Below are 72,089 nucleotides of genomic sequence, written 5' to 3' on the forward strand. Positions count from 1 at the left end.
GATCAAGGGACACGCAAATCAGTTTTCATCTCTGGACAATAGAAGGTAAGCCCTAGCAACCCCCGAAGAGTTCATTCAAGCACATCAGCGTCGGCGGTCTCCTTACCAACCAATCAGTGACCAGGATGTGAGAAGCGGCTGAGCATAGCGCACCCCGCCCGCACGCACCAGTCGACTGGGCAGTGTGCGAGCTTCACGCTTCAGTTAGCAGCAAGCAGCAAACTGACCAATGAGATCACTCTGGTCGTTGTTAGGGGCGGAACCTTTCTGTGGCGCTCAATCCAAATTTTAGAACCTGTTTCAGCTTCGTTGAAACGCCAAAAAACATGGCTCAGAAAAACGCTATTTTCTTATCTTTCCTTTGATCATTTTGCTTCAAAATTTCGAGAGAAGATAGAAGACATGTTAGACTTTAATAATATATCAAAATCAGAAAATCGTAAGTTTTGACCAATTTTAATGCTCTGACTTCAAACTCGATTTTCACGGCTTCGACCGTGCGCGACTTTAGGACCTTTTTGTTGTAGCGGGTCACATTTTCTTTAACAGAACATGTATTTTTTCAGCAAGCATTATAACAAAATAACATGTTGCAAACACCAAAATATGTCAATATAAACATATTTCCTTAATCAAATTAAAAAACACAATTTTTCCAATGTCATGGTTACCTAATAGCAATTATGGTTGCCATGGTAGCATCTATTTTTAAAGAAACTTATAGTTTTTTTCATGCAAAAGCAAGAAAACAGAACAAGATTGAGTGGAATATCTATTACAAATTTATCATTAGGTTTTTCCACTAATCTTTCCACTCTTTCCTCTATTTTGGGCGTGCTGAACCTGAATTCACCTGTTGCCATTTTTTTCAAAATGACGTCTTCGGCTGCGGCCATGGCAACCAATTATTTTCTTTAAAAGGTCATGTGTCCTTTTTTAACATCATGAAATATGCTGTGAGCGCCCAAATATGTCAATGAAACATATCTTTTTAATTAAATTATAAAATCACCATCTGTTTCTATTCACATGTTCAAAAGGAATCGCTCTATCCACTGTTATCCAACTCGCCAGATTGACGCCTATCACCTTCCCCGTACTCGCACTATTTTTGCAAAAAAAACAAACAAACAAAAAAAACAATTGTATTTACTGGACCCAGATATTGGAATGACCTCCCTCAAGATATTACTTCTTCCTTATCTTTATTCACCTTCCAACGCAAATTAAAACAGTTATTACTTAGTGGAAACACACTACCAAGTTTTTAGCAACTTTATTTTTTATACTCCCAGTCGTTTGTCCTTGTCCGCAGCACCAAGTTATTTAAGTTATTTAATGGTACCGATACATCTTTTAATATATAGCATTTTTTTTTCAAACACTGCGAGATCCGTATACAGTCTGGTTTGTGCGATATCTATGTGGTTCATTAGTTTATTCTTTATCGATTTTTGTACTGGTATAATTTTAGTTGGTCAAGACAAACATATCCGTCCTCCGTATCATCACATTACTATGAATTTGGGAACCTACAGTTCTATAAGCGTTAAAGCTTTTAAGTAGGCCCCATCATATTTCTGAAAAAAAAAATCTAATTTTCCTTTTGATGTGATTGTCACTTGCTTCCTTTTGCCAGATTTTTCATGTTTGCTACAAATAATATAATACTTTAGCAAAAGGAAGCAAGTTACATAATAATTAGTTTCTATGGGAATATCAACTTTCTTCGAATTGTCATAAATGCATCAACATATGGCTTGCACGAATACCGACATTATTTCTCATCACAAATTTACATGCAGGAGGGCCTACCAAAAAACATATTTTCTTCATTTGTGGCATTTGCCACTTGCTTCCTTTTGCCATGGTAGGGCAGATTGCCACCTGTCTTAACAATTTTTTTCTCTCTCACTTTCTCTCTCGCTCTCTTACTCTCACTCTTTGTCTCGTTCTCCCTGCACACAAACAAGACTTGTCCAGTTGAATGTCCGATAAAAAAATCAAATACATGAACCGGCGTAGAAATGCATTTTCAATGTGACAGTAACTGACCACTTCACAGAATTTTGGCAAAAAAAGTTATATGGCAGACTTGGTGCAACATCATTTCAGATTCTTCTTTTTGTAGCTGCTCTTTTTCAGGAAACAATCAAAGTTCCGTGAGGAGTCAAGACACTTGCTAATAGTCAAATTTTCATTGTTGTACTCTTAGTGGTAGATACTGTCTCCAGCGTTCAGGGATGGAAAGGGGAAGAAATCCGACTGCCATGCCTCTTCCAAGGGGAGCCTGCAGCTGTGACCTGGGTCAAGGAGAGCGTCTTATATCAGCCGGTTCCCAAGGCTCAATTTAGTAATGGGACTTTTGAGAGCTTGGAGGAGGGATTCGAATTCGACAGGGACTTCAGCCTTGCCATCACCGACTTGAAGTTGGCAGATGAGGGCCATTACGTTTGTCGCGTGCTTCTGAAGAATTTCGGGAATGTCGAAAATTCTGTCCATTTGACGGTTAACTGTAAGTGATATTTTGTATCATGATGTGGAAGTCGGGGTTGGGTTTTTTTTTCGGTCTGCATTAACTTGTGAAAGAATTTGATAAAATCAAAGCAACTGTCAGTGGAAGAGACAAATAAAGGAGTAAATAGCTATGATGGACAGGTTATTTGTCCTCAAATCATTTAACATATTGTCAGCCACTTTAATACGAAAAGGGGGTTGTTTTTTATATCTTTTTTTCTCATTTTAGTTAACCTACTCATTTATTTGTTCTTGGTCTTTTTAAACAAAAGGAACAGTGATAAAAGCAAGCTTTCTCTAGTTTTCATTAATTGTAATTGTATCAGTGTAACCGTGTTACTTTTATAATAAACCAAGTTGAAGTGAATTTATAGGCCAGAAATTATACTGCTCAATCATGTGTCAATGGTAAAGTGGGAAGCTAGTTCGCTGTTCATGGCAGGTGATGAATTTCAACAAATCAACCCGATGAAATCAACAATACCAGTGATTCAAATCCTTCTCACTCTCCCCATTCTGAACGATAACTTCTAAATGTTCAGTATAACATCAAGGTATATGACCAATAAAATAATTATCATAATCTATCCTCTTCTTTTTCTTTTTCTTTCTTCCTTTTTGTTTTGCATATTAAGAAGCAATATATTAACATTTTTGATTGCAATAGGTTGAATTCCGTGATATTACCCTGTTGCAAGCTGCACATCAGCGTGTAATTATTCGTCACTATGGCATTGCTTGGGCAGAAGTCTTCATGATTTGTACGTGTATACAATACTATAAAGAGAAGAGCTGCAGAATGTATATGCCTCTTGGGTGGGAGTGGGGAAAAGGAAAAGAAGGCAATATCTTACCATACTTTGGCGGGTTGCTGTGATATCAATTGATATTCATCATGTGATTACACTATTCCCACCTCTCGTTCACTATAACGCCTTTCTCCAATGTTCCTGGTGTGGCATGGTTTGGTCAATTCCTCAACTTGATCCTTTTGATTTGAAGTTATCTTTTTGACCTTCTGTACCAATATTTCGAAATCAAAAGCAAAAGAAAATGATAAAAAAATGACTGGCATTACCATAGCAACTGTAACATTAAACAATATCTTATCTGAAAGTAAAACATAATTTGTTCTCGAGGAGTTTTAATTTTACTATTTACACAAAACAAAACGGTGGTGTTCGTTCTTTCAAAGGTTGATGTTATTATTCCGAAATACCTTATACCTCTTGATGATGAAATTCATTAACAGCGTTAGTCCGAAAATGGGGGAAAATACATACACACACAAAAGAAGCAGAAAAGTGTGACTAACCCACATTCGAAATATCAGGAATCTTTGATTTAGTCAATCAAAAACTGCCTTAAATATTTACTTTCTAGAATACACATAATAAAATATATTATGAATAACATCTATATGTATATATGCATATATATATATTACTTATATATATATGTATGTGTGTGTATATATATATATATATATATATATATATATATATATATATATATATATATTTATTTATACTTTTAGTATACAGTGTGTGCCAGATCTTGTGCTTTTCTTGTTTCCTTAGCGCTGGCATCAAGACATATAATCGAGGAATGCGTCAATAGGAGTCAGTCCAGTCAATACCGATGCACGTACCAAGCCCCATCCAACGCTACTTCAATTACACTTACGTGTGTCGTGAGTGGATTCAAGCCTGACATTTCTATGATATGGACCGATGAATCTGGGGAGAGACTACAGTCCATGTCTTCGCTACGGACAACACTTTCTGACTACACATACGAGAGGTTCGAGAAAATCAATATTTTAGTCAATCACGGGACAGAGCAAACCTTCGTGTGCATAGCTGTCGGTGACTCAGTAAATGGAACGTCGACCGCAGAAATCACTCTTCTGCCTATATCAGGTTTGTGAAATTGTCAATTAATTATTTGTGGTTTTGAATAATAACGAGGAGTAGCATAGCTTCTGTCGTCACTACCAGAAATTCTGCACAACAAAAAAGTATAAACAATACTTCAACAAATGTTTTACATATGATTTGTCACTGGGAAGTCGAATCTGAGTTTGCTGTTTTGAGTAATATAATTGCTTGACCAAACAATCTTATAAGAGTATATTTTGCTATTACAAACACACGTTTAAAAAAAGCGTTAATGAACTTCGTTGAGTAAAGGCAATAACCGGGGGGCCGAAAGCTAAAAACAGAGGTCGAGTTGTACTCCCTCTACAAACTAAGTAGACCATGCTTATTTTCTAGTTTTAATTGTAACAAACAACATTCCAATGGTCTACCTCAAAAAAAAAAAATTGTTGCGAAAGCCTCCAATTCCAAGATGGCGTCCAAGATGGCCGCCTTATATACTGAATTTGTTATTTGAAAGATAGAATTTGATAGACACATCAGATTTCAACAAATTTGATGTCATTTGAAAGATATTTAAAATTTCTACAAGTTGATACCATGTTTGTGGTTTGCGCCAAGACTACTACACGCACCACTGGCACTGGCGCTTGTAGCAGTGCCAGTGGTGCGTTCAGTAGTCTTGGCAAACGCAGACTTTTTCTTTGACAAACAAGGGTTTGTGCCTGCAAACTAGCTTTCAGTGGTAGCTCAAGTGACGCTTATCGCTATTATTTCAAAGTAGATTGTTTTGAAGCAGATGAGATGAAGCAAAAAATATTTTTCAAATAGAGGTAGTAGCTTGAAACTTGGCACCAATCTTATTATAGATAGTTTAAGACAGAATTTAGATCAACCACTCAAAAAATAAAATCTAGATGACAGCCATCAAAGTTGACACAGTGTATTGCGCCAGATTAAATGTATCATTTCGATTTTGATACAATTTTGTCTGTTGTGCTATCTATTTATATATTTTTGTATATTTTGAACATTGTAATGCTGTTTTAAACCGTCTTAGGTTTTTATGGAGAAATTTTTAAAACCAGTGATATTCTACTCTCCGAAAAAGAAAAAGTTTTCACTTTGGAAGGAGTGAATAACAGAAAACAATGAATTTAGAGTGAATTTGGAGTGAAGTATTTTAGAGTGACCTTAGGGATCACTCGTCACTCTTCGAGTGATTCCTGTGGTCACTCTAAAATGAATGAAAATGAACATTTTCACTCTCGAGTGATCCTGATATCTAATACGGGAAAGCATCTACCAATGGCACAAGTTCAGATCAATTATTGTGACACTATAATCCATTTGAAATCAGCCTAAAAACGATGTAAAAAAAAAAATCTAATAACAGTAAATACAGTTTCAGCATGCTTGTTTTTAAATATGAATATACATCACGAATAATCAATTTGGACAGTTTTATTCGAACAATATTCTAAAAAGTAATTTCGCAAAACACATTCAAGAGCAAATTTGAGAAATTGCAGCCACGTCGGATACTTGGGGGGGGGGGAGAGTTTTTTTTTTTCTCGGATCAGAAGGGCTTCCAAGGACATCTACGACAGACATTATTACACACATACCATCATCATTCAAGTTTCTACAACAGCAGAGTAACATACAAATAAAAAAAGCATATCTTTGATACAGAAGCATATATTTTTATATCAAAGATCGGGCCTTACCCAAACACTGGAATGAGCTCCACCCCCCCCCCCCAAAAAAAAAGACCCTCAATATGGTTTACACTATAGTACAATATCGTTCTGATGTATAGAAACATATAATTGACAGGAATATAAAAAGATTAAAAAAACAGATCAAATTATAAGTTGAGATTTAACTTTGACGCAACACACTAAAGGTATTGTTTACCATTGGGAGAGATATCACATTCGATTTATATGTGCAGGTTAGTTGTATTACAAAACATTCTACCATGTAAAAAAAATATAATAAAGCCTAAAACATACAGAGATATTACCATTTCTTTTCAAGAAACCATAACCATGATAAGTGTTGACAGCTTTGTATAAAAAAAAAAAAAAATTCTTATCAGATCTATTTAGTATATCTAACAACATTTAGCATCAATTATACTGATTTAAGTTTGTACATTAGTTGTTCTATCCCTAACTCACAGTTTAGAACTAGTTTGAGGAATTAACTAAAGCTGGTTTTTTGTTTCACGTGCACTAATGGAAATAATATCTTTAACGACAACCTGGATCAATTACCGCCATCTTGAATTTTGTGTGAATACTATCTTTGTCACTAAATATGACACATTGGCAAAATTTGTGCCAAATTCCAAGCTCCTTCTTCTTTTTGGAAAATACTTTCTGTCCCATCTTATCTGCCTCAGTACAATCTAAATTTGCTATGAAATGCTACAGTAATAGCGACCAGCGTCACCTACCACTTGGCATGAAATGCGAGTAACTAGACCATTCCAGTACTGCAAAATGAATAGATAATGCATAAATATAATTTTGTCAAGTTTGAGATGTTAACTTGTCAACAGTGTATGATATTGCCTGTAATTACATGATGAATATGAATTGTGTCTCAATCTCAATCGCAGGTTTCAAAGTAATCCTTCAGTTCTTCTTTGATAAATACTAAATCACGCATTTTTACATTTCTTCCTTTTTTCAAAACAATAATTATATAAAAATATGGATTCCCCCCCCAAAAAAAAGAGAGAAACAAACAACCCCCTCACAAATATATCACAATATACAGCTAAAGTGGTATCAACAGTTAGTACGTTTTATTCTCCATTATATGACATCAAATTTGTTGCAATCTAATGTCTCTATCAAATTTTATATTTGAAATGTTAAATTCAATAAAAATGGCGACCCTATTGGACCGCATCTGTACTTTGGAGGTTTTCGCAACAAATCTACAGAGTGTACTTACGGAACATTGCTTAGTGTATTTAATATTGTGTATGGTCTTGCGTATAGAGAGTGGAACTCGAAAAGTAAGCACAATCTTGCCAGTGGATTTGACCCTCTGTGTAGTCTTTGGGAACAGATGCCTGTTAATACATGATATCATGTAAAATGAGATTTTAAGTTTGAGACATTATAACTTCTGAACCAAATACAATACTGACCTCTAATTTTCTCCAAATATTAATCATATGGGAAAGATGTTAATTTCTACATGGTTTTCATAGACATTTTTATTATTTTTTTTTTACTTTTTAGAGAAATATTCATGGTGCATTCTGAAAAATGTCTCCATAAAAACCTTGGACGGTTTGAAATAGCAATGCAATGTTCAGAATATATAAAACCATAATTATAACTAGACAGCAAAACAGAAAAAAATTGTATTAAAATCGAAATAATACATTTACTTTGGCGCAATACACTATGTCAGCTTTGATGGCCTGCAATCTTGAATTTTTTGAGTGATTGATCTAAATTTTGTTTAAACTTTCCTTAGCAAGGTTGTTTTAAGCTTCTACCTCTATTTGAAAAATATTTTTTGCTTCATATCATCTGCTTCAGAACAATCTACTTTGAAATAATAGCGATCAGCGTCACCTGAGCTACCACTTGGTATGAAAAGCTAGTTTGCAGGCACAAACCCTTGTTTGTCAAAGAAAAAGTCTACACGCACCACTGGCACTGATGCAAGCGCCAGTGCCAGTGGTGCCTGAAGTAGTCTTGGCGCGCGCCTTTTTTTTTTTTTTTGTTACGACCAACATGGTCTTGTCACAACTAAAGTGGCCATTTTTACAAAGTGAGTTTTCAAGTTTGAGACATTATAACTTCTGATCCGAAAATGTTACTGACCCCTAATTTTCACCAAATATTAAGTACATGTCAAACAAAATTCTGGAAACGTTTCAAAATAATCCTTCAGTCTTTCTGTGATTTATGCTGAATAAAGCATTTTCATGATTTTCCTTTTTTCAGAAAAATATCAAAAAAATGAGTGTTTTTTCCTTAAAATCTCAATCTAGTTATCACAATAACCCACAAATATGGTATCAACTTGTAGAAATTTGAATTTTCTTTCATATGAAATCAAATTTGTTGAAATCTGATGTTTCTATCAAATTCTATCTTTCAAATAACAAATTCAGTAAATATGGCGGCCATCTTGGACGCCATCTTGGATTTGGAGGCTTTCGCAACAATTTTTTTTGAGGTAGACCAGTGGAATGTTGTTTGTTAGAATAAGAACTTGAAAATAAGCATGGTCTACTTAGTTTGTAGAGAGAGTGGAACTCACTCGAAAAGTAAGCGGGTTTTGGGGGTTTGGCCCTCCGGTTACAAGGGCCAGTACCAATGTACTTTTGTGAAAAAAAGAAAAAAAAAAACGCTTTTACCCGTTTAGTCAACTATGTTTTCGACGCTGCAAAATGTGTTGATGCTGTTAATTATCGAGAAACTGTTTTTCGCTTCTTGCTCATGTAATTATTGAAAAACGCGATTTTGCTGTGTCTTTAACAAATTTAAGGAAAGCGTGAGAATGTCGGTCTCATCGTTGGACTAGTCATTGGTATACCAGCTGGCGTATCCATCCTGTTTCTCCTTTTTCGAAAGTTTCGGCAAGCATCCGATCAGGAGTACCTACAGCAAAGAGGTGTCCTTTTATGTTTTATGTTATTTCATTTGATTGCTTGTTTTCTTCATAAAATCACTAAATTGGGATGTACCAAGATAGGTGTAGCCCTTTGTGCCCTTCAAATAGTTGTAATGATATGATTAGAATTGTTTTTAATCAAACATTTCTGCACTGTCTGCATAATATTATAGTAACAGAATCAGCAAAAAGAAATAAAAAAAAAACGATTAGTCCATATTTGCCAAATGGAGATATTTACGATTAAAGGTCAAGAAAAATAAAGAGAATAATAAGAAAGTTTTTGCTTCTTTTGACCATAACTTCAAAAATGTACCTTTAGTGACCAATATATCATTTAAAAGGTATTATTTTGTACTTTATGACAGAGACCGTACTTCAAAATCTTCAAAAATGGACTTAAATCGGTTTTTGCGAACAAACTCTCCAAATACAGGATCTCTCGTTTTACAGTCATAAGATTTTTAAAGTCGCTTTTCATGTTGTCCAGTTTCGGAGGAATCATCACCTGCCCAACAGACAACCATAGATTTTGAAGATGGGAGCAGAAAGTGGTACTCCGTACAATGGTCGGACTTCAAATTTTGTTGCAGACGACTCAAAGACGTGTCCACGCAACACGTGAGTATTCGTGGTTATGTGTAGAGCGACAACACTCTTCATGTAGACAAAAAAAAGATCATTATTATAGGTAAATATTTGTATCACTATGAGCGTTGTGTTACACCCTTCGATGACACTGAATGCTGAATCTTGTGCTCAATGGCAGAATGAATACATTTGTGTTGTTTTTGTGAATGGTTCCTTGACAGGCAGTGCATGAAAGCATGCAGCTTGTAACGATCTTACCGAATAGGCTGGCAATGTATACCACACAGTCTCTGTCAATCTGTTGGCATATCGTCGGCAAGACACAGTGCATCAAACTGCTATGTCACTCGCATATTGTATATTGTGATTACAGATATTGCAAACCGTTTATCAAAGGGAATTTTAAATGATGTAATTCCATGTTTTATATGAAAGTTGAGTGAGGGAAGGAATTTCGTTTCTTCTTATTTTTTTCATTGAGACTGAAGAAGTTGAGTCACTCTTAAAAGTCTTTATATTCCTGCACTGGCTGACTTTTATCACAATAGCCTGAAAACGAAACAAACAAAACAAACAAACAAAAATATTGACGCAAGATATGAGTACTCTGGAAATATACTTACCTATTTGAATATCGGAATGCCTATACCTTGTTTTTACATTTGGCTTTTACATTCCCATTTATGTGCATCGCACTGAATCTTCACTGAAATAACTAGGAATGAGGGTGGAATAGATGAGGCAGTTGGAAGTGTTGTGAATTTTCTTGGTTTCCTTGATCATTTATACTGGCATCTTAATGTGATATTTTTTGTTGTCATTATTGTTGTTGTAATCAATACGATATCATTACATACATTATTGCAATATCGTTACAGCATTACTGTTATAATTATAAGAGTTACCGCGGCAATGTCCGGGTAACGTCCTGGTTTTTGTTTGTTTGTTTGTTTGTTTGTTTGTTTGTTTGTTTGTTTTTTTACCTTGACTTATAAAACGGTCCCCGAGTAGAATTTGACAAAAATTACCGACAAAAACACCCCCTACAAAAAACAAAAACAAAAACAAAACAAAACGTAAGACATTGCTCGATATCTAATTCCCTGGCAAGCATCCTATCAGAAGGCAAATGCGGTAACATTCCTTTGATACACTCAACACGCATGCGCATCATTGCAGAGAGAGAATGATTGACGCTCCGATCATGTGCATGGATTGTAATTTCTGGGCCCCATTTCATTAAAAAAAAAAGAAAAAAATGTTAGGATGACAACATTGGACACTGGAATGGCAACTTCCAGTAGCAACACCCAATCAGGAAGCTGAAATGGCAATTGTCATGGTAACGATTTTCATTGCCATTTCAGCAAGAGTTACTATCATATCAACTTTTTATGAAATGGGGCCCTGATTTCAAGTATATTATAGTTGAGATCATTGGTTGTAACCATGTTTTGTTTGCGCAGAATCTAGAAAAATAGGCCGCTCTGGCCGATGGGCGGGGTAGTCGCATCGGTGGACGCACTCCCATCGTGGAAACATACCTGTGTGAATGTGTCTTTTAAAATTGTACCCTCGCTGTCTCCTGCGCTTTTTTGTCCGAGGGGAGGAATTGTTCTCCGGACGTTGTCGTGACTTTGTCGCGGTAAGGTCTGTTCAAATGGGGCTCAGTTCAGTGTTTTACCCCATGTTCGAGTTTTTTGTTTTGTTTTGTTTTTTTTTTTTGGGGGGGGGGGTGTCTTTTATGTACCCACCGTGGTGTATACACTGTATAATACGACAGACGAAGAATAACCAAGCAATAATGACCTTACAGGTTGAGGGTTGTAGCAGATACCAACTTTCTTCGTCAACCGAAGACATAATCTTTTAAAACTGCTTTTATTACATTACATGGTTAGAAGAGCTCCGAACCCATATGAGCCGTGTGAGTTTGTGAAGGGCGTTTCACCGCCAGAGCTGGGGGAAATTTTGGTAAATTTCAACTTAAAATATTAATTTTCACAATAATTTTGAAAACAAATCGTTCATGGATAACTACGTATATGTGTATGTGTATGTTACGTGCTTTCCGAGCGGACCTCAAGTCGCCTCTTCCTCTTCCGTTGTTATCACGGACATGGAGAAAGCACATCAGCAGCAGCTCATTTCATTCACCTGACGGTTTGTTAGATTTAGCTTGATAATGATTCAAGTTACCATTAAAAAAACCCACTCAATTAATGGTACTTTTTCTTTAAAGCGAAGTCAGAATACCAAATTTGTATTGACACTTATTGACATTATCATGCGGTCTATCGTATCATTCTCAAACCCTCCCCATCCCTCACCTTTCACCGCTTCAAAAAAAAAAAAAAAAAAAAAAAAAAAAAGCAATCAGGAAAATGAGATAAACTGTAGACTTTAATTCTTTCTGTTCCAATGAGTCACAAGGGCACACATTTCACAGACAAACCAGTCGACAGGAAAATAAAAAGTGGCATGCAAACGGTTAATATCATGGTTTGCAATATCTGCCTATCATTAATATTGGGGGATTTCAAGTTCCGTGCTACATAGCACTGGGTCTGTAGTGTTATCTCCTAAACAGCCGCCTTAAATCGAGCTCCAACATCTGCGGTCAGATTAAACACAAGCTACAACACTATTGGACAGCATACCTGAAAACACTGTTCATCGAAACTGAACTCATCTTTTTCCCTTTCAGCCCCGAATACCTTTCTGCGTGTACGCCCTCTATCGGTTCACACTCGCCGCCTATTTCTTCGGGTTTTTGATCACGTATATCATATTGGCAAGGGAGGCAGTTGGCCCGAAGATCTTCATTTTCCCCGGTTTTTGGACACATATTACGACAACATGTTATGTTTGCTTTGCCTGTTTTAATGTTGCGATGGACCTCAAGAACAGCATGACGAAGGCAGCACATGAAGGTACGGGGGTAAATTTTCTACATGACGAAATAGAAGCTTGTTAAATCTTGAATTGATGTTGTTACCCTACGACAACAAGATATATATGACCCGCTGCAACAAAATGATCCGAAAGTCAGGGGAGGAAAATGTTCTATAGATGACATAACATCATTTCCTTACTAGTCTTCATATAGCATGATTCACAAAAAGTACTCGGTTGCGGAGATATCGATGATTTTATTAGTGCATGTCGAGTGGTGTAAGAAATCAGCGTTTCGAGAAAACTGCTTTCAAAGTTTTCCTTCCGGCGTTATCATTATCAAGGGGAAGCAAGGCAATAGAATACAATAGAATGCAGCATCCTAGCTAACTCCGCGATGTTCATTCAAGCTTAGCGCCAGCAGTTTACGCACGACCAATCAGTAACCAGCGTGCTACGCACTGATCAATGAGATCACTCGCTCGTTGCTATGGGCGGAGTCTAGCTGCAGCGCTAAATCGGACACATTTCTGTTCAGTTGAAAGTCGGAAAATCATGGCCCAGAAAAATGCCATTTTCTTGTCTTTCCCTTGTTCATTTAGCTTTGAAATTTCGGAAGATGATAGAAGATACATTAGACTACAAAATTACGTAAATAAAAACACCGAAATCTGAAAGTTTTGACGGAATTTTGATGATCTGACTTCAAACTCGATTTTCTCGGCTCACCCGTCAGTGACTTTAGGTACCTTTGGTTGTAGCGGGTCACATATATCATCGACGATTTCTGGCATTGTGAACTTGATTTAAGGAAATGTGTTACACTGTACTGCATTTATTTCCTGAGCTTTGTAATCACGCTCGAAGTGATACACATACACACACAACACTCAAATACATATATGTGACCATGCATCACAAAACGAACAAAAAGTCGCACCCCATGATTTCACGTTTGGGACTCAAAAAAGGTGAAACGGGTCAAATAAATTGCTTTTTTATTTTTCTTTAAGGAACGACCCTTCTCCTATATTATTACTGAATTTGGGATCATAAAATGAATGGAAAGTTACATTTTTAGCAGTTTCTCTATAACTCTTTTTGTAGAGTGGTGAGATCATGTGTGTCTTAGAGGCCCCTATTCATTTTTGATAACCCTTTTGCACACTCTTCACTTTCAAGTCTGATAACTTTTTGAAGGGATAAGGCTACTGCTTTGAAAGTGTTCATTAATCATGGTCTGTATGTGTTAATAGTGCCTGCTCAATTTCAAATTGATCTGATAATCCCTTCATTGCAATGCCCCCGGTGGTTTACATCCTGTTTTTATTTCCCATTCATCGCATGGCTAGCACGTTGTGGTAAAGATCAAGCGCTTGAATAGACAGGTAGACCCTATGATTCAGAGCCTCTTTTCTCGATTCACACTTTTCCAGAGTGTGTGCCTTTTTTTCAATATATAAATAGGTTAGGAGAGTACAGTTCAATTCAGCTAAACATCATTTTAAGGCTTAGAGTCTACTCTTTCAGAATCTGCCCTTAACTGATATTCCCTGTCTGGCGACCTTCTGTTTGCTTTGTGATGCAGGGTCACATATATGAGGTTAACACAGAAAAAAAATCATCATGACTTTCAACCGTGCTTGCAATGGTCTGTTATATTACTTCTCTCAATGGAAAAGGAAACACTGAGTAGGTCCCTGTGGTGAATTTGGTCACATACGGATTGTCGTCATTTTGGTAACATTTTGTGAACATTTTGATTTTGTTTTTGTTTTTCTCGATAATATCAGAAACACCAAGCAAGTCATATCCTTCATCCTGCTAAAGCAGCGAGAAACTGCTTCTTTCATAGATAGGTTACATATATGTAACCGTGCACCTCAAAACGAACATAAAGTCGCACACACTGATTTTGCGTGAGGACTGAAAATAAGTGAAATGGGTCAACTTGACTTTTTCATATTTTCTGAAAGAGCGGGTCTTCGTTTACATTATGCTAAAATTTGGTATCATAAAACGGGCAGGAAAGTGTGTTTTTTTAGCAGTTTATCTTGAACATTTTTGGTAGAATAGTGTGGTTAGGTGTGTCTTTAGAATCCCTTTTTCATTTCTGAAAAACATTGTCCACACTCTTCACTTTCAACTCTAATAACTTTTGAAAGGATAATGCTACTGCTTTGAAAGTTGGCATTAATTATGGACGGAATGTGTTAATGAGGCATTCTTAATTTCAGTTTAATTTGATAATCCCTTCATTGTTGTTATTCTGGTGGTTTGCTTCCTGTTTTTTGTCCCATTCATCGCACAGACAGTACGGTTTGGTTAGATTAAGATTAAGCGCTTGAATAGACACTGTACTTCAGAGCCTCTTTTCTCAGTTCACACTTTTCCTGAGTTTGTGCTTTCTTTCCAATGTTTAGATAGGTTAGGAGAGTACATTTGATTTGAATTATATATCATTTTAAAGCTTAAGGTCTGCTCTCTCAGAATAATTATGGTCTTAACTAAAAAGTCATATCTGGCCACTTTTTGTTTGTTTTGAGGTGCAGAGTCACATAAATATGAGACCAAACTCGTCATTTTGATGAATTTCAATTGATAGTATCTACCAGAATCAAGCAGAAACGTGGATATATCAGAAGAGAAACATAACAACATGTTGATAGATTAATTTGGTAGTAGGAGAGAACCTCGCAAACCATGAATTTTCTTTCTCAGAATCAATTCAAATTTTAGGGAAGATCATTCTACAGACTCTGTCATTATTCAATTTTGTGACAAAACAAAAATAGTTGAAGCTTTTATTAACAAGGGACATGATATAGGAGTTTTCATGAACCTGATTTAGACATTTGATACTATTAACTACAATATTCATACTAAAAGATTAAGATATCATGGCGTCCGAAGATTACCTGTGTTATGTTCACTGATTTTTAATCTAACAGTATATAATGAGCAACATGTTGATTTTGACTCATGTTCCTGCAAGACATTATAAATAAATTGTGTAGTACCACAAGGGTCTATCTCGAGCCCCTTTTATATCTTATCTATGTGAATGATTCAACCAATGCTTCACCAATTTTAACTATATCATTTGTTTGCAGATGATAATAACATATCTTATTTACATAAAGATCCTCAGACACATGTCTGTGCACTTGATTTTGAATTATGTACAGTTTCTTCTCGGTTCAAGTGCAATACATTATCCTTTAATATTGATAAAACGAATTTCATATGTTAATGTGACCCTGCACTACAAAACAAACAAAAAGTCGCCAAATGTGAGATTTTAGTGAAGACCATATGTGACCCTGCACCTCAAAACAAACAAAAAGTCGCCAGACATCAATTTTTAGTCAAGGCCATATTCTGAAAGAGCAGACTGTAAGCTTTAAAATGATGTATACCTCAAATCAAATCGACTTTTCTAACCTATCTAAATATTGGAAAGAAAGCACAAACTCAGGAAAAGTGTGAAATAAGAAAAGAGGCTCTGAAGTACAGTGTCTATTCAAGCGCTTAATCTTTACCAAACCGTGCTGGCTGTGCAATGAATGGGACAAAATCAGGAAGTAAACCACCAGAGTAACAACAATGAAGGAATTATCAGATTAAACTGAAATTAAGAATGCCTCATTAACACATTCTGTCCATAATTAATGCCAACTTCAAAAGCAGTTTTAGCACTATCCTTTCAAAAGTTATTAGGGTTGAAAGTGAAGAGTGTGGACAAGGCTTTTCAGAAATGAAAAAGGAATTCTAAAGACACACCTAATCACACTATTCTACCAAAAATGTTCGAGATAAACTGCTCAAAAAACACACTTTCCTGCCCGTTTTATGATACCAAATTTTAGCATAATGTAAAAGAAGACCCGCTCTTTCAGAAAATATGACAAAGTCAAGTTCGGCTAAGTTGACCCACCTTCACTTATTTTCAGTCCTCACGCAAAATCAGTATGTGCGACTTTATGTTCGTTTTGAGGTGCACGGTCACATATTGTGAAAGAGCAGACTTTTAGCTTTAAAATGATGTATAACTTAATTCAAATGGACTCTCCTAACCTATCTAGATATTTGAAAGAAGGCACACACTCAGGAAAAGTGTGAACTGAGAAAAGAGGCTCTGAAGTGCAGTGTTTATTCAAGCGCTTAATCTTTAGCAAGCCGTGCTGGCTGTGCCATGAATGGGACAAAAAACAGGATGTAAACCACCGGAGTAACAACAGTGAAGGGATTATCAGATTGAATTGAAATTGATCATGCCTTATTAACACATTCTGTCCATAATTAATGCCAACTTTAAAAGCAGTAGCGTCATCCTTTCAAAAGTTATAGGACTTGAAAGTGAAAAGTGTGTACACCGTTTTAAGAAATTAAAACGGGACTGCAGAGACACAATTAATCTCACTACTCTGCCAAATAATATTCCAGAAAAACGGCTAAATTGTATACTTTCCTGTACGTTTTATCATCCCAAATTTTAGCATAATGTAGAAGAAGACTTGGTCTTTCAGAAATCATCACACAAAATCAGTGTATGCGACTTTTTGTTCGTTTTGTGGGGCACGGTCACATATATCAAAAAGTTCATTCTTTTGATATTGAATATAATTGTGACCCGGTACAAAAAAAAAAAAAAAAAGGATCCTAAAGTTGCTGAACGCCGAGCCGAGAAAATCGAGTTTGAAGTCACTTCGTCAATATTGGTCAAAACAATCGGAGTTCTGTTTTGGGGATAATTTTGTAGTCTAATGTTTTGTCCAACATCTGCCAAAATTTCGAAGCTAAATGATCAAAAGACAGGCAAGAAATTAGCGTTTTTCTTGGCCATGATTTTCCGACTTCAAATGTAAGAGAAACATGTCCGAAGATTTAGCTTTAGCGCCGTAGGTAGACTCCGCCCCTAGCATCGAGGGAGTGATCTTATTGGTCAGTACGTGGCATCCTGATTACCGATTGGTCGTGCGTAGACCGCTGGCGCTAAGCGTGACTGAACATGGAGGAGTTCGCTAGGAGCGTGCCTGCTATTGTAAAGCGGTGAAAACTGTCTCGCCTCCCCATGACCATGATAGCGTCGGAAGGACAACTTTTTTCTCGAAACTCTGATTTCCTCAACCACTTGGCATGCGCTCATAAAATCATCGATACTCCGCAATCGAGTACTTTTGTGAGTTGTGATATATGAAATCAAAGTAGAAGAGTACAAGAAAAACATCATGCCATTTTTCAGAAAATTGTCCTCCCCCGACTTTCGGATCTTTTTGTTGTAGCGGATGACAATTTATATATTGATGTTTTACCCTTTGTAAAAAAAAAAAAAGAAAAAAAAAAAGAAAAAAAGGTCTACCAAATTCCTTGGTGTAATCGCTGATGCCAATCTTACCTGGAATAAAGACGTAATACAAGTACTATTATATCGAGAAATAAATATTTATCTATTAAACTGAAGGATCTTTTAACAGAAAAGTTTGTTTTCATTTTGTACAATGCACTGAATCTAACATACGTGACGTACTGCAATGTGGTATGGACATAGTCTAACAAAACAAAAAGTCAATCAGTTTACCTTCTCAATAAGAGAGCATCCCGTACTGGCACCAACTCACCTCATCTTGCAAACTGTGAACCACTATCTCTAAATTGAGGCCCTGAAAATAAATGATATTCATACATTACAATGCGCAATATTTATGTACAAATACACATCCGACACCCTACCATCCTCGTCACAACCTCTTCACCGTTACGTCCAGCGTCCACCCTAACCCAACTCGAGACGTCAGACTATAACCTCCACACTCCCAAGCTAATGACATATCACAAGCCAATTAGTCACTTTCTACCAGATGTTCGGAATTATGTCCCTGAGCAAATAAAGACAACCACTAAATTATGTTATTCTTAGCCATTTATGACAAATGCCTTTTATCGAAATATGATAATGAATGAGTGATAATGTTAACTCAAAAACAGCTTACAGGTATATTACGAGTTCGGTAATTTGCTGTATGCATTTTTTTTTTATTGTTTTATGATCACATTAAAATCAATAGTGTAAATATAAATATGTAATAGAAATGCACATGGCACAGGATACACTAAAAACAAACCCACTTAAGTATCATGCCCAAACGTTAAAATTAGCAAAACTGCATTTAATGGCACATACAACACAACGCAGCACAGCAGAGCACTCACCCCAGCATATCAGTTGAGTGGAGAATGTCTCTTGAAAACAAATGAACGATAGCTAGTTTGAATTTCCCCTGTATTCTTTGTGCTTCACAATTTACTACAATATTTTTGGGTTGATTATTGATTTGATTTTGTGGCAACATCCGTTCTACAGTTTTGAAAATCGTATTTAAGTCTCTTTACTTTTTTCCCCTAGACCTCAAACCATGTCAAGTTGCTGCTTATGATCACGGTATCCTGCGTTTACGTTATTGCAATGTCTATAATTGTACAATTCTAAACTCAATTCATTCAGATCCTCCTCTTCAGCATTTCCGTATATTTAAAATATACTGTATAAAATAATTTTGTTGAATATTGATGTAATTTATTAATTCAATTTTTTGTAAAATATTCAATGTTTTTGTTGGAAATGATGAAAAATAATGAATAAATGAATGAATTAAGATTTGAATTGATATCAATTTTAGATATCTTGTGTTTGCGTAATTTTGCCAGCACCCGGAACTACAGATTCAAAATGGTAGAAAAAGATGCAACAGATTGGATGACGACACAAAAATGGAAATGTATTTGTGACACGTAAAACATGTCAGGGGAGGACAATTTTCATGGGGAGGACAAATGTCATGACATAATTCTCTTACTCTTCTACTTTGATTTCATATACCCCAGTATAACACAACTCATAAATGTACTCGGTTGCGGAGATATCAATGATTTTATTAATGTATGTCAAGTGGTTCAGGAAATCAGAGTTTCGAGAAAAACGCCTTCAAAGTTTTCCTTCCGACGCTATCATGATCAAGGGGAGGCGCCACAGTTTTCACCGCTTGACAATAGAAGGCATGCTCGTAGTGACCTTCGCGATGTTCATTCAAGCTTAGCGCCTGCGGTCTACGCACGACCAATCAGTAATAAGGATGCCACGCACTGACCAATACGATCACTCCCTCGTTGCTATAGGGGAGGAGTCTAGCTGCGGCGCTGAATCTAAATATTCGGATACGTTTCTGTTATGATGAAAGTCGGAAAATCATGGCCCAGAAAAACGCCAATTTCTTGCCTATCCTTGATCATCTAAGCTTCAAAATCTCGGCAGATGATAGACAAAAGATAAGACTAAAAAATAATGCCAAAAATAGAAATCTGATTGTTTCGACCAATTTTTATGATGTGACTTCAAACTTGATTTTCTCGGCTCAGCCGTCAGCGACTTTAGGATTCTTTTGTTGTAGCGGGTCACATTTTTTTCCAACAAGCCGTTTCCCAAGCCATTTTTTAGAAAACCCCGAAATCCTAACCAAATTTCTAACAATGCATTCTAGTTGACGAGGGCGCCTCATCACTGTTATTCTCTCTTTCTCTGCACAAAATGATCTTTTGTTGTACTTTCAGACAAATTGCGATACCAGATTCAGTGGTTTCTTTTTAACTTTACGGCCGCTCCTTCCATCCTCACAACTCTTGCCGACTGGCAGCACCTTAACTTCGTTGTGTTTATCATATCGGACAAGGTACCGTTGTTGCTTTACATCAGTTTACAACCGCTTCCTGCAGTTGTCTGCCTCATCGAAATCTTCCTCACCCTGATCGTCGTCCGCTTCGTACACGCGGTCTACCCGTTCCTTTTCGTGATTACCTACGAGCTCTTCCTCGTCACATATTGGGCTACTGGGGGAACAGACCAGAACGGATACCGTATCACTGCTTATTATCTCAATTTCGAAGAATACCCCGGCATTGCGGCCGGAATCCTGGTCGGCTGTGTTTTGACAACGCTGGTGTTTCACGCAATCTTAAAGGGATTGTACGCCATTCGTGTCCGATGTATGGATAGGAGAACAGAAGCTGTGCCTCTTACAGATGAGGTGCCAGCTGTCGAGCTCGAATAGACATGACAAACCAGCCACCAGTAGTTTTCAAGGTAGGGCCCTCACTGTTTACACACTGTTCATGTCTCCTGAGGGAAATTTCTACCTCAAAAATATGTATATAAAATGATGGAAACTTGTCAACGACGAACAATAGTAATTATCAAAATTAAATACTTAAATTAAATACTATGCAAACGGGTTGTGCGACATTTCTCTTTTAGAGATATAATTCATTCCAACAAATTTTAATCGAAAGCAGACAACCGATTGGTTTCACCGTATTTCGTTTTAAGATATGTCTTTGAATAAAGATAATATTAGTATAGCAGCAGCACTGAAGACAAGCCTTAGGAAGCGTTACCATGTTGAAACTTCTTTTCTTTTTCTCATTTCTCTTGGAATTTTATCGAATCATGCCTGATCTGTTCATCCCACTTTTCTGCATTATTGAAGTCGCAAGGTTGATAGGGTTGAGATTCAATCAAAGGGGAAGTTGATTTTATGAGTTTGGATCGCCTTTTAAGTCATGATAATCCTGCTGTTTATCTACCATCTACATGTTAAAATTTTGAATGTGACTAATCTAGAATTCTACTCTTTTCATGTTAGAATCCCAATCGGCAATACTTATATATATATATATATATATATATATATTTTTTTTTTAAATGATATTATGAAGAAAGAGTGGTTGATAAAAAGAGTTTTTCGACCCCGAATGAGACAAAACAAGAAAAAAAAAATGGTACCCCTACAACAAAGAGTGACGTATATACATTACTGAAAATATCGTCAAAACCGTACAGATTAAAATCGCCAAATGACCTTCCTTAAAATCACCGATATACTACAACTGGATGGTTTGTAAAGATAGACCAAATGCTTTGAAGAGTCAGGATTGGGGTATAATTGTTTTTATCTCAGTTATATCGCCAACACATGTTCACTCACACGATTATAAATAAAGCAAAATGAATAAATACTAGTAAGCCATAAAAATCACATTAAAATCTGTGGACATGGTCACGTTTTCCGTCAACATTACCAACAATGAGTTAATAGTTATTTACTTCTCCATTGACTTCTCTATCTATATATCTATCTATCAGTCTGCCTTTCTACCTATAATCTATCTTCATCTTTTTCTCTGTATCTTATTTTTATTGTACATAATTTTTCATTGCATATAATAACATTATCATAAAGCTAATTATTATATCCTCGAAATTTCCTACAGGAGTAGCAATATTGTTCACAGTAAAACATTGTTTGGGACAGAAAATGTCTTTTAGGTTTATTTGGTTTTGTTGCTACCTTACCTAATACACTGCAATCTCATTTGTTGGGAAATTGTGTAAAATCAAAATTGAAAAAAAAATGTTTTGCAAAAGAAGGCTGTGAGAGATTGTACAAATTCCACCTTCACTACATACTTTTATGTACACGTCCTTTATTTCATCGATTACGAAAAGGTCTCAAATTAGATGATATCAATGCTTTTCAAACAGTATTAAAGAATACTATGTTTAAGCATACCAAAAATGTGTTACCTCAAGCTTTAAAAGATTATTTCCCATCCAAGAGAAACATTTATTCATATCCAACCAACATTCAACATTCAATCGTCAACATCCAACATTTATCATTGATGATCAGTTAGATGTATTTTTTAACTTCATTTCACACAACATTAGAAATAACATGCAGCTCATGTTCTTCGCCCAAAAGGGATATTCTTGCATAACGCCTTTAAAACTTTTCACTTTTTAATAGTCGATTTCCTTAGTCACTCTCACCTTTGCCAATTCTGTTCCACCTTTTATGTACATACGTAGTTGATTTTATTCTTTGATTCATGTGATTGTTTTGTTTGTTTTTTTTTTTTCATCACTGCCTGTTCATTCTATCTACCACTCTATGCTACAAGGGTGCCATTGTAAAACATATCAAACTGAATTAACCCACAATATGTATTTTCAAGAAAACGTTGATAAATTATTAAAACAAAGAATTATTAATGATTAATATGACAACCTAAGTGCTACGCGAAGTATATAGTGTGTCATTAAAGTTCACTTGTTTCCGATGCAGGGCTACCCTTTTTATCTTACGGCGACTGAAACAAGCGGTATGCAAGTACGAACGTTTTCAGCACGGCTATTTTCTTTTCTGGCCAGGGTATTATGGTTTAGTTGGTCTATGATCAAAAGATGAATTGGCTCACAGTACGAAAATGAAGGTGTATTTCTTCAAACAAACGTATGGTAATATTTGAGATGAATAAACTACACAAGGCTCTTATACTATGCTAGTTCAGAGATAAGCGCATTAAAGAGGGTCGTTTATCATTTTCGTTTTCATTTGTGTTGATTACTATTTTTCTCCTATTTTTATGTTATTTATCCTTCCTTTTACTTTCAGGGGAAATCTGATACCAGATTCAGTGGTTTCTCTTCAACCTCACCGCCACTACTTCTATCATCATAACCACTCTCGACTGGGGGCCGTTGTACATTGCCATATCGATAAAAGTACCAAACTTGTTTTACGGCAGCATCCATCTACTTCCCACCGTTGTCTGCGTCATCAGAAATATCCTCACCCTGATCGTTGGCCGCTTCGTGCACATACTACATCTTCTTAATGAGCATCTACCTGCTCTTCATTGTCATATACTTGGCCACTGGAGGAACGAATGCGTTCGCCATTTCCTTCATTGTCGTCTTCGAGAACCACCCCAGCAGAGAGGCTGTCATAGTAGTACTCGTGACCTTGCAGCAAGGAGTATACCCTCAGCAAAAAAAAAAAAAAAGAAATTCAATTCAATTCAATTGTTATTTTCCACTCATGGGGTGGAACACCCTCGTCAGCCAAAGGCTGGTTTTCAAAAGGGTCCACACATTGATTAAAAATACAAACATTATACGTACAGTATGACACTTTTTCTATTCCATATTTTTCATGGAAGATTTTAGTCAAAATCTTTGTGTCATATACCATATTAAAGGTTATTTAATTAGCTATCAATCCAGTAGGTTAGTACAAAGGGAAATTTCACGCATGAGTGAACACATTTTTTTTTTTGTCTTCGAAGGCACGAAAGTAAAAATTGCAGAACTTGACAGTTGGTCATTCATTTGAAAATGCATTCATTCAATTCAATTCAATAGTTTATTTATTTCCATCATCACAAAGAAAGAAAAGAAAAAGTTGACATAATCCACAGTGATACAATTTTTTTTCATTTCTCTTACACTCGTCCGATAAAGGATTTTTTTTTTCAATACAATATAAAGTATATTATACACGAATGGTGTCGTAAAAAGAAACAATGCACTTTGTCATGGCAACAAAAATAGTAAATAATCACAATGATGGAAACCAGTGTTCCACTAAAAAAGCCACGCTTGTAAAACGTGGAACACTGGAACAAAACAACAACAGCACCAATTTGTTATACCAAATAGACATATTCATTTCAATTCTTCTATATACTATTGTACATTTTACTAATTGATATAATGATGTTGATACTATGAACAATACTTACTAGGATTTTAGGATGCAATCGTATAAACTATATAACATATCACATTTGTGGCACAGACACTATGGGGCCAGGTGTGCCAGGAAAATTGAATGGAAAAAGATATGCAATCTGCCACAAAAAACATAACGACGACAACAACAATAACACAATACACAGAAATAACAAAATTTGAGGAAATGCACTCAGACAGATACTGGACAACGAAGAACGAGGAAAAAGTAGCAGGGAAGAATAGAGAAGGAAAAGGAGAGGGATGGAAAAGGTCTGTGGACACACTACAAAATCTCAAGGAAAAGTGAAACATGACGGGTTTTTCCATTAAACAGAATTAACTGGTATATTTAGAAAACAAATATTTTTTGAGTTTATACTTAAATGTAATTAACTTCACAGATTCTTTTAGATCATTATCTAAGCTATTCCAAAATCTGGGTCCGGTATAAACAAATGTATTTTGAGTGTGTACAGTTCTAACTAAGGGAAGATGAAATTCTTTAGATTGTCTAGTGGGATAATTATGTACGTGGCTGTTACGGTGAAATAAAGAATAACATATTTTGGGTAGATGATTGCAGTTGTAATTAAACATAAATTGACCAAGTTGTAACAAATACAACTCATTTATTTTCAGAATGTTGTGCTCAAGGAAAAGCTTGTCAGTATGTGCTCGGATATGAAGGTAGCACTGATAGCAAAAGATTAGTTTAAGACAATGAGAGATATGAATGAATACCAAAAGTAAGCTTTTTGTTCCCTTGTATCTCTTTATATCCTCAAACAAAAAGGAAGTGGGAAACTAAAGGAGGAAAATAAAACCTTTTTTGTCCACTCAAATTCAAATGACATAGGGAGTAAGCCGTAAAGGTGATTCAGTGAAAAGAATTTCTGTATTTCATTCTTTTAATTTAGGAATTTAAGAATTTAAGAAATCATGATACAAATTCAAGAACCAAATATTTTCAATTTTTTAAATTTGAAATAACATTTCGAATTTCTACCATTTTTGTTAATACTGCCTCTTCTCTAATGTCATTTGAATTTGGATATTACAAAATATTCTTCATTTTCTCCATTTTTTTTTTGCCTTTCTTTATCTTTGGAGGCTACAAAGACATTATAGAGATCAGTGGGTGATTCTGTACATTAATTTGTGGATCTGATCGTGTTAAATTTGTCTTTTGCTCTCATTGTTACATGAGAGAGCACATACGCATGAATAAGAACTTGTCCATTTTTGCAATTTTTACTTTTGTGCCTTGGAAGAGAAAAACACATGTGTTCACTCATGCGTAAAGTTTCCCTTTGTACTAACCTACCAGGGTGATAGCCAATCAAATTACCTTTAATATGATATATAAAATATAAATATTTAGCCAAATATTTTATGAAATATATGAGCTTGGAAAAGTGTTTACTTTTTTTGCTGAGTGTATATAAACTAGCGCTAAGAGGGCTTACTCCCGCGATTTCGCGTAACACGCTAATGGCGAAATACGGACGTCATTTAGGTAACAGACCGATAGAGGGCGTATATTACGTGATCATAGCAGTGTCGTTATAGTGAGTTCTGTCTCCCTTTCATTTTTCCCCGTTTTAGGGGACATACATGGGAAGAGATGTACTTAGGACCTCGTTTTGTCATACAAAAGGATCATTCCTGTCTAATCATGAAATGCAATTGAAGAAATGTCATTTATTTTCCAGTATGCAGTCCCACAATGTTTGAGCTAATGTAGCCCGAGAGAGAAAGAGAGAAAGCGTTTGTCAGCTCAAACACAAACTTTGAGGGACTACAGATTGATAAGTAAATGACATTACTTCACTTTGTTGAACGTACCGACACAAAATATGCTTCTGGTGATATTTTGAGGTCTGAAACAAAATTTTACCGCTATGTGCCTCCTTAAAATGTAGAAAATGTAAGGAAGGCACAATTTGCTCCATTATAGGCTCACGTGTCTAAGAAGCTCGCGTTATCTTTACTATTAAAGTAGCCGCCATTGGGCTCCATGTGAGGCTCCATGGCGTACTACACCCGTTTGCGTGCGAACTCGCGAGAGTACGCCCTCTTAGCGCTAGCTTCTATACGTTTTGCTTTGTGCTGTTGGCTCTGACCATTTTTAATGGATTGTAAGAAATTCGTGTCCGATGTATGGTGTTAGGAGCGTAGAAGCTGTTACTGCTGCCAACGAACCGGTATCTGTCGAGGTCGAAGCACTGACCGAATAGTGTTCATGGTTGGCACCCTCACCATTCACAATCTCGACCAGTTTATTCACTGCCAACATAGCACTGATTTGTATTATTATAATCGACTGAAGTCTAACATTTACGTAATGATGGTTAGCTGCGCTGGTGTTGTTGTCGTCTCTGGTTCAAGTATTTCTTACATTTTATATGATAAGAATACTTAACATGCATCCCTTTGGAGGCCAGGTCGTGTAACGTTAAATTTGCATGACGCTTCAATTTATGTACACGAGTTTACAACACGGCAATACCGATGCTTTGTATTCTTTTCATACATATTCTGTGAGATAAGCATTCTTATAAGTTACAAACTATCATCTATGCGACTTAGGGTTACTGTTGCTTTTTTTTTTGTAGGTCAAATGCACAGTAATGTACTATAAAGGAAAATATTCAATGTTGATTTTGTCAAAGTCTTCATTTCTTTATTTTTTTTATTGCACTCTCTACGTCATAATGTATTTTAGCGTGCAGGGAGTGCATAATATCAGAATGGTGTTTAGTGCCTGCTTGGGCCTATTTTCTAATAAAGCATACTATTGCAGCAGAAAAAAAAAAATCACTAGAGGTAAACCTGAGCTATATTCCATACGAGACGATCAGCCCAGTCAAGCCATGCATATGTTGACGGCCTCCTGCTTCCTTTTTGAATCAGATGTATACTGCCTTATCTGTATTACATGCAACTATAAATGCTTTACAAATATTTTTTTTTTTTTGTTATACGTGTACTATAGTAGTATAGACTGCACTTGCTATATTCCATACGAGACGATCAGCCCAGTCAAGCCATGCATATGTTGACGGTCTCCTGCTTCCTTTTTGAATCAGATGTATACTGCCTTATCTGTATTACATGCAACTATAAATGCTTTACAAATATTTTTTTTTTTGTTATACGTGTACTATAGTAGTATAAACTGCACCTCTGTATTGCTCATTTGTCATTTGGTTATGTTTTGTTTCAATTTGTTGCACCTTTGTAAATCGTGTTGAATTGATTTGGGATGCAAAATAATTAAGAACGAGCGACCGAACGAACGAATGATATTCTTTTCCCAAAATAACAGTAAAACAATAAAATGGTTAACGAGTCCTTTGACCCCAAATATGTTTGCATATTTTAATTTACAGTTTCTCAGAGTTCTCAAAATTAGAAATATTTGTAAACACTTTGTTTTGAGATACCAAATTTACCTTAGTAGAGGAGGAGAATACCATTACCATAATAAAAATGTTAAAAAAACTGTAAGAGCCTCAATGAATGCATTGTATACATGTTTATGTGACCCTGCACCACAAAACCAACAAAAAACCGCTTCATCCAAGTTTTGTGTAGTTAGGTTCATCTCACAATTTTTTTTTAAAATCTATTCAAGTGGGGCAAATAATATCTGTTTACGTTCAGCCACAGGCGTACATCTGCAAGGATTTTCTTTTGTTCAGAACTTGGGGATGACCTATTCATTCATCCCTCCCTGATGCTTTCAGCGAAAGATGACAGAATCTGATCAAAATCTGAATAGGGTACAAAATGAATTCTAAACAGAATTCAATCAACGAGCACCATGCAAGGCGACAATATTCAGAAATGTGCTCAAGTACAAACAGGGAAACGAGTAGAAGCAAAAAAATTCAACAAGGGCAGATCGGGGAGAAGAGTAACAGTTCGAACACAAGAACACATCGGCATGCACCACGTGATGCAAAGCCTCATTCAAGAACCCCGACAAAGTTGCAGGAGAAACAAGCTCTACATGTAATGTGACTACGTACTATATTCAACGTAAAAACGAAACTTGGATTGAGAGGTTTTCTGATGACTGCTGAAAGAAGGCTCATATCTCTGTCTTCAGTAGACCATAAAGCATAAAATTTAAGCCAGTAGTATAACATGAATGCTAGCTTACGATTATAAAATCATATACAATCCGATTTTGTAAATTTGAAGTTCTACTAATTTAGAGTGCAATTAGCATGTTTTTGTGGGACACGTTATACATAATTAAAGATATATAATAATGTGACCGTGAACCACAAAACGAACATAAAGTCGCACACACTGATTTTGCGTGAGGACTGAAAATAAATGAAATGGGTCAACCTAGCCGATCTTGATTTTTTCATATTTTCTGAAAGAGCAGGTCTTCTTTTACATTATGCTACAATTTGGTATCATAAAACGGGAGGGGGTCTTTAGCAGTTTATTTCGAACATTTTTGGTAGAATAGTGTGATTAGGTGTGTCTTTCGAGTCCCATTTTCATTTCTGAAAAAACCTGGTACACACTTTTCACTTGTTTTGAAAGGATAGTGCTACTTCTTTGAAAGTTGTCGTTGATTATGGACAGAACGTGTTAATAAGGCATGCGTAATTTCACTTTAATCTCATAATCCCTTCATTGTTGTTAGTCTGGTGGTTTACTTCCTGTTTTTTGTCCCATTCATTGCACAGCCAGCTGCTACGGTTTGATAAAGACTAAGCGCTTGAATAGACACTGTACTTCAGAGCCTCTTTTCTCGGTTCACACTTTTCCTGAGTGTGTGCTTTCTTTCCAATATTTAGATAGGTTAGGAGAGTCGAGTGACCGTGCACCTCAAAACGAATATAAAGTCGCACACACTGATTTTGAGTGAGGATTGAAAATAAGTGAAATGGGTCAGCCCAGCCGAACTTGACTTTTTCATATTTTCTGAAAGAGCGGGTCTTCTTTTACATTATGCTAAAATTTGGTATCATAAAACGGGCAGGAAAGTGTGATTTTTTAGTAGTTTATCTCGAACATTTTTTGGTAGAAAAGTGTGATTAGGTGTGTCTTTAGAATCCCTTTTTCATTTCTGAAAAACCTTGTCCACACTCTTCACTTTTGACGCTAATAAGTTTTGAAAGGATAGTGCTACTGCTTTGAAAGTTAGCATTGATTATGGACAGAATGTGTTAATAAAGCATGTTTAATTTCGGTCTAATCTGATAATCTCTTCATTGTTGTTATTCTGGTGGTTTACTTCCTGTTTTTTGTCCCATTCATCGCCCAGCCAGCACGGTTTGGTAAAGATTAAGCGCTTGAATAGTCACTGTACTTCAGAGCCTCTTTTCTCAGTTCACACTTTTCCTGAGTTTGTGCTTTCTTTCCAATATTTAGATAGGTTAGGAGAGTCCATTTGATTTGATTTGAGTTACATCATTTTAAAGCTTAAAGTCTGCTCTTTCAGAATATGGTCTTAACTAAAAATTCATGTCTGGCGACTTTTTGTTTGTTTTGAGGTGCAGGGTCACATTTGATTTGATTTATACATCATTTTAAAGCTTAAAGTTTGCTCTTTCACAATAATATTGTGAAAGTTTTAGTTAAGACCATATTATGGTCTTAACTAAAAATTCATGTCTGGCGACTTTTTGTTTGTTTTGTGGTGCAGGGTTTTATATATATATATATATATATATATATATATATATATATATATATATATATAGACAACTACCCAGCAGAGAGTGTGGAAGCGTCATTTCCAACAAAGTGAAATGGCTTCTGTGGTGTACATGATAAGAAAGGAAATGAGTACTGAAAGGAAAGAGAAAAGAAAAAGAAATCTTAATCCAAGAGGTTTAAGGTCTCGGAGAAATAAATATATGATTTCTTTACTCCAATATGTAAATGTAATATATAACTTTGAATAATATTTGTAGGGAAGCACTGCATTACCTTGCTCGGTATACCTGATTTTATGTTGACAGTTTGCATGGGAAGTCCATGACAGGTCATTACCGATCGAGGCCAAAGAATTTGGTGTAATCAACCTATGGCAATGCAACATTGTTAATAGTAATCCCATTAGATAGTTCCTATAAATCTATTAATTTCATAAAACGAGTAAGGGGATGATTAATTGTTTCAATCTATGATTGAATCGAAATAATTTCATTGTGACAGGTATCAACAAAAGTATAGGTATTGCTATTTAAAATGAATATAATAGTCCGCTGCAGTGAGAGATTATCTTTTTTTTTTCTTTAGCAGAAATGCAGAAAGTTAAAATAAATAAGAGAGCACCCTACACAGAGGGAGCCTTGTGGCACAACACAGAAAATAAACTTAAAACGGAAACTACTTTTAATGTTAAAAACTGCTTTCGATGGATAGGTTATTCCTTAAACCAATGTGCAGGTCTTTCACGAATCCCGGTTTGACTCAGTTTGCAAAGTGATACTTAGGCGTCTAAAACGGGAGAGGGTTGGAGGAGGGGGTGTCAAATTATATTTCGGTAAAAACCAATATGTCTCTACTTTGGAAGTTCAAATTCAATTAATGCACTCTCAGTTGCATCTGACACAGCACAATTGATCTAAAACTTCACAATCATAATCTTAGCTCATTTTCTGAGACTTAAACCAACTCACCCATCGTTATTCCCTCTAGTTGCTTTGGTAAAATAATTTGTCTGGTATGACGGAGTTTAGTAACTTATCGCCACGTCTCACAAGAAATGTAGCAAAGTGTGTGTGTGTGTGTGTGTGTGTGAACATTTCTCTTTCCAAGTTTGGACCTTTCACGGGCTTGCTTGAGGCGTTGGGAAAGTCTAGAATTAACTTAAGTAGATTTGACTAGGGGTTTTGTTTCTTGTTAAAGACAAGTCCCAAAGAAGACCATTCAAAAGGTCGTAAACTTGGCATTGACATTAAAGGCATTCAAAGTGAACGAATGCTGCGCCCACTTTCTCCACATTCCCGTCATGATTATGTGTGTGTATATGTGACACTGCACCACAAAACGCACAAAATTCGCCAGATATAGATTTTTAGTTATTGGCAGATTCTGAAAGAACAGACCCTAAGCTTTAAAATGACGTATAACTCAATTCAAATGGATTCTCCTAACCTATATAAATATTGGAAAGAAAGCGCACACTCTGGAAAAGTTTGAACTGAGAAAAGTGGTTGCATGTGAAGTACAGGATGTATTCAAGTGCCTAATCTTTACTAAGCCGTGCTACCCGTACCATGAAAAGGACAACAAACTTGATGTAAACCTATGTAGCAGCAACAATAAAGGGATTATGAAATTTAGCATGCTTGATAAACATTTTCTGTTCATAACAGCTGTCAACTTTCAAAGCAGTAGTATCATCCTGTCAAAAGTTAATAGAGTTGAAAATGAATGTGTGCAAAGGATTTTCAAGGGAATTAAAAGGGGCCTCTGAGAAAAACCTGATCACACTACTTTACCAAAAAGAGGTTGTAGAAAAACTGCTGAAAACCGACTTTCCCATTCAATTTATGATCCTAAACTTCGGGATAATGTAGAAAAAGAACAGCTCTTTCAGGAAATATGGATAACTCAAAATTGACTGGGTTGACTCGTTTCACCTTTCTAAAGTCCTAATATAAAATCAAGGGGTGCGACTTTTTGTTTCTTTTGTAATGCACGGTCACATATATGTTTATATTTCACATAATTATGTATACGCACCGACACATACAAATGTATAGACCTGCATACATGATATTGCACGCAACTTCAGGTGACGTGATTTAAATCGTGTTTGAAATTGTCAGAATTTGGTTGCATTTACTTACTTTCAAAACGTTCTCTTTTGAAATCGCACCTCCTCATAAGTTGTGGCATACTGGAGGTTTCCGCCTTGGCACATAAAGAGTCAAAAGGGATCGCGTAGTTTTGGTTGAGAGATAGATTTAGGTTTCTGTCATTTTCGTGACATAATGAGAAACATGTTATAGAATATGAAAGAGCATGTAATTGTAAGAGGGATTCAGAGTTTATGTGATGAAAATTTGTTTTGAAATGGTTGAAATATCTAAACGGAGCAATACTAGGTTTTCCCGGTCAACTTCAAGTTACTGTTCGGAGCATTCAATTTAAAATATCCCACGCTCGCAGCCCTGAATCAGAAAATCAAATTAAAAATCCGGTCATTCGAATTCTCTATTGGAGCATTCAAATTTAAGAGAGGAGCACGCATTTCAGCAAAGAACATTCAAATTCATCTCAAGCTGCCGAAGGAATGTCATTCAAAATTCGTCATCTAAATTCGTGAATAAGCAACCATATTCCAAATAGGTGCATTCAAATTAAAAGAAATCCTGAATCTGTGTAGTTCGGAACCGTTCACGATTGCCTTTTTCGTCTAGCTTTGAATGTATATTGGGATTTTCGGAAATGTGTCCTGTTCATTCTAAATTTTGAACTCCGGCTTCTCGAGAAGGACAGGCACATTAGGCACTGCATAAGCCTACAGACAAGCATAATAGAGAGGACTGATTGACACATTCGGATGAACAATTTCGACTAATAGTCCAGTCAAAATATGAAATGACCCACAACTAATTGCAACAGAAACGATTCCACTTGCATTTGACCCGGAAGAGCTATTAAAATAACATATTAAAAGTTCCCTAAAATTCGAGTGGTGGATCAGTGTCTGATTTGCATAAATTCAAAATGGCCGCCATACAACCTATTTATGCCTATATCTCGGGATATATAACCCACAGAAAGTAAATTCCGGTGTCTAAACCTATGTTTTTTAGGTCAAGGAATACAAATATGATATCTTTATCAACTTTCAAGCATCCCTTTATATAGTTTTTGCATATATTTGCATACAAAATGGCCGCCATATTGCCTGTGCAAGCCCTATCTTCGTATATCATTAATGTAGCACTCAGAATTAAGTCGCTATATATCTGGACATAAAACCTGTAGAAAATAGATTCTGGTGTCTAAACCTATGGTTTTTAGGTCGGGAAATACAATTATGATACAACAGTAACTTTCAAGCTTCCCTTTATACATTTTCTGCATATATTTGCATTTAATTAAATGCAAATTGGCCGCCATTATAACTCCACAGGCTTATATCTCTCTCTGTAAAAGGTACCTTGTGATGGTGTCTGTGGTCTTAATTTTACTGCTGAGAATCACTGATGTAGAATACGTTCCACTCAGGAATAATTACCTATATCTCACTAAAAATTTGCATAGCTATGTTTAAGCATAAATCTATTCAAATTTTTATCGTGAATATAATTTCTGATATACGAATACAAGCTACAGAACGTTAATTGTACTGTAATCAATGCATCCAATATTTCAAGGGCAAAATTGTTAGAATTCCATTCATGACCTTAACGATTATCCTTACACCCAGTTTTATATTCTTGCATTGATTAAAAGTATTGTACTACATTAAACTCACATTTTCTTGAGATAAAGCCTCAGAACAGAAAACAACTGTAAGTAGCATCAAATAGAACATATCTTTATTCAACTGTAATCTCAACTTAGCTTCCAAAGTGTGCTCAATAGGTACACAACAGTAAAATCTCAAATTATGTAGTAGGAATCGTTAAAAGATTTTTATGATTGCATAATATTTAATGTATTATATCGTGTAATTTTACCCTCATGTTTACTGCTTATACTTGTGTCTATGTTGCAATACTTTTTTTTTTTAGGCCAAAGGGGGGGGGGGGAGGGGAAAGTCATCAAGATCATGATTATCCATAAGCTACTCTACAAAAGTTTCATGAGTTTGGACATATTTTGTTTAGATGATGTTCTTGTCATATTATCTCATATAGCTTTCAAAGTGTGCTTACGGTACGCCAAGATTGGTCTTAAATCATTCAGCAGATTTTTTTCAACATCTTTTTCCTTACCTGCGATGATTTGCAGCCATGTTTAGTCGATACTTGTGTCTTTTGTTGCAAAACTTTTGGCAAAGGCATGTTTATCAATGAGCAACATATGACCGTGATAATTTGTATGGAAGTGGATTTTGTCATATATTTGCATGGTTTCACCCAATGACTTACAGAAAAAAAAAAGCCAGATACAAAAAAAAAAAGAAAGAAAGAAAAGAAAAAGGAAATGCCTTAACATTTCTATTCCTACTCTTGATTCATCAGTCGATCAATACAAACAGCATCCTTCTCATTGGCTTCAAGCTCATAAAACGCTTATAAATTCTGATAAATGTTACTTTTACCATTTGTCGTGTTGTATCTGTTACATCAGGCTGTTAGCAAACTGGTAGTGTATAGTTGCAGGGCAAACAGATTTGACTGCACACAACCCATATCAGTGGCAGATGCGGGCCATTATAGATTAGACATTTGTAATGTTGTATTTCTAAAATATCTGAGGAGTCAGATGATGCTGTTCTAATTGGTGACTAGGAATGAATAACATTTTTGAAAGACATCAACACAGTTTACAACAAATGTGAGACTTACCACTTTTCTTTTCGTCAGTATGAAATGAAGCCGGGATCATATTTGCTTTACATTAATCGACTGCAATTTCACACTATCCTAGTCCAGAGTTCTGCCCCCCACGGAAAAAAGCAGTAACTGACATTTTTATGGATGTCTACTTTTTTGCAAAAATGAATAGTTTACCCAATGCTTTCCAATGTTAATAGGTCAGTTTTGCAAAAAGAAAAATGAAAGTGACCAAAAATACAATTTTTCACTTTTGCAAAAAGCAGTAACTGCATCCAGTTGATTCAACTTTGCAAGTTTCCCCACGGAAAAAAGCAGTAACTAACAAAGCCCACGGAAGAAAGCAGTAACTAACAATTTAGTCTTTATCATTCAGACTCTGTATAGTCCTTCCTGCATATTTTTTCCTCTAATACCATTTATTTTTTCTAATAATTTTTTTGAAACAATGTAAACAGCAGTTTCTCCCATAATTTAGGAGAGTAGATATAAAAAGATTGTTTCACCAGTAACTTGACTCTGCCCGCAGGGAATCATATGACAAGTTGTAGAAAAAGCTTCTTTCTGGAGACTAGCAAACCTGGCAGACTCAGCGCGCTCAGAGTGCAGAATACGCGTGCAGCAGCTGCATGTATGCGCATAAATTCTGCAGCATACAGTAACTAGCTAAACATTGCATCACATCACACTCATCACTTGCATGCACAGTATTGCAGGTCTGGTACAGTCTGAGTGATCATGCCAGTGCTAACCTAGCCCGACCAGACGCTGTTAATACGCTACGCGAATACAGCGTCTGACCAACGAGCGGGCACCTACAAAGTGGGGAACCACAACACAACTACAAAACTTATGAAAATTTATACGTTCTTTATAAACAATGTACACGTTACCAAACGTTACTCACCTTAAGTGCATGCTTGTATTACAGAAGGTTCGTAAGTCCATTGAGAGCCCTCGTGATAAGTCCGTGGAACCAAAAAATGATACTTTCTGGCGGATTCCCTAACACCGTCAGGGTTCATCGTTGCAGAATTCAAAATGGCGCCTTGATCTCTGCGGAAATCTTTTGCGTGCGTGCGATGCGCTGCTTGAGTGTTGGTGTAGCAGCACGGTCGACAGCGCGACCTTTTGAAAGGGCATTCAGATCATGTGACCTCCCGGATATTGGAAATGGCCTGGCGTGAAAGACGATGTACCGTTCGTGAACCGTTCACACATGCTGCATATAACCATCATTTTAGGTAAGTTATCAAATCTAAATTTCAATATTCATAGCATAGATATGAAGTCTCATTATCATTTTGTTCGTCAGATGAGTTTGAAGTGACAAAAAAATGATCTAAAGTATCAAAATTCAATCCGATCGCATGCTATCGTTGGACCCTCTTCGTGTTTGGAGCTTCGTTGGTACAGCCCTGTCGCGCTACGTATGTACAGCGGCGACTGGGCTGTGTATAGTTAGTGCTAACCATGCTGTCACACAGTTTCTGCGGTCCAGGCATGCCTGTAAATCTATCATGAATTGCAGAGGAAAAGTCATGGTAGCCATGGCTTTGGCCAGAACCAGAAAATCTAGGTGAGCTGAAAATATATTGAAGGGAGATGAGCACTAGTATTAATGCACTAACATTAGTCTAAAGTTATGTGTAGGCCCTAAAGTTTAAAATAGGTCTACCAGATCTAACGTTACAGAGTAGATCTAGATTCTAATCTATTGTTAACTGTTTAGTGTTAGACAAAATGTCAGTAGGCCTAATCTAACGTAATAGACCTAGGTCTAGCACTAACATTGGGCATAGATCTGTAGTCTAGCTTAAGTGTAACGTCAGAGTTCGACTAGGATCTAAGACGAAGAGACTTGACTTTATTGTCTAGGCCTAGTCCAGGGTCATGTCATGATGTGTCAGGGGCCAGGCCGGGCACTCCAAAGTTCAATTAGGGTACATAGGTGTCTACCTTATTTTTACACAGAATGTCATTCAATCGACAAGACCTAGTCTAGGTCTAGCGATAGGTCCTAGATCTTATAGATCTAGACTAACCAGAAAGTAGAAGAACTTTATAACCTGGTGGTGGTAACAATTCTCCTCCTATGGTCATGTGGCATGTGCAGTTACTGTTTTTTTTCCATGGGGAAAACAGCAGACTCCTGGCCGTCTGCAGTTACTGCTTTTTTCCGTGGGGAAACTACCCAGAATCAAGGGTGAGCCACCGCAGTAACTGCATTTTCCTAAATAACATTTAAGAAATAACGGAAACATAATTTTTTCCTAGGTATTGTTAGACAACTAGGTATGGTGCATAATCATACCACAAAATTATTTTTGAATGTTTCTGTGTTTTTAAAGAATCTGCAAAAAACACAAAATCGCATTTATCTCAGCTCAGCAGCTATGCAGTTACTGCTTTCTTCCGTGGGGGGGGGGGGGGGGCAGAGTTTGTGGTATAGAACACTTTGAGTGTACGCGAGTTTTCATGTTTTACACTTTTATCATTGATCTATATTTTCAGAGATCACATAACATACCTTAAGTATCTGTATTATCACAAGACAGAAAATGAAAATGATGTACTTGAAACGGAAGAAAGTTTTCTTGAAATCCAATGACTTTGATTATTAGATTTTAAATTCATCTTAGCCAAAGGTTAAAGACAGCAAAAAAAGGTTCAAGCTAATATTGCAAATAGCCATCATTTATCTTCTGGCGTCTATCGACAGTCATGCATGCATTTTCAAAAACCATTTTCAGATTCTCTTTTAAGACCCCATGTAATGACAGATCTTCAACAAACTAGGCAAGTAGCATCCCAAGGATGACAGACTATCAAGTTGTTCAAATAGACGCCATGTCCAAAAGGTCCCAGAACCCCAAAATTAAGGAATTTATCATAAAAAAAGACCTCACACACACACACACACACACACACACACAAGTACAACCAGTTATAACAGAGCTAGGTAAAAAGTACTAAGATGAATATCTTCCAGACTGCATAGTTTCGCAGTTTTATCTTCCTTCTTTTCAAAATTTTACACATTATATATATATATGGTACCTGTACAGAAAATATGACGAAGTAGGGTAGTAATGCATTTCAGTCCAGCAGTGCTATTTAGTCACACCAAATTTTCGACGAATACATTCGTCTTTCTTCAGAATTGCCATTGTCGATCTTCAGGAAGACAAATATATTCGTCGAAAATTTGGTCTGAATAACTAGCACTGTTGGACTGAAATGCATCACCAGTCTACTTCGTCATTATATATATATACATATCTATATATATATATATATATATATATATATATATATATATATATATATATATATATTTAACGTGTGGGCACTAATGTCCCCATCTGTATCTAGAGTTGCTGCTTTTATAAAACCAGAAGAGCATCGAGTAAATACATCAGTGAGTGTATTAGCATACTTTCAAGATTATTATGGCAGATGCAGGGGTGACCTCCTTGGGGCTAGTGCCAAATATGTACCAATTTTCACTCTTTCATCTTCAAAAAAAACCCAAAAACTGTTCAATTTGTTATCAGACTTGGCTGGTAGAATATTGGTATATAAAATGGGAACCATCCCCCGGCCACAGAATGCCCAAAGGCACCTCAAATCTGATCTAGGTGCGGCCACCTTTGGGCTGGGACCAAATTATTGGAGGCCACTTTTGATTTTTGATCCTCCTTTTGAAAACACATGGTCAAATTTACAACAAACTTAGTACTGTAAGTGCATTTATCGCTAGTGGCATGCATATATGGACATCATGCCTCCCTGGGCCCTGGAGGTCCCTAAAGACTTCGAGATATGGCCCTACAGTTTCCCAACGTCTTCCAATTTCCTTTCTCCCAAGTAATAGTCTGTAAACATGCAAGGAAGGGGAACTTGAGATGCTCGGATGAGGGCTGGACCCCTGGGTCTTTTATTCAGAAAGTGAGTGAGTGACATGGTACCCTGATATGACAAAATCGTCATCTAATGTCCAAACTCATGAAACTTTTGTAGAGTAGCTTATGGATATAAGCTACTCTTAGTTTGAATAGATTTATGTATGAATATACGCAAATTTTTAGTGAAATATAGGTAATTATTCCTGAGTGGAAGGTATTCTACATCAGTGATTCTCAGCAGTAAAATTAAGACCACAGACACCAACACTGGGTACCTTTTACAAATGGAGATATAAGCCTGTAGAGGCATTGTGGCGGCTTTTTTGCATTTAATTAAATGCAAATATATGCAGAAAATGTATAAAGGGAAGCTTGAAAGTTACTGCTTATATGATAATTGTATTACTTGACATAAAAAACAAAGGTTTAGACACAAGAATCTATTTTCTGCGGGTTTTATGTCCAGATATATAGCGACTTATTCCTGAGTGTACTACATTACTAAGATACCTGCTTATATATGCTTAATATGACGGCCATTTTGTATGTAATTATATGCAAATATATGCAAAAACTATATAAAGGGATGCTTGAAAGTTGATAAAGATAACATATCTGTATTCCTTGACCTATAAAACATAGGTTTAGACACCGGAATTTACTTTCTGTGGGTTATATATCCCGAGATATAGGCATAAATAGGTTGTATGGCGGCCATTTTGAATTTATGCAAATTAGACACTGATCCACCACTCGAATTTTAGGGAACTTTTAATATGTTATTTTAATGGCTCCTCCGGTTCATATGCAAGTGGAATCGTTTCTGTTGCAATTAGTTGTGGGTTAACCCACTTTTTGTCGTATTTTGACTGGACTATAAATTGAAACTGATAAAATGAGCATTGTTTACGTCTTGTTTGTTGTTTATTGCTATCTTATTGGTTTACTTTTGCGGGACTATGTGAGATCATTGTGTGTCAGCTTGTCTTTAAATTGATGCGTTTTCATTGTGTGGTTAGTGTTGGGGCGTGATTACATTGCCGTTGTGTTGTTTGGTTGCACTGCTCATTACACCTTACAATTTAAAATTTATTGAGATGAAAAACAAAGAATACACCGTGAACACAGAACAATGCAGAGCCTTCATACAATCATAATTACATTATATACAAGCAAGTTCAAAATGTATAATGAACACGTGGACATATGCCAAAAAAAAAATATATAATCTTCATCATAAATCCCAGTATATTCAAAGCTAAATGAGAAAGACACATATACACGGCCCCAAACTAAACAAATTCAGGACTTCTTTTAATTTGAGTGCAATTATTTGGAATATGGTTAACAATTATGAATTTGAATGACCGACGAGATTCCGTCGCTAGCTTGAGATGAATTTGAATGCCCATAGCTGAAATGCGTGCTCCTCTCTTAAATTTGAAATCTCCGATAATGAATTTGAATGCTCCGATAGTGAATTCGAATGACCGGATTTAGAATTTGATTGTTGATTCAGTGCTGCGAGAGAGGAATGCGTGGAATTGAATGCACAGAATAGAAACTTAAATGACAAAAGTATATGAAATTGGCCGGGAAAACCTATAATAAAGGGCGGGACCCACCTTTTATTAGGATTGCTTTGTTTTATTCTCTTTTGGATATCACAGTCATTTCAAATCCGGTTTATATAAATGAACTTTGAATTCCTCTTAGAATTGTATGATTTGTCAACATTTCATACAGTGGTTTCTAAATTTCTCGCAAAAAAGATAAAAGCTGAATTCTCACCTCAATCGATACTATGCCATCCCTTTAAAAGCACACCTACTCGTAGCAGTCTGATGTTCTTTACAGTGTCAGTCAACATTGTCACTGACATTATCATTACAATCGGTTGAGCTGGCACCATTTCATTCTTCAAATGATGATGGTTCCTCCTTTAAGCTGCTGCGCATAAACCTGATATGTATTACTTACAAAAAAGAAAAAAAAAAGAAAATGCATTCAGTTTGGACTTTGTACGCAAAACAATAAAAAAAAAAAAAAAACTTCAGTGTGGAAATCAGGGTGATATTAAGCACTTGTCACAGGCGAAGGAAGAGACACATAATACCTCAATGAACTTGAATAATACGTCTTTTAAAACTGGCGTATTTTGCGCCTCACTATCTTCAAGACACGGAGACTTCGATAAACTTGCAGGCACACAGCTACACCGTGGCATTAAAGGAGTGGTAAATTACCCCCTCCCTCCCCACATTATTAATGCAGGAATCTGGCGTGTCTAGAGAGGGTGCATTGCATGGAGTGTGCTCTGCAATACTCCATGGTTTGAGAACAGTGCTGACTGTGATCACTTCTTGATAGACTAACTTACCTTGTTGATCAAAGTTTGTCTTCGTGTATGTCTCCCTATGATGGATGAAATATCCGACGTCGTTCTGTTATTAATATTGACTGCCTCTGTGTTCTGTGGGCCCACGGCGGAAGGTAACTCTGGCTTCATTTTCATTAACCTGTATTCATGCTACAGATGAAGTCTACCGTTATTACGTCCCAACCTATAAATATCACTGAAAGGCGTTGTTAAAAAGATGCACTGAAACTAATGTACATGTATGCAATGCGATTATCATCATTTTGTTTGATGTAAGAATGCCGGTAAGCTCAATCCTCTGCTAAAGCCCTGTCACACCTTTTCGGGCAAGCCTTGCGTGCGACTTGCGAAGAACAATTTTTATACCCGGAGGTCCCCGCAGATGACCCTCACATAACAGTAGCCAGCACGTATCTCACCCACTGTTACCCGGAGTTGCTCACGCAAGTCCTATTCACCCGCAGCCCAGAATAGGCCCTGTCACACCTTTTCAGGGCTAGCTAGGCGGGCTTGTTGCGTGTGGGAATTTTTCAGCACCCAGGACAATCTTTGCAGGCGGACAAGGATGTGGGCAAGTTTCGCATGCGACTTACCTGCTGGAACCGTGCTACTTACGATCTACTTCCGTGTGACCTGTGTGTCAGGCGCATGGGTGGCTAGTGAGGGCTGACAACTCGGTGAAGGAATCCCTCTGAAGGATTGGCAAAAGTCCCACAGAATGTCATTATCTTGGCCGCATAGAGAACTGCGAAGTACCTGATTCATAGCTGCGAAGTACCTGAAAAAAAAAAAAAGTGTTGGTATTGCTTAAAACTTGGCTGCGGGTAAATCGATACGCGCTAGGTACTGTCAGGTGCGGACCAACTGCTGGGAGGTCCGGGTAGCAAAATAAATAAATAAATAAATAAATAAATAAATCTCCACAAGTCAACCTGTACCGTCACTCAGTGTACAGGCATGCTAATCTGGAAACATTGAACTGCACATTACTTGAATATGAGACCATTCTGAAGCAAACAATTTTCACACAACAATAAAAGATTGGAACAATCATCTCCCACCATTCACATTGATTCCCACTGATCAGTTACTAGCCATCCCCTTTAAGAACAGGAATATAAGATGATAACAATTTTTTTTAAGATCAGCAACTGATCAGACAAAACTCTGATGTATTGTTGCACATGCTGCTGACATTGACTGAAGAGTATTGGGGGGGGGGGGGGCAGAGGATGGCGCCCCCTCCCCCATGGAAATGTTGGGGGCCAATTTATAATTTTGCCCCCACCTCCAGTAATTTCCCTACATATGAAAAAAAAAAGTCGTGATTTTTTGATTGAAAACTGTCAAAATAATTATTTCTCAAGAAAGCATCAGTTTGCTAAATTTCAATTCTAAAAATGCGAAATCTCCCTCGCTCGGTCATTTTCCATAGACTTAGTAGGGCCTACACTATTACATTGACAAATTTCGGAATATTTCATCAAATGGGTGCACTACATCTTTCAATGAGTTCCACAAGTGAAAAAAACAAAACAAAACAAAACAAACTAAAATCAGATGGTGTGAGTAGTACTCGTCTGGGATGAACAATATTCCAAATTCCATTAAACATGTCTTTGTCAGATATTTGTATTTGATTTATAGAAATGCAACAGCTCCCTCGTATGTAGGGTCGTCGATCCTGGAGGGCAAGGGAGCAGTTGCCCCCCCCCCCCCCCCACACACACACACACAAATGATGTTGGGGAGGAAGCTTCCTCGAATGGGAACACATGAAGAGTTAGTTTGCAAAAACCGATAAGTCCATTTTTGAAGATTTTGAAGTACGGTCTCCCACAGAATGTCATTATCTTGGCCGCATAGAGAACTGCGAAGTCCTGATTCATAGCTGCGAAGTACCTGAAAAAAAAAAAAAGTGTTGGTATTGCTTAAAACTTGGCTGCGGGTAAATCGATACGCGCTAGGTACTGTCAGGTGCGGACCAACTGCTGGGAGGTCCGGGTAGCAAAATAAATAAATAAATAAATACATAAATAAATCTCCGCAAGTCAACCTGTACCGTCACTCAGTGTACAGGCATGCTAATCTGGAAACATTGAACTGCACATTACTTGAATATGAGACCATTCTGAAGCAAACAATTTTCACACAACAATAAAAGATTGGAACAATCATCTCCCACCATTCACATTGATTCCCACTGATCAGTTACTAGCCATCCCCTTTAAGAACAGGAATATAAGATGATAACAATTTTTTTTAAGATCAGCAACTGATCAGACAAAACTCTGATTTATTGTTGCACATGCTGCTGACATTGACTGAAGAGTATTGGGGGGGGGGGGGGCAGAGGATGGCGCCCCCTCCCCCATGGAAATGTTGGGGGCCAATTTATAATTTTGCCCCCACCTCCAGTAATTTCCCTACATATGAAAAAAAAAAGTCGTGATTTTTTGATTGAAAACTGTCAAAATAATTATTTCTCAAGAAAGCATCAGTTTGCTAAATTTCAATTCTAAAAATGCGAAATCTCCCTCGCTCGGTCATTTTCCATAGACTTAGTAGGGCCTACACTATTACATTGACAAATTTCGGAATATTTCATCAAATGGGTGCACTACATCTTTCAATGAGTTCCACAAGTGAAAAAAACAAACAAACAAACAAACAAACTAAAATCAGATGGTGTGAGTAGTACTCGTCTGGGATGAACAATATTCCAAATTCCATTAAACATGTCTTTGTCAGATATTTGTATTTGATTTATAGAAATGCAACAGCTCCCTCGTATGTAGGGTCGTCGATCCTGGAGGGCAAGGGAGCAGTTGCCCCCCCCCCCCCACACACACACACACACACAAATGATGTTGGGGAGGAAGCTTCCTCGAATGGGAACACATGAAGAGTTTGTTTGCAAAAACCGATAAGTCCATTTTTGAAGATTTTGAAGTACGGTCTCTGTCATAAAGTACAAAATAATACCTTTTAAATGATATATTGGTCACTCAGGTACATTTTTGAAGTTATGGTCAAATGAAGCTGAATTTTTCTTATTATTCTCTTTATTTTTCTTGACCTTTAATGGCAAATATCTCCATTTGACAAATATGGACTTATCGGTTTTTGCAAACAAACTCTTCACATGATCCTCCGTTAGGTTCTTTTTCATACACTCATTAGTCCACGTTTTAGACTGAAAAATTCTCATATATTTCATAAAGACGTGTGCACTAGATTTCAGTTCCTTTAAGTGCAATCTGTTTCTGCATTCTGTTTTCAATACAATACATTACAAAATTTGACAATAGGTCACAAATTACGTCAGTTGTTCCAGCACATTGACATATACTGTGCAGCACGATTGAATGAAGAAAGTGTATCGATATAGGTAGAAATATGTGACCCGCTAAAACAAAAGGATCCTAAAGTCGCTGACGGTAGAGCCGAGAAAATCGAGTTTGAAGTCACATCATCAAAATTGGTCAAAACAATCGGATTTCTGTTGTCAACATAATTTTGTAGTCTAATGTTTTGTCTATCATCTGCCGAAATTTCGAAGCTAAATGATTCAAGTAAAAGCAAGAAATCAGCGTTTTTCTGGGCCATGATTTTCCAACGTTCAACGTAACAGAAACGTGTCCGAAGATTTGGATTTATTGAACAAATATTGAGTGAATATCGCGGAGGTCGCTAGGAGCATGCCTTCTATTGTCAAGCGATGAAAACTGTCTCGCCTCCCCTTGATCATGATAGCGTTGGAAGGAAAACTTTGAAGGCGTTTTTCTCGAAACGAAACTCTGATTTCCTCGACCACTTGACATGCGCTAATAAAATAATCGATATCTCCGCAACCGAGTACTTTTATGAGTTGTGCTACATATGAAATTAAATTAGAAGAGTAAGGGAATAATGCCATGCCATTTTCAGAAAATTGTCCTCCCCCGACTGTAGGCTCCTTTTGTTGTAGCAGGTCACATTATTATATGAAATAACGTCAAATTAAAGGTAACCCGTGCGACTAAGAACACATCGATTTTTTTTTAATTCATCTCATGAATTTGTTTTTCCCCAGCGACGGAATTACAACATGGAATCGAAGAATGCACGCATAAGAGCCAGTCCAATCAAAGCGGGTGTACGTACCAACCTCCCTCCAACACTACGTTCCTTATACTTACGTGTGTCCAGAGTGGATTTAAGCCTGATGTTTCTATGATATGGACCGATGACTCTGGAAAGAGACTAAAAAACCGTGGCTTCGCGACAGACATCATTGTCTGACGACACATACGAGAGGTTCGAGAAAATCAGTGTTTCAGCCAAACATGGGAGAGAGCAAACCTTCGTTTGCATAGCATGGGCGTAAATCCCGGGGGGGGGGATGGGGGGGATATATCCCCCCCCCCCCCCCTGAAATGGAGGAGGGGGGGATGGCCTGTACAATCATCCCCCCCCTGAATTTTGAGGAAAAAATGGAGGAAGCAGAAATGTGATTGTATCAATTTTGGCATATTGCATGACGTTTGTACGCCGGCCTTCAGACAGGTAACAGAGCTGAACAGTATTCTATCTTGTAGGAAAATGTATAATTTTCTCAAGCGCTCGCTCGCTTCGCTCGCTCACGAAGAAAGTAAAATCGACATGCATTGTAAGGTGTGGCTCAGACGTTGACAACGTCAAATAGTATAGGCCTACATGTAAACATGCTATGACGCGAGTAACTGGGGACCATCTGCAAAATATGTACGAAAAGAAACAAACAAAAACTATATAGCCATAATTGAACCCCCTCCATTTCCTGAATCATTCCTGAGAAACGACAGTGACTGATGACTCAGTCAGGATACATCTATGGGCATACCCAGGGAAGATCATTGGCGTCGAGTCTATGGGGGGGGGGGGGGCAAAGGGGCATTTGCCCCACCCCTACGGAAGTGTTTAAGCAGACAAATCATTTATCCCCCAAGCAATTCCCGAGATGAGGACAAATCTCGAACTTTCTAAATGGAAAATTGTCCAAATATCGCCAGAACTATGCACCGATCGTTGCATTGCAATCATAAACATGCAAAAGTTGCGCCATACAGGATCCCTTTCGATAAACTTTGTACACTTTTGACATTGACGTATATATCCCTAATTTATCAAAGGGTGTGTAGCAGATCTTTCACTTAATTAACAAAAGCACCCTCATTGATATGCAGAGGCGTCGATGGGGGGGGGGGGGAAATGGTTCCCCCATAACAGTGGGACAAACAAAAGCGAAAAATATAGCTACAAACGGCAGTTTTTTTTTAGTGTAAAATGTAAAAATTTGAAACTCGCTCGCTCCGCTCGCTCGCATTTAACCGCTATGCCGTTCTCCTAATGTTGCTGCCACTGACTGACAGCAGTTGCGCCCGGTGCGCCCCCTTAATTTCCAAAGCGGAAAAAAAAAACAGCCACAAACGACAGTTTTGGGGACTGTAAAATGTCAAAATTTTTAAGTTCACTCGCTTCGCTCGCTCGCATTTAATCATTATGCCATTCTCCTGATGTTGCTGCCAGTAATTGCCAGCAGTTTTCGCCCGGTGTGCCCCCCCCCCTTAATTTCCAAAGCGAAAAAAAAAAATACAGCGACAGACGGCAGTCTTTGGACTGTAAAATGTCAAAATTTTGAAGCTCGCTCGCTTCGCTCGCTCGCATTTGATCATTATTCCATTCTATTGATTTTGCTGCCAGTAATTGCCAGCAGTTTTCGCCCGGTGCGCCCCCCTTAATTTCCAAAGCAAAAAAAAAAAAAAATAATAAAAAAAAATAAAAAAATATATATATATATATATATATATATACAGCCATAAAGGACAGTTTTGGGGACTGTAAAATATCAAAATTTTCAAGCTCACTCGCTTCGCTCGCTCGCATTAAATCCGATTATTCCGTTCTCCTGATGTTGCTGCCAGTAATTGCCGGCAGTTACGCCCGATGTGCCCCCCTTAATTTCCAAAGCGAAAAAAAAAAAAAAATACAGCGACAAACGGCAGTCTTGTGACTATAAAATGTCAAAATTTTGAAGCTCGCTCGCCTCGCTCGCTCGCATTTGATCATTATTCTATTCTATTGATTTTGCTGCCAATAATTGCCAGCAGTTTTCGCCCGGTGCGCCCCCCTTAATTTCCAAAGCGAAAAATATAGCTACAAACGGCAGTTTTTGGACTGTAAAATGTCAAAATTTAGAAGCTCGTTCGCTTCGCTCGCTCGCATTCATTATTATGCAATTCTCCTGATGCTGCTGCCAGTAGTTTTCGCCCAGTGCGCCCCCTTAATTTCCAAAGCGAAAAAAAAAAAGCCACAAACGACAGTTTTTGGGACTGTAAAATGTCAAAAATTTTAAGCTCACTCGCTTCGCTCGCTCGCATTTAATCGTTATGCCATTCTCCTGATGTTGCTGCCAGTAATTGCCGGCAGTTGCGCCCGGTGTGCCCCTCTTAATTTCCAAAGCGAAAAAAAAAATACAGCGACAAACGGCAGTCATTGATCATTATTCTATTCTATTGATTTTGCTGCCAATAATTGCCAGCAGTTTTCGCCCGGTGCGCCCCCCTTAATTTCCAAAGCGAAAAATATAGCTACAAACGGCAGTTTTGGGACTGTAAAATGTCAAAATTTTGAAGCTCGTTCGCTTCGCTCGCTCGCATTCATTATTATGCAATTCTCCTGATGCTGCTGCCAGTAATTGCCTGTAGTTTTCGCCCTGTGCGCCCCCTTAATTTCCAAAGCGAAAAAAAAAAGCCACAAACGACAGTTTTTGGGACTGTAAAAATAATGTCAAAAATTTTAAGCTCACTCGCTTCGCTCGCTCGCATTTAATCGTTATGCCATTCTCCTGATGTTGCTGCCAGTAATTGCCGGCAGTTGCGCCCGGTGTGCCCCCCCCTTAATTTCCAAAGCGAAAAGAAATACAGCCACAAACGGCAGTCATTGATCATTATTCTATTCTATTGATTTTGCTGCCAATAATTGCCAGCAGTTTTCGCCCGGTGCGCCCCCCTTAATTTCCAAAGCGAAAAATATAGCTACAAACGGCAGTCTTTGGACTGTAAAATGTCAAAATTTTGAAGCTCGCTCGCTTCGCTCGCTCGCATTTGATCATTATTCCATTCTATTGATTTTGCTGCCAGTAATTGCCAGCAGTTTTCGCCCAGTGCGCCCCCCTTAATTTCCAAAGCAAAAAAAAAAAAGAAAAAAAAAAGATATATATATATATATATATATATATACAGCCATAAAGGACAGTTTGGGGACTGTAAAAAAAAAAAATCAAAATTTTCAAGCTCGCTCGCTTCGCTCGCTCGCATTAAATCCGATTATTCCATTCTCCTGATGTTGCTGCCAGTAATTGCCGGCAGTTGCGCCCGGTGTGCCCCCCTTAATTTCCAAAGCGAAAAAAAAAAAAATACAGCGACAAACAGCAGTTTTTGGACTGTAAAATGTCAAAATTTTGAAGCTCGCTCGCTTCGCTCGCTCGCATTCATTATTATGCAATTCTCCTGATGCTGCTGCCAGTAATTGCCAGTAGTTTTCGCCCTGTGCGCCCCCTTAATTTCCAAAGCGGAAAAAAAAGCCACAAACGACAGTTTTGGGGACTGTAAAATGTCAAAAATTTTAAGCTCACTCGCTTCGCTCGCTCGCATTTAATCGTTATGCCATTCTCCTGATGTTGCTGCCAGTAATTGCCGGCAGTTGCGCCCGGTGTGCCCCCCTTAATTTCCAAAGCGAAAAGAAATACAGCCACAAACGGCAGTCATTGATCATTATTCTATTCTATTGATTTTGCTGCCAATAATTGCCAGCAGTTTTCGCCCGGTGCGCCCCCCTTAATTTCCAAAGCGAAAAATATAGCTACAAACGGCAGTCTTTGGACTGTAAAATGTCAAAATTTTGAAGCTCGCTCGCTTCGCTCGCTCGCATTTGATCATTATTCCATTCTATTGATTTTGCTGCCAGTAATTGCCAGCAGTTTTCGCCCGGTGCGCCCCCCTTAATTTCCAAAGCAAAAAAAAAAAAAAAAAAAAAGATATATATATATATATATATATATATACAGCCATAAAGGACAGTTTGGGGACTGTAAAAAAAGATATCAAAATTTTCAAGCTCACTCGCTTCGCTCGCTCGCATTAAATCCGATTATTCCATTCTCCTGATGTTGCTGCCAGTAATTGCCGGCAGTTGCGCCCGGTGTGCCCCCCTTAATTTCCAAAGCGAAAAAAAAAAAAAAAATACAGCGACAAACGGCAGTTTTTGGACTGTAAAATGTCAAAATTTTGAAGCTCGCTCGCTTCGCTCGCTCGCATTCATTATTATGCAATTCTCCTGATGCTGCTGCCAGTAATTGCCAGTAGTTTTCGCCCTGTGCGCCCCCTTAATTTCCAAAGCGGAAAAAAAAGCCACAAACGACAGTTTTGGGGACTGTAAAATGTCAAAAATTTAAAGCTCACTCGCTTCGCTCGCTCGCATTTAATCATTATGCCATTCTCCTGATGTTGCCGCCAGTAATTGCCAGCAATTTTCGCCCGGTGCGCCCCCCTTAATTTCCAAAGCGAAAAATTACAGCCACAAAGGACAGTTTTGGGGACTGTAAAATATCAAAATTTTCAAGCTCACGCGCTCCGCTCGCTCGCATTTAATCGTTATGCCATTCTCCTGATGTTGCTGCCAGTAATTGCCGGCAGTTGCGTCCGGTGTCCCCCCCCCCCCCCTTAATTTCCAAAGCGAAAAAAAATACAGCCACAAACGGCAGTCTCTGGACTGTAAAATGTCAAAGTTTTCAAGCTCGCTCGCATTTAATCGCTATGCCATTCTCCTGATGTTGCTGCCAGTGATTGACAGCAGTTGCGCCCGGTGTGCCCCTCCCTTAATTTCCAAAGCGAAGAATATAGCTACAAATGGCAGTTTTTGGACTGTAAAATGTCAAAATTTTCCCCCATACCATACCCTCCCCCCCCCCCCGCTTGCTTCGCTCCCTAACATAACCGCTCCTCCTTAGATCAAATACTGTCTACGCCGGTGATAGGCCCCACTATTTAGTAGGCCTTCATAGTGATGTCGCACATGCGGAGCAAGAGCTGAAATACCACGATTTAGTCATTCAATAATATATTGCGAATATTTCATTTTCTTATTTTTTTAAAGAAAAGAAAACACATTTTTTACCAAAAGTGTGCACCAGATCGCTGAATTTCAGGGCTGAAAATGCAAAATCTTCCTCGTGTGGGAGAAGGCTATCACCCCCCCCCCCCCCCCATACACAACCTCCCCCCGTTCGGTCGTTCCACTCTGTCACAGGGGACTTTCCTCTAAATGTGGGGAACGAAAGTCCTCCCTGCGACTGAGATCTTTTCTATAGTCAAAGGTTGTCTTTCTCTAAATGCAGCAGATTGTTAGCAGACCATTCACTCATTCAACTCTTTCGACTTGTGCAACTACAGTGCCTCGAAAGAAGTAGCCAATCACACAGTGTTCTTACAATATAACAATCAGTAAGATTTATTATCTGGTCTCAAATTGTGGTCGTTTACAATAATAACATATTACAAACTTGAATACAGATATCCAATTCCACTTGATCTTGAGCTTGGTTGCTCTGCTCGTTGGTTTATTCTAGAAGCTCCCGTGCTTGGTTGCTCTAGGTTGTCGACGATGCCCTGCCTGAAGTAGCGGGTCGTCTACCCTTACTTCTGGTCCTCTCTGGAACCCTAAACGTGGTCCTCGCTGGAACCCTAAACGGTGGCTCTCTCCCTGGAACCCTAAACACCCTGTTAATTTAATAACATGATACCTCCCTTATAATTTGTGGTCTTTGGTTATTCCTGATTCTATTCATATAACTTCAACAAAACATATGATTGTATATTCCATCATATTAACATTGATTAGCCACACATAATTTCCATAATAATGTTTCACCATGGATCATTATCTTTCATTGTTGAATAGGGGTGATTAATCAGCCCATTAAAATCTAAGCGTTGTTCTAATTCTCTATTTTAACAATGCAATTAAAATTCGGTTTGACATACAAACATCACACATACAATGCAATATCGGGAATTACATAGGAACTTACAAGGCATAAACGACTTCAATTAAATGATCGTGTACTTACAACAGTTGTTGGTGTTTACACTCGAATCCTCCTAGATTCTCTTCTGGACGGTCAGGCTGTCCAAGCCGAAATGCAACAATCCCTGAATCACACTGATTCCAAATAACACTCTGCTACTCTCTAACTTCGCAATCTCGAAGTACCGTAGCCTGGTCCTGAGTGTTCCGCAAATAATGTGGCATCTGAATTTTATGCTCAAACACTGCATATTTATACATTTGTTGGACCATAGGTCTCCATGTAAAATTAATTAAATGAAGTGACTTCCTAGAAAGTTTTCACAGAAGTCCTGCCCCCTTTTCTTATTGGTTGGCGTTTTCTGTCTGTCAAAACTTTCCTGAGTATCTCATTTTGCATTGGTCAGCCTCTGCTTGACGTCACCACTTCCTGTCTACAGAAACCAAAATTCTTTGAAGTGGCCCTGTTTTGACCTAGCTAGAAACTTGTGTTTGACGTCGTGAATGACGTCCACATACCAGTTAGTATGAGGCATACTACCAGGGATACCCTTTCCTCGTATTTTGACGTCATGTACGGTTTACTCATCCCCAAAACATTTAATTCCAAATCACTCTCTTTTACCTTGATTGTGCATCGCAGCATCTCCTTATATGGTTATTTTGATGCAAGCTTTTGTCCTTAAAGCTGCACTTCTTTTGTAACCATTGCGATAACATCAATTTCTTACATGAGCTACTTAATAAACAGTAGTACAATGAGACAAAATATGTCATATCATGACACACTCCCTCTCACATATATTAAAAAAAAAATGTTTTCATACTTTTAAGGTCTGATTTTCCGCCGAAAGTCATCTGATAAGCAAAAAAAAAAAAAAAAAAAAAAGCAAAAAGAACTTCGTCTTCATATTTTTGCTGCCACTTTCCTCCCACATTATATTTCATGCAAAAGAGTGGGACATCCGATCCCTGTATAAAGTGTGTGTGTGTGTGTGTGGGGGGGGGGCACCAAGCTTCTCCCCCCCCCCCTCCCCAAGGCTGCGCCGGTCCGGTGGGCTTGTAATCGTGGTGATGGTGACCATCCCCCCCACTCCTCAGGACGGATTTACGCCGTTGGCTACCGGTGACTCTCTGAATGGAACGTCAACCAAAGAAATTACTCTTCTGTCTATACCAGGTTCTGTGGAAAGTTTTCAAGTTTGTCATTCTGAATAATAGCGTGTCTTATTAGACCTTCATACCGCCATACAAACTATGAAAAAAAGGTATCCATAACAAAAACAGAAAATTAATTTGTTTTTATTCTGATTTGTCACGTGGAAATCTAATCCGAGTTGGCATTTTTATTTTGATTGAATGGAATAGACTGACAATACAAACAAATGCGAGGTTACTCTGCTTTTAAAAGCTCTTGAATAAAAAAAAAAACACCGTTCACTATATATCGCTCAGTATAATTTATTGTCTATCATAATGTGTAGTTTTGTACAGTCAATTCAAACGTCTGTGGCACTAAGCAGAACATCGTCCATGCTGTAAAGTTAACGAGGTACAAATCGACATGTTTAATGACTTCTAACTCTATCAATTATGGACTAACGCTTATTTATTGTGTCAATATGAAATTTCAGGAAAACGCATAAATGTTGGTCTCATCATTGGACTCTCCATTGGTATACCTGTCGCCGTATCCATCCTATTTCTCCTCGTTAGAAAGTTTCAGCAAAAAGGTAGGTATCGTTTTATGTTTCTGCGTTTACTTGTATATTCATTTTTGGTTTGTTTTCTTCATGACATGGAATGAATTTAAGATATTTCCGTCTTTTGAATTTTCGTATTTAAACGATTGAAATTGTTTAAATGAACCATTTCTGCCATGTCTGCCAAGTGATTATTGGGAGAGACTCAGCGAAAGATTAAAAAAAAATACAAACAACTTCGGCTGTATGGTAATAATATTTCGAAAATCAATATTCATGTCATTCAGTTTCGGAGGAATTAACATCGACCGAGCAGACAACCCTGAATAGCGAAGTTGAGAGCAAAAAGTGGTACTCCATTAAATGGGCGGACTTCAAACTTTGTTGTAGACGACTAAGGGACGTATCCAGCCCACACGTGAGTATGAAGTGGGGATGACGTGTGCTTCTCTACAGGAATCTTATGTGATGATTTGTGCAAAATGATATAATATGGACTGGTCTTGAGAGGATACAACATTTAATTCCCCATTCTGTTCTATTTCTACATGTTAACGTAGGGGCCTACATTGTATAGCTGCATTTATACGATCCTCCGAGGCTCGAGTTTTTTACTTGTTTTTTCAACTGTTCACAAGCTCAGAATTAACGGGTTAGCTATCGTGCTCAGTATCTCGAGGTTTTATTTTGTGTTTATGTGTTGTTGTTGTTGTTGTTGTTGTTTTATTTTGTTTTGTTTTTTTAGTACACATATAGAAATAACCCGTTAATTGGTAATGGAGATATCTGCCAGCGAATCTGTGCCTGTATAAAATCTTCCAAACTGGGGGCACGCTAACCCGTTATATTGTGCGTGTGAATGCGGCTTTAAGAAGTTAAAGACCTCGTCATTGTGCGCACGCTGGTATGACTTTGCACTGTAATTATTGGATATACAATCTCGCGCCAGTATTTGAGGCGTTCCCACCTTCACCGCGAGGAAATCAGCATGCTAATTCGGAAATAAGCGGGAGATTTCTTGGGTTTAGCTTCGTGCTCTTGATCGCGCTAATTTGTTATTGTTTCGGGGTCTCAGGTGAAAAAAACGAAAAAAATATAAATACCCCTCTTGTTTAACACGCAAATCTCATAGGCGTTTGTATAATATGGAGATGTGAGAAATTTACCCCTGCTGGTCACGTAAAAAGGAGGGGGATACAATTTCGTAGAACCACAGCTCACATGTCTCATAAAATTATGAGTAAACATGCAAAAAATTTCCCCACTATGGATATGCAGGCATGTCAAAATATCAAAATGCTCATCGTTATATGGGAATTATTTTTGCAAGCATTAAATCCATGTCATTTTAAGCATTTCAGAATCTTATGCTCGTACATATGTATTGTAAGGCAAAATGTCGTTTTGTAGGGACATTGTTTATACAGCTTTGTTTAAACATTTTATTTAAAAACATTGTTACTATAAAAAACAAACTGTGAAAAAAAAAAAAATTTGTCTCTCTCTCTCTATCTCTTTCAGCCACGAATACCATTCTGGTTTTAGGCCTTATACCGGACCGTAATCGCCGCCTATTTCTTTGTATTTTTCATAACGTACGTTGTACTCGGCGTGAAGGCACTGGGCGCGAAGTTCTTCATTTACCTTCCGGTCTGGGCGTATACTGCCTCCGTGTGCTATGTGTGCCTTGCCTTCTTCAATGCTGTGGTGGACTTCGTAAAGAGCAGAAGAAATGCAGAACTTGAAGGTATTAGTATGAGGGAGATGAGGAAGCTAACATAAAAGACAATGATGAGGTTTCCTGTTTTAATAATAAGCCCACTAATGCAGGGGTCGGCGTTAGCCATGGTCCGGCCAACGGGTGGCCTGGGTCACTAAAATGTGATGTTTGGCCACCAATTAAACTCCCTTCTGATAGTTATGGTTTAGTGGCCCAACAGGGCAAATCAGAATGAAAATAAATTCTTATACTTGCTTTTATTTCCTTTCGGGCCAGTTTAGTTTCAAATCAATTCTTTTTGCAAATTTTAGTGACCCAAAGGCAAAAAGTTTGTGTCGAGGCTTTGTGATATTAGTATATATATTTTTTTTTTTCTATGTCGAGCAAAAGTTATTCAGGACGAGTTATTTAAAGAGCTTACTGAGATTTTTATGCGGTTACCCCTAGAGAAAGACCGTGTTGACATTGTTGTCACTTGGTATTATAATAATGATGTGATGAATGACCAGTAGAATGAATTTTCAGATGCTTAAACACACACTCACACACACACACACACACACACACACACACACACACACATGCAGACTAATTAAGTATACAAAATTATGATGCTGATAAACAAATATGACTGCGTTCTTAAGCCATTTCAGTCATGGTCTATTTTATCGATATGACTTTGGAAGACACAATTACTCATACGGCAATTTTCGTTTCCTTTCGAATCATTTCCCTTTATTTTTTTTATCTTTTTGGTCATATACAGTAGCTTCATCTTTCAAATTATCAACCATACTGTTAGCAACACGCGTTTGACATTTAAAAAGAAATGAAAGCATTCTCAAGCAACGCTGTAACATTTATATAGTGATCGCAGGGTTTCGTTTCTCATTGTCTTCTTACAGTTTATCAATTGGCTACTCTTTCTTCTGTCCTATACTTTCTCATTTCTCTTTCTCTCTCTCACATACACAGTTTCGTTTATCTGAATTTACATGAGGGAAAATTAGGGTCGAAACAACAGCACCCGTCCATGCTTACATCAAAGTCGTGAGTGCATATAGCATAGCTTCCTTGATCATTTTCGTTTCGTTTTAATCTTTCTTCGTGCCAATTTGTGTTGATTACCATAGTATACATGTATATTCTCTTTATACTTTTAGACAAAGTTCGGTCCCAGATTCAGTGGTGTCTAACGGGGGGTGGTTGGCTATTCCTGTACTTCAGCATTTCGGTAAAGCTACCCATTTTCGTGTACCTTTGCGTCGATGTCCTCCCCACCGCCGTCTGCATCATCGAAGTCTTTCTCACCCTGATCGTTGTCGGCTTCGTGCACGTGGTTTACCCAGACTTCTATCTGGTCATCAACTTGCTCTTCACTGTCATCTACTAGGCGGCTGGAGGAACGGACCCCTTTGGAAACCCCTATATTTCTCACTTTATCGACTATGGAAACGCCCCAGGCATCGCGGCCGCTAGTGTTTTTGGCGCGGCCTTGGCAGTGCTGCTGGCTCAGGCCGTTTTCAAGGGATTGTACGCCCTCCGTGTCCGATGTATGCATAGGAGAAAAACAGAAGCCGTTCCTGTTACCGATGAGCTATCAACTGTCGAGGCCGCTAAACTCGACCGTGCTATAGGTACCCAACTCACTGACAACATAGCACATCCAGATGCCGTTTTTTTTTTTTTTCTAATTAAGTGAAATATAGAACATACATTAAGATTAAGTACGAGTGCATTGACCCCGAAATTCGTTGCGTAATTGAAATCATTGTTTAAAAAAAATCTCAGAATTGAAAAAGAAGAAGTTGTAACAGCATAAATACTAAATACACACTTAACATTATGTTCGTAAAGGAACTTTATACATAATTATTATTACAGAACTATGATTATGTCAATGTACAGCATGATGTCAGAGGCAGTGACAGTACCAGAAACATGACCAAAATGAATATGGAACCTATACTGTAACCTCTTAGGGAACTCGAAAACTTGCAGTATCCAAATTAAAGAGACAATTACCAGGCAAATTGGAAATGAAATAAAAATGGAAACATCGTTTCGTATAATGTATGTGTAGGGGAAAAGGGGGTTTATATCGAAAGGAGAAAAAAAAGTTATCAACTTTTCGAAGCTGACAATGCAGAAATGTATCTACATGACCCATGAGAAATAATTATCTAATAAACAAATTTAGCCCAATGTACCCAGTCAACCTTTATGTATATATATATATATATATATATATATGAAGGGTTTGTTTGCAAAAACCGACAAGTCCATTTTTGAAGATTTTGAAGTACGATCTCTGTCATAAAGTACAAAATACTACCTTTTAAATGATATATTGGTCACTACATATAAATATATATTTTTGAAGTTATGGTCAAAAGAAGCAAAAATTTTCTTATTATTGTCTTTATTTTTCTTTACCTTTAATCGCAAATACCTCCATTTGGCAAATATGGACTTATCGGTTTTTGCAAACAAACTCTTCATATATATATACATATACATATAAACATGAATGACTTGGCAACTCGAATTGACAGAATGTATAACGTCTGTAGACTTATACCGTTTCACGGATTTATTCATTTATTTCCGTTTTATTTCAACAGGGTAGCCCTTTCAGTTAACAAACTGCTCTACCAAGGGGGCCTGCACAATAAAAAGATACAAAAACATATATTCAAATGCACAACGTTATGATCAAAACAAACGTAAACATATCAACCAGATAGCAAAGAGAGAAAAAAAAAATATGTGTAACAAAAAGTATACTTTGATAAGAATACAGCATGAATTAGAAAGAAAGAAAGAAAGAGAATATACATAACGCGAGTTAAAAAACAACTATAACAACAACAACAACAACAACAACAGAACAAATGATATGTCAGTTCCCGGTGTCACAGAAAAAGTCATATTATGTATTGCACTCTGTTTTTCGTGTGAAAAATCACAATAGGGTTAAAACTTGAGAGATAAAATTCTACTCTGTTTTTTAAATACAGGAAAAGATGACAAAACTTGCATAAAACGAGGTAATTCGTTCCAAAGATTTGACCCTTGATAATGCAGAGATCTCTTATAATATTCCGTGCGGGGTGTATTGATTTTTAGTGGGCAAGAGAGTGCATGTCGAGTTCGCAAATTGACATTACGAAAAACAATTATATCTTTTAAATACACTGGCAGCATATCGTTGATCAATTTATACATAAAAAATACGTTTGGTATTGCTTCCTTTGTATAATCGTTTGCCAGTTTAATTGTCTTAAAAGAGTAGTACTGGATATTGAAAAATCAGCATATAAAACCAAACGAGCATATCTATTTTGCAATTTTTGTATTTTCTTGATATTGCACTTTGTACTTCTGCCCCAGATTACAAGACCATAATCAATACGCGGCAAGATTAATGCACTATATAACATAATTAAAATATTTCGTGGAATGTTCTTTCTTAACTGTCGGATACACCCAATAATTTTAGAAACCTTCACATATACCTTTTCAATTTGCTTATTCCATGTGAAACACTCATCCAATACAACACCCAAATATTTAAATTCATGAACTTGATCAATTATTTCCTTATTATATTTGATAACTAAAACAGCACTATTGACTCTCCGTTTTGTACCAATCAACATACACTTACATTTCTCAACATTCAATTCTAGATCATTAAATTCCACCCATTTGCATATCTTCTTAAACTCCTTTTGCAACAGTTTAGAAACAACATTAATATTTCTGTCTTTACCAAAAACTGAAGCATCATCCGCATATAAACACAATTTTGTACTTTGTACAAATGATAATTTGCACATGTCATTAATGAATATAGAAAAAAGCAGAGGTCCCAATATTGACCCTTGTTGGCGATCAAGGAAATAATTTCTAAACCAGTTCAGTTCATTGTCATGAAAACCATATCTTAATAACTTACTGAGTAGAATGATATGTGAAACTTAATCAAAAGCTCGTTTGAAATCTAAAAACAAACATCCTGTTACATAACCTTCGTCAATATTCCTTAGAATGTATTCATTCAAATCCAGTAATACTGTTGGTGTTGAATGCATTGGGCGAAATCCAGATTGACAATCACTTAATAACTTATTTGAAGTGAAATAATCATCCACTTGCTCGTATACAGCTTTCTCAAAAATTTTCATGATGTGACATATAACAAATAGGTCGATAATTGCTATTACACATTGTCCTTATTTCCACTCTTAAATACAGGTGTAACTTTAGCCTTTTTCCGATCAGAAGGTATAATTGATAAATGAAGTGACAAATTAAACAAATAAGTAAGCGGTTTGGAAATAAAGGGCGAAGCAATCTTTAAAAGATACGGGTGTAGGTTGTCAAGACCACATGATTTACCCGTATCAGGACAACTCCCCCGGAGGACGTCTCCCCCGGAGGACTACTCCCCCGTAGGACGTCTCCCCCGGGGGGCAACTCCCCCGGAGGACAACTCTCCCGGAGGACAAATCCCCCGAGGACAACTCGCCCGGGGGGCAACTCCCCCGGAAGACAACTCCCCCGGAGGACAACTCCCCCGGGGGACAACTCCTCCGGAGGACAACTCCCCCGGAGGACAACTCCCACCTGACAACTGCCCCGGGGACGTATGCTGGGGGACAATCCCATAACTAAAAAAGGTGTTTCTTTTTTGTGTCCCAGAAATGAAAATTAAATTCATCTGTGTAAAAACAGTATTCTTTTTTTATATAAAATTTAAATTAAAGTTAGCGTTACCTAAGACACGTCCATCTATATAACAAAGTTTTTGAAATCTCAGCACAAATTTTTCACCATTGTACACGCTACATATAATGTCGAAAAAAGTAGAAACGCAGGGCCATTTTATCACTGAAAGTTGGTCAAGAGATAAACACATTGACGGAAACACGCTTTTGAGGGGAGAGTTCATTCCTTAGCATGTACCTGTTATTCTTCATTATTTTACAATATTTTAAGAAGTCCATTCTTTGATGATTTTCTTTTTTCTTTTTGCAATTCATGGTTATGATAAGGAATATGTTAAATGAAAAAAAGATATCATTCAGAGGGTGACGGCTCAAGTTTTTGAGTTTCTTCAGTTTGTCTCCCTCTACAAAGGAATAATGTTGTTAGAAATACCCTTTTAATGGGGTTATGATTTTTATCTTAGATTCTTATGATAGTTATTATCCTGTATGTCACTGTCAGTAATACTTTATTGTGCAATTTTCGTTTGTTTTGTTGACTGTGAATTTATCTGAACATCATTACAATTCTTAATGTCCTAGAAATAATTGACAGAAAAAAAAATATGAATATTCTGTTCCTGAAAAGACTTGAACTTGTAAAAAGGTAATATCTTCCAACAGCCCAGGGAAAGCACAACCGCACGACCAACACAAATCTCTCAACCACAAAGATGGGATGATTCGAGTTTCAATTAATTGAAAATTGAGTTTTCTTTCACACAATTTTATTTGATAACGTTTGAACATGGAAAAAAAAAATGTCTAGCGTAAGAGTAATTGAAGTATGCAAACAACACGTTTACACGTAATGGTACACCGGAGATTGTGGTATCAGATAACGGTACACAGTTTACAATTGACCAGTTCAAAGAGTTTGCATGTCAGTACCAATTCAAGCATGTCACGTCTTCATCACTTTCTACATAGCAATGGGAAAGCTGAAAAGACAGTACAAATCTCAATGTCTAATGAGGGGCCCAGATTTGGCATTTCTTGACTATCGGAACACACCAATCGACTAGACCACCTACTGCGACTTTGCTTTGACAGCAAGTGTTGGTTCTAATCCTTATAGCATGTATTGTAACGGGTACTGCGTAATTATTCAAATTCATGAAATTCTTCCGTTAAGATGTTTTCATTGCAACTGATGACAAATTGCCCTGCATCAACGTAAATAAGCACTGAATTGATCAGTGTTTTAGTAGCACCCATGATAAAAAGATCATGGGCATACATACTCGAGCAGGATTCGAACCAATGACCTCCTGATCTCCGGACAGGCATCGTCTTCAGTAGACCACAGAATAAGGGTTAGAACCAACACTTGCTGCTTTATAGCATTCTGTAATAAAAATTCTGTATTAGGCCTACTGATGCAGGAAACTCCGAAGATAAATTTTATGTTCTCATTCACTGGTGGAAACAATGTACATGTACACATGCAGTGAAAGCCTGGCCAGACTATTCAATGTGGCAATACCATGTGATCAGTGGCCTTGATTCTAGTATTATACAATCACAGTTTATTAGGCTTCCCTCCTTTGTTTCAGTTCAGCATAATGTTTAACACTGCATTTGATTGTTTTCACCACAATCTAGCTCAACTGAGTGTTGAAATTTGCTTATGTTGGGGGAAACTAGTGTTTATAGTTGGTAACACATTTTTTAATGTGATGACAGTGTTTATTCAAGTCAACATCCTGTGTACAGTATCAGGGTGTGATGACTTTAGAAAATTGTGATTCCCAACAAATTACCTCCACTGCTTCCTTCAGAATGAAAAATATTTCTTGTTTCGGTAACTCGCGTTACATGGCTCAAGGGCTGAACTTTCATGTGGCGATTAAAATTTTTTGAAGGTGCCATAAAAATTTCCTTATTGGACACTGAGGTAGAACCAATTTGATTCTTTAGAATAAATTAATTGAAGTGCTAGCAGAATTTTTCTATTAAAAAATATATTAAGTTAAGCATGCATTTTAGCAATATGGATGACTGAAAAATTGTGTTCAACATTTGTAGCTGTTTCTTGAGAAATATTTGACCGATTGATATAATTCTTTTAGTTTCTTTAACTTCAATATATGGGTAATACATAATGAGTAATTCTTTTGCAATATGATAAACTTGAAATTCTGGTGCCATGTCCACATTCCCATGGAATTGCCCATATGGAGAATAGAGTTGGTTACATTTTGAGTGCAATAAAAGTGTTTCATCTAACTTATCCAAAGTAACAGATCTGTTGATTATTATAAGAGAAACAATGATTAACGTTTCTTCAAAGACAAAAATAACACATTTCTAAAAGTGAACAAAAGTACAGTTTACAAAAACAATCACAAGTATTCCTCCAAGTGTGAAGAACGAGATTGAACTTACGTCGTTACAAGAGTGCGTTGTAATGTGTCATACAAAGCCGTGATATCTCAACATTGAAGTGAAGTGTTACTCACTTTACAAGTAGTAATGTTTGTGTTTATAAGATGTGTTGCTATGATTACACATGTAGTAAAGTTGAATGTAAGATATAAGATATGGCAAGTCAAACACGCCCATACAAGTAAAGTATTTCCATTATTACTCAAATAGGACAAGTATATTGTGTAAAGAACGTATCAAATAATTGCCATGATAATCCTAAAAAGACAATGCCTTATTAATTAAGTTTCAGTGGTAGTTGATAAATGAAAAAAATCTGTGTGAATAAGAGAAACTTTACTTTTCTAAAGAAAGGGAGATGCCAAATGTTTGAAATTAGTACAGTTTGAACGCACAGACTAGTGCCTAGCTATGCACCAACCAATCCCCATAGAGATGATGCTGTTGATATGCTCTATAGTTACCCCTCTCGAGAAACCCCGGAGGTAGATGTACTACCTCAGCAAACTTCCTTACTTGCACCCAAGACCTAGAAGAATAAAAACATATCAACCTATCACCTGCGTGTTAACAAAGTGTGCACATATACTTTTTGACCAGGGTCCGTTTCTCCCCTTGGGCATCCGATGCAATCGATATCGCTGAAGCATTTGCATTGTTCAAACTCGTCATGATTGTAATACAACAAATTACTGCCAAGATCGTGTGCTTATTCTGACTGATTAAAGAAACAACTAAGGAACTCTCTAAATAACAGCCTAAATATTACAGTCGTCATCCTTTGATATCTCTTAGAGATGGGCTAAAGAGGGTGACATTTTCAGAACATGCTCATCACACCTTAGGTTGATGACTTTGTGCCTACTGACACCATTTTTGAAAAAAAGAACGAAAAATGTGAAATCTAGGGTGCTCCGGCCGAAATCGTAAAAAAATCCAAGCTGGTCGCCGTTTCGGCTTTAAAAAGACATTTCCGGTTATAACTCTGCTATTTTTTGGTCAATTGTGATGGTTTTGGTGTCTAACCCCATGTTTTGGGGTCAAGGAAATGGATTATAATGATAATTTTAGTGTAAAACCTAATCTTCCACATGAAACTAACCTTTTGCCCATATTTAGGCATACATTTTCCTTGCCCTTTACGCCTACTCCAACTGCCATTTTTTGCACTTTTTTTCTGTATTTTTTCAAGTAGTATTGACTACCATACTCTTAATAACAAGTTTTAGCTATCAATCTGGTGTTTTCTACCAACAATAGTACAGCAAGGGTTGTGTCATGCAGATACCGGTATGTGGCTTGTGCATTCAGGATGCATGGTAACTGTGTAACCAGTGCTAATACTGTTTCTGCATTATAGTGCCCAATGCCTGTTGGAAGATATTACCTTTTTACACGTTCAAGTATTTTCAGGAACAGAATATTCATATTTGTTTTTTCTGTCAATTATTTCTCCGACATTAAGAATTGTAATGATGTTCAGATAAATTCACAGTCAACAAAACAAACGAAAATTGAACAATGAAATCACTGACAGTGACATACAGGATAGTACCTATCATAAGAATCTAAGATAAAAATCATAACCCCATTAACAGGGTATTTCTAACAACATATTCCTTTGTAGAGGGAGACAAACTGAAGAAACTCAAAAACTTGAGCCTTCACCCCTCTGAATGATATCTTTCTTTCATTTAACATATTCCTTATCATAATCATGAATTGCAAAAAGAAAAAGAAAATCATCAAAGAATGGACTTCTTAAAATATTGTAAAATAATGAAGAATAACAGGTACATGCTGAGGAAAAAGCTTGTTTCCGTCAATGTTCTTATCTCTTGACCAATTTTCAGTGATAAGATGGACCTGCGTTTCTACTTTCTTCGACAATACATGTAGCGTGTACAATGGTAAAAACTTTGTGCTGAGATTTCAAAAACTTTGTTATAAAGATGGACGTGTCGTAGGTAACGCCAACTTTAATTTAAATTTTATATAAAAAGAATACTGTTTAAAGACAGATGAATTTAATTCTAATTTCTAGGACACACACAAAAAAAACCCATCTCTGTTCAGTATGGGATTGTCCCCCAGGAGATGTCCCCGGGGCAGTTGTCAGGTGGGAGTGGTCCTCCGGGGGAGTGGTCCTCCGGGGGAGTGGTCACCCGGGGGAGTGGTCCCCCGGGGGAGTGGTCCCCCGGGGGATGGTCCCCCGGGGGAGTGGTCCCCCGGGGGAGTGGTCCCCCGGGGGAGTGGTCCCCCGGGGGAGTGGTCCCCCGGGAGTGGTCCCCCGGGGGACTGGTCCCCCGGGGGACTGGTCCTCCGGGGCAGTTGTCCCCCGGGGGAGTCGTTCTCCGGGGGTGTCGTCCTCCGGGAGAGACGTCCTCCGGGGGAGTAGTCCTCCGGGGGAGACGTCCTCCGGGGGAGTTGTCAGGTGGGAGTAGTCCCGGGGGAGTAGTTTTCCGGGTGACAAGTCCTAGACCCGATTTACCACTATCAAGTTTGAGCAATTCACTCTGTACAAATTCACATGTAACATCCGAAAAAATAAAGGACTTATTAGTAAAAGGGGTCTGGTGAGACGAGTCTATCCGAGTACTTTTAACCCCTCGAGTAAAAAAACAGTTGAATTCGTTAGCGATTTCGGAAGCATCAGAAATAACAACTCCACCGTTACGTAATTCGACGCAGTGACTCTATTTGTGACCCTACACCTCAAAACAAACAAAATGTCGCCAGGAATGAATTTTTAGTTAAGGACATATTCTGAAAGAGCAGACTTTAAGCTTTATAATGATGTATAACTCAAATCAAATGGACTCTCCTAACCTATCTGAATATTGGAAAGAAAGCACAAACTCAGGAAAAGTGTGAACTGAGAACAGAGGCTCTGAAGTACAGTGTCTATTCAAGCGCTTAATCTTTACCAAACCGTGCTGGCTGTGCGATGAATGGGACAAAAAACAGGAAGTAGACCACCAGAGTAACAACAATGAAGAGATTATCAGATTAAACTGAAATTAAGCATGCCTCATTAACACATTCTGTCCATAATTAATGCCAACTTTCAAAGCAGTAGCACTATCCTTTCAAAAGTTATTAGAGTTGAAAGTGAAGAGTGTGGACAACGTTTTTCAGAAATGAAAAAAAAAAGGATTCTAAAGACACACCTCATCACACTATTCTACCAAAAATGTTCAAGATAAACTGTTAAAAAAACACACTTTCCTGCCCGTTTTATGATACCAAATTTTAGCATAATGTAAAAGAAGACCCGCTCTTTCAGAAAATATAAAAAAGTCAAGTTCGGCTAGGTTGACCCATTTCACTTATTTTCAGTCCTCACGCAAAATCAGTGTGTGCGACTTTATGTTCGTTTTGAGGTGCACGGTCACATTTGTTACCGGTCAACCTTTTCAAATTCTTCCATGTGTTACGGGTATCAAGTTTCAAGTTTCAAGTTTATTTAACCAATTCATTAAACATTTGACATTTTACAAAAGGATACCACATTAAGAATAATGAATGGTTTGGAACCCCAAAAGAAGCAGAGCTTGTAAAAAGGAGGTCCCGGATAAACATATAAAACAAAGCAAAACATACTAAAGTTTTAAACATACTAACAAGAAGTATAATAGTAACATATTTACATAGGACAGATGCAACACAAGCACACACACACACACACACACACACACACATTCAATCACACAAACACGTGTCACAAAAACGCTCATGCACATACATAGGGCCTATAGTTCACATGAAATTGCAGAAAGATACTTTCTATTTTACTATACTTTTAAATTCAGTTTCCCTGATCAATTCTTGTTTTACAAATTTCCCTTAAGATAGATGCGACATGTACGTTTAAACTTGGATAGTGTTGAGGCTGACCTAATTCTCAATGGCGAATTATTCCATTCTCTAATACAAACATATACAAATGAATTTTGGGCAGTTTGAGTTCTTGCAAAGGGTTGAAGAATGAGATTACTTTTACGCGTATTATAAGCATGAACGGTAGAATTTAACACAAGCGCATCCTTCATGAAAGATTTCGGATCACCTTGTGTCTTAAACATAAAAATCAAGCAACTCAAGATAACTAATTTTTCAAATGGCAAAATATGAAGTTGAATAAACAATGGCAAACTTGGACTTCTATAGTTTGAATTTGTAATATACCTTACAGCTTTTTTCTGAAGAACAATCAACTTATCTATATGAGTCTTATAAGTATTTACCCAAGCTACATTACAGTACATTAAATGAGGCATAACTATGGCGTTATACAGAGTAATTAAGGTTTCTTTTGGTAAATAGAGACGTAACTTGGATAAGATACCAACACTACGAGAAACTTTAGTACAGACGTAACTGACGTGGTCTTTCCACGATAAATATTCATCGACTATAACGCCTAGGAATCGTACATTTTGGCTTCGAACTATCTGGTTACCGCCTATAAGCAGTGGAACAATGTCATTTTGGATTCTTTTCCCTCTTAATCTAAATACAACATATTGAGATTTGCTAGTATTCAATAATAGTTTATTACAACAAAACAATATTCAAATATATTACCAATTTCATCATTTACAGAGTTTATTAAGGGTAACAAATAGTTGTGGTGGGCAAGTGAGCAAGTGTCATCTGCAAAAAGCGAATTGTGTTAAACAAGCTAGATGAATTGATAATGTCATTTATATAAATAAGGAACAATAAAGGGCCTAGGACTGAGCCTTGTGGAACACCACATGTTACTTGCCTCGACTGTGATTTAACTCCATTTACCGTTACACATTGCTGTCTATTTTGCAAATAATCTTTAAACCAAGCTAGAGCTACCCCACGAATACCATAATGCTCAAGCTTACACAGGAGTATCGAATGGTCAATAGTATCAAAAGCCTTCGACAAATCTAAAAATATACCAATACAATACCTGCCACTATCAATAGCATTAACGACAGTATTCACTAAATTCAAGACACCCATGCTCGTGGAACATTTTTTCCGAAAAACAAATTGCTGTGGAATCAAAACACTATATGATTGAAGATAATCATCCAATCTTTTATATACAATTTTTTCAAGGATCTTTGAGAAAATGGGCAACAAAGCAATTGGTCTATAATTTTCTATACATTTGCTATCATTCTTTTTAAATACAGGGATTACATTTGCTAATTTCAATTTTTGTGGAACAATTCCTTGTGAAAGAGACTTGTTGAAAATATCACACAAGGGATCAGCAATATACTGTATACAACTCTTTACAACCACTGGAGATACATCATCTGACCCACATGATTTTGATGGGTTTAGGGCAGTAGCAAATTTTATAATTTCATGAACAGATGTTGGAGTAAAATACAATGATGAGGAGTGACTTTGCACAGATAAATATTCTAGAAATGAACTTTTGCCAGCGGGTATATCATTGGTTACCTTTGAGGGCAAATCAAAATATTCATTAAAATATTCATCCTTATGTAAATCTGACTGAAGTGTAATGCCATTATGGTACATTTCACTCGGAATTAATGGTTTCTTCCCTCTCCCTAATAATTCATTTATGTGATAACATGTCTTCTTAATATCATATTGAGTAGACCGAAAAACATTATCATAATACCTCTTTTTGCTCTGTCGGACAGCAGAAGTCAACAAATTTTTATGTACCACATACTTTTTAAAGTTTGCATCACTTCGATCTTTAATAAACCTAGAGTACAACTTATGCTTCTGATTAATATATTTCAGGAGGCCTGGGGTAATCCATGGTTTTCTACATTTTTTCTTTGACTTCTTCTCAACTTAAGGAAAAACTAAATCATATAATATTAGAAAAGTATCAATAAACTGTTCATAAGAGTCATTACCATCATACAAATCATACAAACAAGACCAATTAACGTCAGATAACTTTTGCTTAAAAACATTAATCTTCTCTTCATTAATAACACGCCGAAATATTTTACCTTTGCTGTTAACAGCTGTAACAGCATCACCTTTATTTATGCTAAAAATGGGCATATGGTCAGAAAAATCTGAGCACAGAATACCAGAATGAAAATGGTCTTTAACACAGTTTGTAAATATATTATCAATTAAGGTTGCGGTTGAAGACGTAACACGAGTTGGTTTATTAATTAGGGAGAATAGACCATATGAAGTCACAAAGTCAACAAAATCTTTAACTTTATTATCTACATTAATATTTAATATTTATCGTTGGCATGGTCAGTGAATTCTGTTGTAAAGTAATTCCTTTTCAAATATCTGAAGAGTTTGTTTGCAAAAACCGATAAGTCCATATTTGCCAAACGGAGATATTTGCGATTAAAGGTCAAGAAAAATAAAGAGAATAATAAGAAAATTTTTGCTTGTTTTGACCATAACTTCAAAAATGTACCTTTATATGTAGTGACCAATGTATCATTTAAAAGGTATGATTTTGTACTTTATGACAGAGATCGTACTTCAAAATCTTCAAAAATGGACATATCGGTTTTTGCAAACAAACTCTTCATCTATTCAAATTATTAACTTTATTTCCTACTTTCTGATATTCAGTCCAATAAGAATCAAGGTGTGTTTCATCAAACTTTTTCTTTATATAATCTCGCTGACGTGCTAATGCAATGTACTCCTCATTTATCCAGGGCGCTCTTCCCGACCTTTTCCTAACTGAAACAACAGGTGCATGTTTATTACACAATGCGGTGAATTTTTGCAAAAAAATAACTCCAAGCGGATTCTATATCATTATTTTCGTAAACATTTTCCCAACACGTATCTTCACCGTCTCTCAAAAAATGATCTGGACAAAAATTTCGGAATGATCGACACTTACTAACAAACGACTTTTTACGAACTGTTGAATCTTTCAAATTTACATATACAAGAGAATGATCACTTATTCCAAGCGATACAACACCTTTTCTGGTGAAACGTTTACATTTAGGTAATATAATCAAATCAATACATGTTCTGCTATTAGGTGTTATTCTAGTGGGTACATTGATTACTTGATCCAATTGAAATAATGTACAATTGTACATAAATCATTAATATTCTGACTCAGTCTACTTTTCACCAACATATTGCAATTAAAATCTCCCAAAATCACTATATTATTTGATATCAAATTAACTTCATCAATATTCCTCTCCAATTTTGCAAAATAATCAGCTGGAGAATTCGGAGCCCGGTAAAGGACACAGATAAATAAAGAACTTGCATTTTTTATTTGTAATTCTATCCAAAGAAGTTCAAGTCCGTCACTTTCAAAGTCTCATCTGCGTACATATGACAGGGATGATTTGATGTAGCAAATGACACCCCACCTTGAGAATTTCTATCTCTCCTCTCTAATTCATAACCATCAACAGACAGATCAATACATACATCATTATCTAACCACGTTTCAGAAATTGTAAATACATCAAATGGATTTGACATGAGATACTGACAAATGTCGTCGACTTTGCCCCTTAAACTTCGAACATTAAGGTGAGAAATATTGAGACCATTATTACACTCAAATAATGTTTTCTTCAGTACGATAATTATAAGGTGGGGACGAGTTTACTGTGGTCCGAATTGACTCTGTCTGTTTCTCATGAGATACATTGAAAAAGGGTTATTCCTGAAAAGAACAAAGAGAACAAATCCTATCCTTCTCACTTTGAAAGGTTTTTAGTGATACTCCACATTTCACATGACACCAGTGCAAACATTTAACACAAAGAATACTATTTTGATTATTTGTAACTAACTTTTTACATATGATACATGGGTATATGTGACTAGAACGAAGGTTCGAGTTCAAAAGTTCAACAGTCATATTGTGTGATGGAACGAGGTGTAATTTAACTTGGTCTGACTTCTCACGCTTGCTTCTCACTCCTTCGGTTTGGTCCAGTTTCTCGATGTCAGCAAAGGACGCGATTGGCACTTTCTTGTTGTCGTGTGTGAGAGCTGTTATGCGACCGTCCGATGTCCACACTTTCTTGACTCTCTTGTGCTCGCGGAGTTCAGCAACGATACGTTGGCGTTTCGATGTCAGGTCTTCATGGACGTAGATGTTCGATCTTTTGAAGTCCGCTCGTTTTCTGTAGATGGCCATCCTCTTGTTGTAACTCGTGAATTTCATGATGATCGGGCGCGTTTTCGCTCCATCCCAGTCTCCATCCCAGTCTCTTGGCTCTTGGCGATGACTGCAGTCGATGTGAAGGGGGTGATGTCGATGTGAAGCTTTTCTCGCACTTTGTCAACAATCAGCTGATCGGTGTTTTCGTCCTTCAGCTCCGTGATGCCATGGAAACGCAGACAGTTCCTGCGAGTGTATTGTTCCTGTTCTTCACAGATTTGTTCCAGACGGTCCAGACGGTCAGTGACGCAACCTGTTGTTTTTGTTGGTGAAGGTCAAGTTCAATGGCTTTGTAGACATCCTGCGTCACCTGCTCCGTGAGCCGGGTCGGGTGACTCTAGATCCGATGTTTGGCGGGAATCTCTTTGTGGGTCTTCGGATGATTGACCAGCAGGACTACCAGATTTTGCACCCTCATTGCTGGCTGCTGCCCATCCCAATGTTTCAGGCGACGCGGTTGAGGACTGTTCGGCATGATTTTCCTCGTCGTTACCTCGAGATTTCCCCTTCTGTGTTGTCGCAGATTTACGGTTCGGCATGATGGTTTGATGACAACTGTAGTATCCAATATCCACTGTCAGTGGCAGAGATCAGTTATTTCAACTCGTGATGACAAAAGAACATGTAATTTCGGGGTAAAATACTGGTCGAAAGAGCACGAAAACGAGTACGTGTTGTCACCAGGCTTGAGGGCGATCCGGGAGCATCCGTACCGTTTCCGGCATGACTGTGTTGACTCCGTTAACTCTTCATGTGCCATGGAGGAAACCCCCTGTGTGCAACGTTATTCTGAGACACGAAGGTAGTAATGCTTTGAGAAAGAATTCTGTTTTTCCAATTTGTATAACTTCTACAAATTTCTGTTAAGCTGGACGTAATAGTTAGCAAAGTTAAAGAGGAATGCCAAACTTTGCTTCCATATACAATGTATAACAATTCTATTTTAACTTTTTTTTTTGAATATCCAGTTGCTACATTACTGTAAAGGCATGACTTTTGCACATAAAATAGTAACAGAAACTCATAATGGACACGCAAATCTAGTTGGGAACACCGCTTGATAGTCTATCACCGCATAGAATGCAAGCCGTATGTAAGAGGAACAAAAGCGCGAAAAACGCTTTGATTGTACCGCGGAATTAGCGATTTATCGATCGGTTTTCCGGGCGGCTTTGTTTGTTGAGCAGAAGTTGACTCGCCGTCGACTGAGCCGGAGGTGCGAACGTGGCACATAAAGAGTTAAGTCATTCAGCATGATCCTTGACCTTCTGACATGTCCATGGACGTCATGGATAAAAATTAATACGAATTATTCCTTGTGGGCACTGTTTACTCCATGTTGCCTCCGTATTCATTCCGGGACAACCCGTGAAGACATCAGGTCGTCTGTATTACAGGCCCACGAAACCGACATTATAACAAGGGCCTAAATGTATACTCAGTGTCGGACACATGGATATTTTTTTTGTTTGTTTGTTTTGCCTTTATTGTCGGACTGATGGGTTTTATAAGTGTGTCGAGCTAATGGGCCTAATTCTGCCTGAAACAAAGTGTCGAACTTATGGGCTGTAAGACTTGTGAAATAGACTGTATGACTCTTGGTCCTATTATTATTCTAATATCGAGCTCGAGTGATGAAACCATTTGTGACCGTGCACCTCAAAACGAACATAAAGTCGCACACACTGATTTTGCGTGAGGACTGAAAATAAGTGAAATGGGTCAACCTAGCCGAACTTGACTTTTTCATATTTTCTAAAAGAGCGGGTCTTCTTTGACATTATGCTAAAATTTGGTATCATAAAACGGGCAGGAAAGTGTGTTTTTTAGCAGTTTATCTCGAACATTTTTGGGAAAATAGTGTGATTAGGTGTGTCTTTAGAATCCCTTTTTCATTTCTGAAAAACCTTGTCCACACTCTTCACTTTCAACTCTAATAACTTTTGACAGAATAGTGCTACTGCTTAGAAAGTTGGCATTAATTATGGACGGAATGTGTTAATGAGGCATGCTTAATTTCAGTTTAATCTGATAATCCCTTCATTGTTGTTACTCTGGTGGTTTACTTCCTGTTTTTTTGTCCCATTCATCGCACAGCCAGCACGGTTTGGTAAAGATTAAGCGCTTGAATAGACATTGTACTTCAGAGCCTCTTTTCTCAGTTCACACTTTTCCTGAGTTTGTGCTTTCTTTCCAATATTTAGATAGGTTAGGAGAGTCCATTTCGAGTTGAGTTATACATCATTTTAAAGCTTAAGGTCTGCTCTTTCAGAATATGGTCTTAAC

General features: G+C 37.3%; 1 protein-coding gene and 1 pseudogene across 1 annotated transcript; both read left to right on the forward strand.

The window, feature by feature from the left end:
- Nucleotides 1–4,105: 4,105 nt before the first annotated feature.
- LOC140245716 (uncharacterized) lies at nucleotides 4,106–20,641 on the forward strand. The gene is made up of 5 exons (XM_072325252.1): nucleotides 4,106–4,439; nucleotides 8,925–9,050; nucleotides 9,541–9,671; nucleotides 12,349–12,574; nucleotides 20,145–20,641. Exons 1-5 carry the CDS (start codon nucleotides 4,238–4,240, stop codon nucleotides 20,639–20,641), a joined length of 1,182 nt encoding a protein of 393 aa, XP_072181353.1. The 5' UTR covers nucleotides 4,106–4,237.
- Nucleotides 20,642–45,167: 24,526 nt separating this feature from the next.
- Nucleotides 45,168–57,111, forward strand: LOC140245717 (uncharacterized; annotated as a pseudogene).
- The last annotated feature ends 14,978 nt before the right edge of the window (nucleotides 57,112–72,089 follow it).

Source organism: Diadema setosum, unplaced genomic scaffold (genome assembly GCF_964275005.1).
Source record: "Diadema setosum unplaced genomic scaffold, eeDiaSeto1 scaffold_24, whole genome shotgun sequence".
Lineage (NCBI taxonomy): Eukaryota > Metazoa > Echinodermata > Echinoidea > Diadematoida > Diadematidae > Diadema > Diadema setosum.

Excerpts from the sequence above, each read along its gene's own strand:
- LOC140245716 (XM_072325252.1), top strand. The coding sequence starts at position 4,238 with ATGATATGGACCGATGAATCTGGGGAGAGACTACAGTCCATGTCTTCG. Across the intron at positions 4,440-8,924 it reads CACTCTTCTGCCTATATCAG|GAAAGCGTGAGAATGTCGGT; the intron begins GTTTGTGAAATT and ends AACAAATTTAAG. Across the intron at positions 9,672-12,348 it reads AAGACGTGTCCACGCAACAC|CCCCGAATACCTTTCTGCGT; the intron begins GTGAGTATTCGT and ends TTTCCCTTTCAG.